The 57684-nt window shown below is 46.5% G+C and overlaps 1 protein-coding gene across 3 annotated transcripts; it reads left to right on the forward strand.

Annotated features, from left to right (window-relative positions):
* The first annotated feature begins 1885 nt into the window (after positions 1–1885).
* On the forward strand, positions 1886–55127 carry LOC114592225 (adhesion G-protein coupled receptor G4-like). Of its 3 annotated transcripts, XM_077920961.1 has the most exons (25): positions 1888–2053; positions 2973–3114; positions 5398–6021; positions 8185–8256; positions 11579–12031; positions 16471–16565; positions 17582–17646; positions 18854–18893; positions 21566–21591; positions 22701–22843; positions 25220–25352; positions 27747–27865; positions 31574–31784; positions 34891–35056; positions 35300–35449; positions 38225–38338; positions 40835–40880; positions 43537–43640; positions 45056–45168; positions 46687–46955; positions 48652–48748; positions 49499–49788; positions 51279–51377; positions 52983–53126; positions 54043–55127. In XM_077920961.1, the coding sequence occupies exons 2-25, from the start codon at positions 3018–3020 to the stop codon at positions 54168–54170; spliced, it is 3798 nt and encodes a 1265-aa protein (XP_077777087.1). In that variant the 5' UTR covers positions 1888–2053; positions 2973–3017; the 3' UTR covers positions 54171–55127. The 3 variants fall into 3 exon arrangements, with proteins under 3 accessions (XP_077777092.1, XP_077777100.1, XP_077777087.1); XM_077920966.1 differs by lacking the exon at positions 51279–51377 and having other exon boundaries at positions 1886–2053; XM_077920974.1 differs by lacking the exons at positions 46687–46955; positions 48652–48748 and having other exon boundaries at positions 1886–2053.
* Positions 55128–57684: the final 2557 nt, after the last annotated feature.

The raw sequence follows: 57684 nt of genomic DNA on the forward strand, positions 1-57684 counted from the left end.
AATTTAGAGTACAGCGAGTACATGGGGATCTGGAAGCTTTTCTGAGAATCAGCCTAAGAAATCCAAGCTTCTAGCCCTCATAATTGCAGAAAGACCTTGAAAACGTAATATGATCTTACTATATCATAAAGTTGTAATGCTGTCATCATGCTGCCATTTGCAGTGCCCCCAACAGGTGGCCATGATAACTCCTGTGTGGTGACAAAACAGCAGGTAGGCAAGTAAGAGCAGGTGGCCCAGGTGAGCCTTTTAAAGGAGGGAGGGAGGTGCTTCAGAGCGTGGTATATGGCAAACTGAAGTGCCTTCCTCTCTCCATTAAAAACACCCATGGATCAATGTTTAAAGCTAAGGGGGGCTTTAAAAGGGGTTAAAGGCAGGGTAGATTTGATTTAAATCAAATTGATTTAAATCACAATTTAAATCACTAGTCAGTAAGACTTGATTTAAATCATTATTTTTTTACAGAAAGATTCATTCTTGCTGGTATAATCTTAATATTTACAACCAGCTGAAGGTTTCGTTTTTGGAAAAATAAATTTTCAGGGTAGTTTTTACAGTTATATCAAAAATTACTGATTTGTTTATACTGTTAGAAATACATAGACAGATATTTATGAAATTATTGTGAGGTTTAATAAGTTAGCTGTTTATGTTTGGACAACTTTTCTGTTGCACTTTATTGGAAGGAGAAAAACAATCATTTCCTTAATAACAATTTAAACCATTTATTTAACTAAAACAACAACATGATAACATATGTATCCATGTTTCTTAACTGATGTGGTTTAACAATTAAAAAAACCCAAAAAAATTAGACTGAACTTTAGCACACATGAAAAACGTAAAACAAATCCTTATTTCCTGTTGAATAGCCTTTGGACTATAATGTAACTTAAATAGAAAACTATCTTTAGAAAGATTTTTCCTCCAAAAGCATTTTATATTAAAAATCCAATTAAAACAAAAATCATTGATTTTTATCCACCCTGGTTGAGGGGGAGGTGTGGTGGGAGGGGAAGAAGAGGCCAGCATGACTAAGCCGCTTCTGGCGAACCAGAGCAGCTCACGGAAACGCCATTTACCTTCCCGCCGGAGCGGTACCTATTTATCTACTTGCACTTTAACGTGCTTTCGAACTGCTAGGTTGTCAGGAGCAGGGACCGAGCAACGAGAGCTCATCCCGTTGCGGGGATTCGAACCGCCGACCTTCTGATCGGCAAGTCCTAGGCTCTGTGGTTTAACCCACAGCGCGTATACATTTGCCTAATAGATGCTTTTTGTAAACTTTGGCTTGCTGGTGAACAGCACTGCAAAATTCAGAGAAGTGCAAATATGAGAAGAATGGGTGTGTTTTGCTTATCACATTGTTTCAGAAAGTGTGAATTTGGCAACTTTGGTTCCAAACATGAGCTGAATTTTCCCCCCCTCCCCTCATCCCTTGGAGAACTTCTGACTTGGGGCTCTTTAGTTTCCCAGTATCTGTGATCCATGGAGTTGATTGCAGGTCAGCTTCACACAGAATCACCACATTTTCCCGTGTATAAGACGCCCCCATGTATAAGACGACCCCTATTTTTGGGAACTCCAAATTAAGAACCCCTCAGCACTACCCGTGTATAAGACCAGCCCCAATTTTAAACCTAACTTTTTGGTAAAAAAAACACCTATGTCTTAGACATGGAAAAATATGGTAATTCTTATCTTTAAAATCTCGGTAGATAACAGATAACTGCTACCCATAAAAAGGGGGGAAGGAAATGAGCCCATAGTTAAAAAGCAGAGTGAGAGGGAGGACAGGGAATGGCAGCAAGTGTTGTAAAATATAAAGTGGGCAGGACTCTTGGCCTTTACATCCCCTGCCAGCCTATAAGGGGAAGTCCTTCTTCACACTGGCAGGGAGGGTCACATTTGCAACACTCAAGCGGCATTGAAATTGTCCTTCTGCAAAAAAGGGGAAAACACAAATTGGCAAGTAGCTCATTTGTATGGCCTGCAGAAGGGACTAGAGCTGGCAAAACATCACAGCAGATCTTATTAGCGGCTTCCTTGTTAGGTAAGTGGTCTTATTTTTGAATCTTTGCAAAGTGTCTTGTAATGAATTCATTTAGACACGAATGAATGAATGAATAAGCGAATCAAAAATGTGCACAAGAACTTGGTTAAGGAGGATATTAAAATGCAAGGCTGCCGTTGACCTTATGTTCTAACCCTAATAGCCTTAGACCATTTAGCTCAGGGGTCAGCAAACTTTTTCAGCAGGGGGCCGGTCCATTGTCCCTCAGACCTTGTGGGGGGCTGGACTATATTTTAGGGGGGAAATGAATGAATTCCTATGCCCCGCAAATAAACCAGAGATGCGTTTTAAATAAAAGGACACATTCTACTCAGGTAAAAACACACTGATTCCCGAACCGTCCGTGGGCTGGATTTCGAAGGCGATTGGGCCGGATCTGGACCCTGGGCCTTAGTTTGCCTACCCATGATTTAGCTGGTGGTCTACACAGACTATGATTTAGGTGGTCTACACAGACTATGCATTTCTTTCTTTTTTATAATAATATTTATTGTTTGCCATTTTAACAATCCAATAAAAACCACATTAAAAACATTCCAAATTATAGTACAATCGAACAGTCCAGATTTTATGCCAAATTATAATCTTTGGGTGACTTCCCATGCTCTGGAGGTCGAGGAGCGATGACCTCACATAGTACTGCATTCCTTAATTAGTCCGCATTTCTAATCCACATTTCCCCCAAATATACGCATTTCTGTACATACAGTATGGCTGAAGACGTGCATTGCAAAAATTGAGTTTTGAAGGTTAGCTGTGTTTTGGTTTTAGAAGTGTGAAATAGGTGTATCCCCCTTAACATGCACAAGTAATCCACTTTCGCCAAGGGAGCTTTGGTTTAATCCAGAATCGAGCAAGCCTCACCTCTTCTTCTTGTGTGTGTCCCTCGCTACTCCAGAAAGTGCCTCCCGGAATTCCCTTCTGCCTTTCAAAGTGTGTCTAGATGATGAGAGGGCGAATGGGGAATTTAGATGGAAGTTCTTCAGACAGGATCCTCTGCAGCCTGGTCGTCATTCTTGTGGGCTTGTTCCTTCTGTCAGGTAAAGGCTTTCCCAGTGCTTCTGTTCATTTGCCTACAAATTCAGGAGTACAAGGGCCCGTTCACTATTAATATACTTCTTCTTAATTGTATTTCAGTTCAACAATTACTTTGATAAAATGCATCTTTTGTGATGTGCGAATGGCTTTAGATACCTATTAGGTCCATAAATTACCATATAACATATAAAGTGGCACCTGGGTTACATATGCTTCAGGTTACATACGCTTCAGGTTACAGACTCCGCTAACCCAGAAATAGTGCTTCAGGTTAAGAACTTTGCTTCAGGATGAGAACAGAAATCGTGCTCCGGCGGCGCAGTGGCAGCGGGAGGCCCCATTAGCTAAAGTGGTGCTTCAGGTTAAGTACAGTTTCAGGTTAAGAATGGACCTCCGGAACGAATTAAGTACTTAACCCGAGGTACCACTGTACCTCATGTTACGTTTGCTTCAGCTTGCGCATTTTCAGGTTGCGTCCCGCGGTGACCTGGAAGTACCGGAAAGGGTTACTTCCAGGTTTCGCCACTCGCGCATGCGCAGATGCACAAAATGACGTCACGCGCATGCGCAGAAGCGGCGAATTGTGACGCGCAGACGCAGGTTGCATTCTTTTCAGGTTGCAAACGGGCCTCCGGAATGGATCCCGTTTGCAACCAGAGGTACCACTGTATTCAACACAAAAAACAGCAACAATTTGTTGTTGACAAAGGACAGCTGGACATATAAAGGGCCCCATTACCTTCAGTAGCTTAGGGCCGCATCAAACCTAAATCCGGCCCTGCCTTGCAGTGTTGTAACCTGCCCTGTGACCTTAGGGTATCGGGTGGGAAATGAACAAATGAATAGTAGTAGTGATTAATAATAACGAAAAAGGGATCCTGGACTAGATGGGCCACAGCGCCAGTGTGGTGTAGTGGTTAAGAGCGGTAGTCTCGTAATCTGGGGAACCGGGTTCGCATCTCCGCTCCTCCACATGCAGCTGCTGGGTGACCTTGGGCCAGTCACACTTCTCTGAAGTCTCTCAGCCCCACTCGCCTCACAGAGTGTTTGTTGTGGGGGAGGAAGGGAAAGGAGAATGTTAGCCGCTTTGAGACTCCTTTGGGTAATGATAAAGTGGGATATCAAATCCAAACTCTTCTTCTTAAGCAACTCCAAGCTTTCTCCCTCCGGTGGCTGCCAGCTGCCCCCGAGTGCAGAGGCAGACCAGAGCCATCCTGGGAAGAAAGCATGAAGGGGCTGAATCTCCTCTGTGAATTTGTCCAACCCCCTTTTGAAGCCATCCAAGTTGTTGACCATCACTACCTCCTGGGGGAGGGAATTCCATAATTTAACTCTGTACTGCATGAAGAAGGACTTTGTGGAGGAATGATTATTTTTATGTTTTATTTATTGGATTTATATACCTATACCCTCAGGGCAGTTCCCACAAAAGGATCACAGTATCCCCTTGATCATTTTGGGGGGTGCCCTTTACTGGACCTTTTCCAAGTCCACAAGACCCTTTTTGAGACGAGGCAAACGGAACACAGTACAGTGGTACCTCGGGTTAAGAACTTAATTAATTCTGGAGGTCCGTTCTTAACCTGAAACTGTTCTTAACCTGAGGTACCACTTTAGCTAATGGGGCCTCCTGCCGCCGCCACGCGATTTCTGTTCTCATCCTGAAGCAAAGTTCTTAACCCGATGTACTGTTTCTGGGTTAGCAGAGTCTGTAACCTGAAGCGTCTGTAACCCAAGGTACCACTGTACACAGTATATTCCAAAAGGGGTCACATCATAGATTTGTAAAATAGCATTATGAAAGTGGCAGTCAACATTAAGCCACCTGCTATAACCCCAGAGTCTCTTTCCTGGTCCATTACCTCCAGTTCAGAGTTTATGTGAAAGCACTTTTTTTTTTTGCACTTCAGTCACTACGTTTGTATTATGCAACATTTTAATTTTTTTATTTTGTTATGCTTTATATTTCAACAGTTGCAGATCTCTGTAAAAAATCACTGGCTGCCCCAGAACACACACACACACACACACACACACACACACACACACACCAGCCAGGTGTGCTCCAGATAGTCTACATATTTTATTTAAAAGGATTTATATAGTGCTTAATCTTAAAAACATCTGAACGGATTGGGGCTGTACTGACTGGGGCTGGTGCAGGTTGCTGGTCGATACATTCAGGGCACCGGCTTAGGGAAGGCTAGGCTATGCAGCTGATGGATTGATTGAAAAATGTCCTCATTCTCTTCTCTTATTTCTCTTGCTACCCATGTCATGAACAGAAGCTGCTTCGCTGAAAGGGAAGCAACTGGTCCTGTCTGGGCAGACACAGAAATACCCTTCCTTGGCCGACCGCGTTTCCCAAGACTTGCACATATTTACCGTGTGCATCTATCTCAGCAAGACTAATAAAAGTGTGGGCACTTGGGCGGCCTTTTCTTATGACACCAGCAGTTCCTCCAGGGACCCCAAAGATGTGGAGCTGGCTTTGTTTGCCAGTAACTATACCCTGCAAATGTCCCTTTTCGGCACCCTGGTTGATTTGGGGAAAGATAGCATGGTCCCCAAGATGCACCAGATGTGCTGTGTGTGGGACGGGAACAAGAGCTTGCTCGAGGTCTTCCATGATGGGGGCAGGATGATGAGCAAAGAGCTCCCTGAGCTCCAGCGCAAGCACCTGAAGCCTCATGGGACTTTTTTGATTGGCTGCCTCCACAAGAAGCAGGCTGAAGACATGGTTTCGCCCTTCCACTTCGTGGGCACCCTGCATTATTTCCAAATGTGGAGTTTCGTGCTGGAGCAGCAGCAGATGAAGAAGTGTTCCTCTGGAGATGTCGTTAGCTGGGAAGGCGATTACTGGTCCTTGAATGGCGCAACACTTGAGTCCGACCATCGCCAAGACTGCGGTGAGTATCATGCCAACAGAGCCTGCGCAGGAGCCTCCTCCATCTTGTTTGCGCCCATCATTTTGAACAATACGTTTTCACGCGCACACCCCAATCTCTGAGCGTCAGGAGACCCCAGGGCTGCCTGCGCTCACCCAGGTTTCCGTTTCCTCGGAATGAAGGCTGGCGGAGACTATGGTGTCTTTAGGATATATGGTGTTATTTGCCCATATGTACGGGGTGAGCTCCCGTTGCTCTGTCCCTGCTCCTGCCAACCTAGCAGTTCGAAAGCATGTCAAAGTGCAAGTAGATAAATAGGTACCGCTCCAGCGGGAAGGTAAACGGCGTTTCCGTGCGCTGCTCTGGTTCGCCAGAAGCGGCTTAGTCATGCTAGTCACATGACCCAGAAGCTGTACACCGGCTCCCTCAGCCAATAAAGCAAAATGAGCGCCGCAACCTCAGAGTCGTCCGCGACTGGACTTAACGGTCAGGGGTCCTTTACCTTTTCAACCTGAACATGGGATGGAATGGCTCACAGCATTAATCTTTGTTTCCCATGAGATTCCCAGGGAGATCCTCAAGCCCCAGCTTTGGCTCCAGCACACAGAGCAAGACAAGGCTTTGTCTCTCCAGCTTCCAACATCAGCCAAAACTCTCAAGCACAGACAGCTTTGGCCTCTTCTTCCCCATCCTTTGATGGCTGGTAGCATCAACCAAATGCTTTGTTATCTAGGGGTTTGTCTGCACTGGAGCAGAAGGTGGATTCACACCAGCCTGCCTCCCCATCAGCATAGAGGAATCCACATGATGCCCTTCCCATCTCAGCACTGTCCCAGAACTTCCACCCTTTAGAATCATATCACAGAACCATAGAATTGTATGGGATTCCAAACACACTCTAGTCCAACTTGCTGCAATGCAGGAATCACAACTTTATGGGACGGGTGTGTATGTGTGTGTTAATCCTTGGGAAGTCCAAAATGGCCAGGATTTTTTCAAAACCCTAATTGAAGCAGGGTGGGGGGATGAGCCTTGGGATGACACTAGGGTGGGGTGTACGTCACTATGTCAATGGGGAGACAGGCCAGTGCAAACCCACCTAACTCCAGAGTGGACAAGTTCTCTGACCAAGCTTTTGAGATCCTGGTTGGAGACAGAGCAGTAAAGCTTTATTCATTAATCTGCCGTGCGAAATCTCTGCTGTGGCTTGTGGGAACTTCTGCACAAGCTATAAATTTCCTCCTTTGCCTTTTATGGCTGTTTTTGACAACCTGAAATTTATGAAAAGCTGATAGTACCTGGAACAGATAATGGGGAATAAGGAGAAAGCAGGAGAACAACAAGCAGGTGGTTGAGTTTATTGGAGCGCATGACTGGCCAGCAGATAAGAGCCCCTCCGAGGTCCTGTTGCTGTTCACCGAAACGCAGCACTGCCCTTTCATGAGCATCACAGGAAATAGCCCTCAGGGGACTTGTAGGGGGTTCAAGCTGTGGGATTTTATTCCATCTCAACAACTCCCTGCCATAGAAAGCCCCACACCTATTTAATCTATTTTTGAATGACATGAAACATCTAGGTAAAGGTAAAGGGACCCCTGACCATTAGGTCCAGTCCTGGTCGACTCTGGGGTTGTGGCGCTCATCTCGGTTTACTGGCCGAGGGAGCTGGCGTACAGCTTCCGGGTCGTGTGGCCAGCATGACTGAGCCGCTTCTGGCGAACCAGAGCAGCGCACGGAAACGCCGTTTACCTTCCCGCTGGAGCAGTATCTATTTATCTACTTGCACTTTGGCGTGCTTTCGAACTGCTAGGTTGGCAGGAGCAGGGACCGAGCAACGGGAGCTCACCCGTCGCGAGGATTCGAACCGCCGACCTTCTGATCAGCAAGTCCTAGGCCACCCGCGAAACATCTACCTGTTGTGAATGGCCGCCCTCCTAGGTTAGGACCTAAGGCAGTTCCCATATTTTTATATGTAGATGACACTGAACTCCTCTCCTGCACCAGAGTTGGGCTCCAGAGATATCTAAAAGCATTCTTTCATTAACCTATTACTCAAACTCCAAGATCTTGGTATTTTCAAAGAGTTGGATCCATGTGAATGGTGAACCCTGTCTTTATTCGTATTTATGCATTTCTCAATCTTGTCTTTATTCATCTCTGTGCTTTTCTCCCTCTTTTCAACAGGGTCACGTGACTTTAACTATACATCTTTAGCTCCACCACTGACAAGCAAAGCCCCTGACCCCTCAGTCACAGGTACGTAGCGAATAGAATGGGGTGATCCGGGTTAAAACCTTGCCTCATGGGCAGCTGGCCCTGGACAGGGAACCTGTGGCCCTGCAGGTGTTGGGCTCCAACTCCCATCAGCCCCTGCACCCAGCATGGCCAATGGTCAGGGCTGATGGGAGTTGGAGTCCGGCAGCATCTGGAGGACGGTGGGCCCAGTCCCGAGTCCTGCTTTACAGGGAGATAGCAGGACCCTGGCTGCGTCTTCTTACGATTATTTATTTGCTAAATTTATATCCACTTTTTATTTATATCACAAAATACGTTATATACCAATTGATTGTAGTAAAAGCATCATCATCATCACTGTCTCAAAGCTGTTGAATCATCCAAGGTATCTAACAAAAATGTATATAATAAATAATAAAATTCTCTTGATAATATTCTCCTCTCATCAGTTATCACAAATTTAAAAATGCCCAGTTTTCTAAGTTGCGTATTTCTCTTGCCTGGCATAGATAAAAAAATTGTCCCAAGTATCGCTCTCTCAATGCATTATGTAAATATTATATATATATATATATATATATATATATATATATATATATATGCAGGTTTTGGTGTCCTCGGGTGTCTTCCCGTGTAAAAGTTGGGGTGTCTAGGCGACGTTTCGACGAGGTCTCACTCGTCATCTTCAGGCTGGTGCTTTCGGCTTCTTGTTACTGGAACAGAGCAGGATCTCAGTGTTTGAGTTCCTATAAATACTGTTGAGGGGTGTGGTGTATAGCCTCCAATGTTCTGGGCCGAGAGGAAGTTCCCAGGCTAGTGTGCCTTTTCTTCTTTTGTTCCTTAGTTGCTTGAGGGATATCTTGAGTGATTTCTTGAGTGATATCACTCAAGAAATCACTCAAGATATCCCTCAAGCAACTAAGGAACAAAAGAAGAAAAGGCACACTAGCCTGGGAACTTCCTCTCGGCCCAGAACATTGGAGGCTATACACCACACCCCTCAACAGTATTTATAGGAACTCAAACACTGAGATCCTGCTCTGTTCCAGTAACAAGAAGCCGAAAGCACCAGCCTGAAGATGACGAGTGAGACCTCGTCGAAACGTCGCCTAGACACCCCAACTTTTACACGGGAAGACACCCGAGGACACCAAAACCTGCATACCTATACCCGTGAAAATCTACGAAAGCATATATATATATATATATATATATATATATATATATTATGTACAAGATTTTCACCCTGTTTTAGACCACAAGGACAGGTAGATTCAATTCAGAATATGGCGTGTTTCTGAACCTTCCTTCCGAAACAGTTGAAGCCATCAGATTTGAGTGGGTTTTGTAGAGTGACAGAGATGACATGTATCTCAAGATGTTCATTCCCACTGGAAATGCTACCCTGGAAACCACAGTTGTAGTTATCAAGGACCCCAGTACAGCTTCTACCACATTTCCTATTGGGCCTCCTGAGACTCACTGAAATCCTGAGCCAACTCTAATGTGGTTGTAACTGTGCCTCTGTCTTCTTTAGCAACAACCTCTAAGTCTGCAGCCACACTTCTGGACGATGGTCTTCCATGGATCTCTTCTGGGACTGTTCCTTCACGGGCTGGTGTGGAGGACTCCCTGGTCCTGAATGGTGTAACTGTGCCCCTGAAGTAACAGGTGCGCAGCCTGGGAGTCATTTTGGACTCCCAGCTGTCCATGAAGGCACAGATCAATTCTGTGTCCAGGGCAGCTGTCTACCAGCTCCATCGGTACGCAGGCTGAGACCCTACCTGCCCACAGTCTGTCTCACCAGAGTGGTGCCTGCTCTGGTTATCTCCTGCTTAGACTACTGCAACACACTCAGGGACGCGGACTTATAAAAAATATTGGGGGGGCCCGGGAAAGCTCATGAATAATAAATAAGCTCATGAATATGCAAATAAAGTGGCGCCGCCTCCTCGTGAGCGAATAGGGGAGAGCGTGCTGCGCCTAGCCCCATGGAGTCGGCGCCTATGAGAGAGCCAGAGAGAGAGAGAGAGAGAGAGAGCCCGAGAGAGAGCGAGAGAGAGAGAGAGCGCAGCCAAGCCCCCTTCACCGCCTGCCCCCCCCCGCCAGCCCCCTCTCCCCTCCTCCCTAGGCGGCAGCTCCGCCATGACCACAAACGGCGGCGGCAGCAGCAGCAGCCGCGCGCGGCCCGGGCTCCCCTCGCCGGCCGCGGGAGCCAAGGCGCGCGATAATTTGCTTAAATTATGTCAGCGGCGCCCGGCAGAGCAGCCCTCTCGGCCACGGCAGCCCGGCTCTCCCAGCCCCCGGGGGCCGCCCTCCTCCCTCGCGCAACCGCAGCGTTCCCGCCCGGGGAGGCGGCGCCCCCAGGAGAGGCGGCAGCAGCAGCCGCGCGCGGCCCGGGCTCCCCTCGCCGGCCGCGGGAGCCAAGGCGCGCGATAATTTTTTAAATTATTGGGGGGGCCGAGCCCCCCCAATAAAATTTTTGAGGGGGCTCGGGCCCCCTCAGGCCCCATGGGGTCGGCGCCTATGAACACACTCTACGTGGGGCTACCTTTGAAGGTGACTTGGAGACTACAACTAATCCAGAATGTGGCAGCTAGACTGGTGACTGGGAGTGGCCATCAAGACCACATAACACCGGTCCTCAAAGACCTACATTGGCTCCCAGTACATTTCTGAGCACTATTCAAAGTGTTGGTGTTGACCTTTAAAGCCCTAAATGGCCTCTGTCCTGGCCTCTGTCCTGTATACCTGAAGGAGCGTTTCCACCCCCATTCAGCCCAGACACTGAGGTCCAGCTCTGAGGGCCTTCTGGCGGTTCCCTCCCTGCGAGAAGTGAGGTTACAGGGAACCAGGCAGAGGGCCTTCTTGGTAGTGGCGCCTGCCCTATGGAATGCCCTCCCATCAGATGTCAAGGAAATAAGCAACTATCCTACTTTTAGAAGACATCTGAAGGCAGCCCTGTTTAGGGAAGCTTTTAATGTTTAATGCTGTATTGTGTTTTTAATACCCGATTGGGAGCCACCCAGAGTGGCTGGGAAAACCCAGCCAGATGGGTGGGGTATAAATAATAAATTCTTATTACAGTGGTACCTCTGGTTAAGTACTTAATTCGTTCCAGAGGTCTGTTCTTAACCTGAAACTGTTCTTAACCTGAAGCACCACTTTAGCTAATGGGGCCTCCCGCTGCTGCCATGCCGCCAGAGCACGATTTCTGTTCTGATCCTGAAGCAAAGTTCTTAACCCGAGGTACTATTTCTGGGTTAGCCGAGTCTGTAACCTGAAGCGTCTGTAACCTGAGGTACCACTGTATTATTATAATGTTATAAAACCAAATGGACAGTGTCTCCTTCCAGGTCTGATGAAGCCACACCCAAAGCAGAACCTACAGCATCAACAGCTGATGGTGTTCCTTCTAACTCTTACGTGAAAATACCAACCTCTGACAGAGATGGAACAACACATCAACAGGAGTTGACTGCATCCACCTCTCGACCCGATGGAGCTACCCCTCCGGGTGTCGCAACTCAACCCACCTGGTACATGCCAACTCATTATGCTGAGACAGCTCCCAAAAGCACCTGGACTGTGCCCACCTCCAAACCTACCCAGGTTTCTTCAACCTCTAGATACGATGGGACGACACATCAGGTTTCTGAAACCGTATCTGTTCCTCATCTTACCAATACAAAACTTAACACTGAATCGAAAGCATCAACCATCGATATAAATGCCAAGACCACGCTGGAGACTTTTTGGTCTACACCAGCACCCACAGGAACCATGCCAGTTTCAGGTAATAGATGGGATTTACATTAAAACTTAATGTGGCAGCAAGATATTAAGTTTACTGCCTGTTACACAATTAGAGAAAACCAGATGAAGATGATGTACAGGTGGTATATGACTCCCGCCAGACTAGCCAAAATATACAAATTAAAATCAAGTAAGTGTTGGAGATGTCATGAGGGAGAGGGAACAATGTATCGTGTGGGGGGATGAGGGAAAATTAAAAAATTCTGGAGCAATTTTCATGAAGAATTAAAAAAGATGTCTAAAACATCATTTGAGGAAAAACCAGAAGCGTTTCTATTAGGCTTAGTTTCAAAAGACATCCCTAGTCACAATAAAAAAAGTGTTTTTATATGCTACAGCTGCTGCCAGATTACTAATAGCTAAAAATTGGAAAGGGGACAAGATTCCATCAGTAGTAGAGTGGCAGTAGAAGCTTTGTGAATTCATTGAACTGGCCAAAATGACAGCAGCTATTAGATTCCAATCAAATCAGAAATTAGGAAAAGAAGGGGAATGTGTGGAAGAATACATGACAAAACATTGTTCCAAAACCAATTTATTGATATGCATTGACTGAAGTTCGTAAAGTTAAGGTTAAAAGATGAAAAGGGATTAATGGGGAATATGTAAATAACTTTTTTTAACGCAATATTAAAGGAATGAAAAACAATGGAAGCTGAGCACAGGTGGAGGGAAGTCACAACGGAAAATAGATATAGATAGATAGATGATAGATGATAGATAGATAGATAGATAGATAGATAGATAGATAGATGATAGATGATAGATAGATGATAGATAGATGATAGATAGATGATAATAGATAGATAGATGATAGATAGATAGATAGATGATAGATAGATAGATAGATGATAGATAGATAGATGATAGATAGATAGATAGATATAGATAGATAGAGATAGATGATAGATAGATAGATAGATAGATAGATAGATAGATAGATAGATAGATACATAGATAGATAGATAGATAGATAGATGATAGATAGATGATAGATAGATAGATGATAGATAGATAGATAGATAGATAGATGATAGATAGATAGATAGATGATAGATAGATATAGATAGATAGATGATGATAGATAGATAGATAGATGATAGATAGATAGATAGATAGATAGATAGATGGGGCTTCCGGGATAGCGCGAACGGGTAATGGCGGATTCCCTCCGAGCTCTGGAGGGAATCGGCTCCGCTAAGGACGGGTCTTGCCGTGCCGGCGACACGGGGACCCTTAGAAACCGCAGGCGCGGAGGCCTGCGGACATGGTGACTCGGTGGGCACCTTAATCGCCCTCCCTGACCCGCGAAGAGCCTTTTTAAAGGCTACGGAGTGGACCGGAGAGTGGCGTGGTGCTGAGAGTCGATCGCTGCCTTGGCGGAGCGAAGCCGCGAGCCATGACCGGAGAGCGCTATCTTTCTTCCTGAAATTTGGACTGAAACAAATAACCCGTGAGTAGAAGGGAATTTTGGCATTAAAAGTTTTTATACCTAAAATTGAGTACGATCGGGGGTGTGTTAAAAGGAAGTCCGCACCCCCCCCCCCCCACAGAAAGATTCAAAGCAAAGAGAGGAGTACTAAGGCGGAAAGACTTTGGCTTTAAAAAGATAACTCTCACGAATTGGATGACAAAGTTATTGTGCTGGAGTGGAAAAGAGAGAATTTTGAAAGTTTCCTTTTCTCCTGGTAATCCCCCCCCTTGGACCCGGGAGCGCCCTGCGTGAGAGCCCGAGGAAAAAGAATAAAGAGTTTGACAGCTGTCAAAAGAGCTGTCAAACGGGAGGCAAAGACTTGGGACTGTGTTATTGGTACTTTTTCGGACTAAAAAAGCTACATTAAAATTGACCTTTTTGAAACAAAGTGACTGGGAATATTAAAGTGGCTGGGAGCTACAAAGAAACGGATTGTTGGAATAGAATCATGATGGAAATCCCCCTGGAGGGAACTAAAGACATTGCAATGGCTGCAGAAGGGAAACTATGGGCAGAGATTGAAAGGATGTTTTTTCTCGTGGGAACTTTACAAGAGCAAAGTACCACAATAAGTAAACAACTGGAGACTTTCGGTTTGGAACTGAGCAACTCTGCCAATGATACAAAGTTGATGGAAAGAAATTCTGCAGCTGCAGAGAAGGAGATAACTTTGGAGCGGGGGGAAAAAGAAGAAGAAGAAGGAGAGGAACTTCAGGTGGAAAAAACCAACCAAAAGCCTGCAACCTCTGGGAACAAAGGAAACAAAGAAAACGACAAGTGGATTACAAATCTGCAAAAGGAGAGAAAGACAAAGGAAGAAGTCCCCAGAATAACTGGAATATTGGACTATATAAGAGTAAACAAGTATGATTGGGGCTTTTTCAACAAGCAGGAGTATGAGAGACTGAGTGGTCCTGAGCAGAAACTGAAACTTATTGAATTGGAAGGAGGAAAAAATGAGAGGCTGGTGACAGAACCTCTTCAAGAAGAGAGGGCCAACAAAATGGATTACCAACAAAATTGGTGGAGAGAGACTAACTGGGGCTTAAGAGCCTCTGATGTGAGAAACCCGGGCTAAAGCAGCCAATCTATTGGGACATTGGTTTGGGAAGGGACAGAAACCGGGGCAGGGCAGGAGGGGAGAGGAGAATAGTTATAATCTGAGATTTAGAACTGCTATATTATGATTTTTTGATGCAATATGTGAAGGAAGGAATTCATGGGAGAAGAATTTAGGCCGTCCTTAGAGAAAAGATTTATTGTGTAAAACTGGATAAGTTCAAATTGGGTCAAGCATAAGTGACAAATTTTAAGAAAGGATGAGACATTTAAGGGAGGAGAGCAAATAATTTGCTGAGATAATTAATGAAACTGGAATGTGGGAAGGAGGGTGCGGGGAAGTCAATGTTATGCAATTATGTATGTTTTTGTTTTGTCTTTATAAGTCTGTCTGCCTTTTAAAAATTTGAAAACTCAATAAAAATTTATTGAAAAAAAAAAAAAGATAGATAGATAGATGATAGATAGATATAGTATGTATTGCAAAGAATGATTAAGGATGTAATTGAATGTAAAATTGCAAAATAAAAGGAAAAAAGGAAAAATAAAATAAAACTTAATGTTTTATTCAGCTCATGCAACCAAAACCCCCTCACAGTCCAACAGAAAATTTCTCCTTATCTGCACTGAAGTGATATTTTTTTTTGCAACCTTCTCAGTGGCAAAAGGAGAAAAGATTCCTTAAGCAGAATAATACTATTAATGGCTACCCCATAATAGGAGTCTTGGCACTTAAAGGTAAAGGTAAAGGGACCAGTCGCGGATGACTCTGGGGTTGCGGCGCTCATCTCGCTTTATTGGCCGAGGGAGCCAGCGTACAGCTTCCGGGTCATGTGGACAGCCTGACTAAGCCACTTCTTACCTTCCCGCTGGAGCGGTTCCTATTTATCTACTTGCACTTTGACGTGCTTTCGAACTGCTAGGTGGGCAGGAGCTGGCGTCAAGGGGATTTGAACCGCCAACCTTCCGATCGGCAAGCCCTAGGCTCAGTGGTTTAGACCACAGTGCCACCCACATCCCATGGCACTTAACCAGCACTTAACGCTGCTATTGTCTTTTGCTAATTAACATACAGCTGGAGGAGGGACTGCCCTCCTCTTCATATCTAAAGCTGAATGTCCCACCTTTTGTCAAAGTAATGAGTCTGCCATCACCTGTGATGATGCCTCTCTAAGCCAAGCTCCTGGGAAAACAGGCTTGACATTTACCGATTTCAGAAATTATGGGGAGAACCTGGCACCCAGGAATTTTAGGGGATCCTTGCCAACTGCCAACCCCCAACACTAGAAAATATTTGGGAGACCTTTCCAGGAGAGTTCTTAGTAGCAGGAGAATTAATACGTCATTCCGCTCCGCACAATCACAATCAGCTATTAGCAATGCAGTAAGCAGCACATTAGAAGAAGCGAATATGGATGTTCTCCTATTATTTGGAGACGATTAATGTGTACAAGCGTGAAGCTGTGGTGATTCCATGATTTGAAGGGCAGTTGAATAATAGAGGACTTGACTGGTAGCTGCAGTTCTTGGATATAGATACAAGCCTACTAAACTCTGGAGAGCAAAAATATTTGAGCTTTCTGTAGCCCATAATTGCCCAAGACTTCAGAAAATAAGCCCATCCTAAATATCACTTTCTTCGTCTTTCTCATCCATTTACTTAACAAAAAAGTTTGAGAGCAATAAGGAGAAATAAGTGACAGGAACCGCTGGGGGGACAGCATACACAAAGCCACCATCTCAGGGCATCAGCCACAGCTTTGCATTCAGCAGATTAAATGCCCATTTCCCAAAAAATAGCTGTGTTCCCCACAAAGGATGATGCGTAGGAAAAGTCGCTTGCAAAATTCAATGTGGATATAATTCTCCTTCCTCTCTTGTTTCAGTAACGTTCTATAACATCCAGATGAACTTCTCTGTGTTCTCCAATCCTCCAGAGACATTTGATTACTATGATGTTAAGAAGCTCTCAACAAAATGGGTGAGTACTAATTCCTCTCTTGCCCATCCCTGAACACCGGTTTACATGTTAGCAGATAATAATCAATTCCACTGTACAGAAAGTGGAGCACAAAGTCAACCCAAACTATGTTGTTGTTTAGTCGTTTAGTCGTGTCCGACTCTTTGTGACCCCCTGGACCAGAGCACGCCAGGCACTCCTGTCTTCCACTGCCTCCCGCAGTTTGGTCAAACTCATGCTGGTAGCTTCGAGAACACTGTCCAGCCATCTCGTCCTCTGTCGTCCCCTTCTCCTTGTGCCATCCATCTTTCCTAGCATCAGGGTCTTTTCCAGGGAGTCTTCTCTTCTCATGAGGTGGCCAAAGTCTTGGAGCCTCAGCTTCACGATCTGTCCTTCCAGTGAGCACTCAGGGCTGATCTCCTTAAAAATGGATAGGTTTGATCTTCTTGCAGTCCATGGGACCCTCAAGAGTCTCCTCCAGCACCACAATTCAAAAGCATCAATTCTTCGGCGATCAGCCTTCTTTATGGTCCAGCTCTCACTTCCATAACCCAAACTATAGGCCTCTGGTTTTCATCTAGCACTCAGCTATTGCCCTGGTGGGATGGCTTCCACTCGCCCAACAGAACTTCCTCTGCCCCTATTCCCCCTGGCGACCCTGCAGGCCTGCCCCCCATTTGGTTTAGGGGTTCCCTCAACCCACTGGAGCAGATTTGGGGCAGGCAGGGAACACACACAGGGGAAGGAGAGTGAGGGAAAACTACATTCTGCAAGTGGAAGACTTAATTACAGAACAGCATTTGCCATGTATGTGCACCACTATGTGTGAAGGCTTAGGGGTCTGTTCTGGGGTGGGTGTATTCGTTCATAGTTGTGGGGCAAGCTCAAGGGATTGGCAGCAATCAGCTCTTTTAGGCAGCTACTACCGCAATGTTAAATGGTTGGCTTTTCACAGAGGATCACCATCGTTAGACAAAATGCTGAACAATTTTTACCCAGGGAAGCAAACTGTAGTTAACTTTTTCTCTCTCCTACAGTTGATGAGTTTATTCCGTGGTCCTGAATTTGTTGTTACAAACCATAACATCAAGGCAAACGCTCGGTGAGTATTTTATTTGTCTGTTTGGTTGTTTTGCTTTCTGCCACTCTTATCAAATGTAGGAATAGGTGGTTAGCAAGAATACATTTAAAACCAGACTAAAAACTCGCATTACTAAGGAGCAGCAGTATGGGCAATACAGTACTATATTCCAGGGGGAGAGAGAGAGTTCTCCTCTAGGATCTGCTGTCTCTGATCCAGGGTGGTGTAGTGATCAGGAGACGGGGGATCAAATCCCCACTCAGCCCTGAAGCTCACTTGGTGACCTTGGGGCCCCATCACTGCCTCTCAGCAGTCTAACCTACCTCTCAGGGTTGTTGTGAGGGTAAGAATATGCCACATATATCAGCCTGGTGAGCAGGATGGGGAGGAGGGCAGTGTTTCCATGGAGCTCACTCATTTAAGATGGAACTGACGCTTTTAAGATGCAGGTGTCTGGTGCTTAGCTGAGCAGCTAAGGTCATTGCCAGGGGTCAGCAAACTTTTTCAGCAGGGGGCTGGTTCACTGTCCCTCAGACCTTGTGGGGGGGGTCAGACTATATTTTTGGGGAGAAGAATGATGCAAGAACAAAGCCCTAAAGCCCTAAATGGCCTTGGTCCAGTGTACCTGAAGGAGCGTCGGTAGTGGTACCCGCACTGTGGAACTCCCTTCCACCAGATGTCAAAGAGAACAACAACTACCAAACTTTTAGAAGACATCTGAAGGCAACCCTGCTTAAAATGGTGGTCACTGGAGGGCTGCTGCTGCTGGCACCAACAGAGGCCAGCCCCCTTCCTCCTCTAGGCAGGGCAGAAAGAAGCCAGGAGGAGGGAGGGAGGAGCCGCTGCCACCGCCGCCGAAGGAAGGATAGGGAAAGAACGAGCGCGCTGCCGATCCACGTGGCAATTCCCGGACCATCCACAGGCCGGATCCAGAAGGCAATTGGGCCTAATCCGGCCCGTGTGCCTTAGTCTGCCGACCCATGGTCATTGCCTTCACAAAGGGACTAGTTTGGCTGCTCCACCAGGTTCCCTCATACACCCTAGCCTCACAGATATAGATCACAGGTTTTGGAAGGAACCCAGAGTTTCATCTAGACTGGACACATACACCCAGCCCATAATACCATGCAGGGTTGCAGAGCATCCTCCCCTCCCATCTTGATGTTTGCCTCTTTTTTCCTGTTTTTGTCTGTTTTGTTCCCCCCACCCTCACTGCTTTTTGATCCAGAGTCCCTATTCCACAAAGGAGGGAGCGCATGAGAACTGGGGTATGTATGCATTTTATGCACCATAGTTTGCGCAAAGCCTCTTCCCCTTTCTCCTTCTTACGTAAAAGAGTCACTTGGGTGTTGTTTTCCTCTTTTCTTCAATCTCTTCCTTGCATCTCATGCTTTTAGGAAATTAGTTCTCACGGAGTTCTGGCGCCTGAAGGGGGGATTGCCATGGCAGCAGCAAAGGATGCGCCATGGCAACTGGTTTGAGGAGGTTTAATGGTAAACATGTCTTGCTTTTGTACATTATGCAAAGATAAACAACGGTGGCATATAATCTTTTACGCAACTGGTCCAGAACAATTCAGCCTGTCTTTAATTCCCTGCCACTTCCATTGCCATCAACTATGGGCCATCAGTAGCCAGAACGGATACATGATGCTTCCTCATACTGCTGCTTTCCAGGTGTTTGGAACTATATCTCCCATCAGCCCCAGCCAGAGTGGACAATGGCAAGGCATCATGGGAGTTGCAAAGGCCATCTTAAACCTACTCGGACTTGTAACTACCGTATTTTTCACTCTATAAGATGCACTTTCCCCCTCCTAAAAAGTAAGGGGAAATGTGTGTGCGTCTTACGGAGCGAATGCAGGCTGTGCAGCTATCCCTGAAGCCAGGAGAGCGAGAGGGATCAGTGCGCACTGATCCCTCTTGCTGTTCTGGCTTCAGGGATAGCCACGTGAAGCCTCTTCAGGGCAACGGGACGAACGCTCCCCCTGCCCTGAAGAGGCTTGGCATGGCTATTCCAGAAGCCAGAACAGCAAGAGGGTTTGCTGCTTTTGCTGCACAGCGATCCCTCTTGCTGTTCTGACTTCGCTTTGCTGGAGAGGCGCTGCACAGCTTTCCCTCTCTGCACAGCGCCCCTTCAGCAAAGCAGGAGGAGAAACGGAGCCCCTTCCATTTCTCTTCCCGCTTTGCTGGAGAGGTGCTGGACAGAGAGGGAGAGAATATTTTTTTTTCTTGTTCTCCTCCTCTAAAACTAGGTGCGTCTTATGGTCTGGTGCGTCTTATAGAGCGAAAAATATGGTGATTTTGCAAGTCATGTGGTTACTACCAAGAGTAGCAGCGCTGCCTTTCTTTTCAGTAACATCTGCCTACCTAGAGAAGTTGGGTGGTGTGATGTCATCATGCTCAGAATTCCCTTGCCTACCAATGATGAGGAAGGTGTGTGTGTGTGCGTGTCAAGGCAAGGCACCTCTGAGCACGATGATGTCGTGCCAGGTATTTTTGGAGATACAAGATGGACCATTTTTCTCTCCTCCCGCAGTCAAGCAGCAGACCATGCTCTCTGAATAATGCTTGGTTCCCACTGGGTTGTTATGGAATATTGCCTCCTCCCTTTTAGGGTTCCCCCCACAAATACCTTTTGTGCTTCTGCAGACTTTGAAGTTCTCCCAAGCCTGCTGATAGCTCAACTTTTGTGTGTGAGTGATGCCTTTCCGTCAGAAATCCATACGCTGAGAAGGAGTTGAGTGGTTAAGACCGTTCTTGCATCCATTGTAATGTCTGCTTTGGAGCTTACTGGAAACTGTCTTCTTGGTTTCCAGTGGAATTTAAGCATGCTTAATATTCTCTGGCCTACATCTCAAATACTGGAAATATTATTGTGCTCACTCCAGTCTCTTGAATGGTGAGAGACTTCGGGGATGCCTGCGCCTTTTCAGAATTTGTTTACTTACAATGAAGGGCATTGGAGATTGTGGTGTCTTTAAGATATATGGTTTAATCTCCACCTATATACAAACTGACTGTAGAATGGAGGGGCTCACAGCATTAACACCCCAACAGATCTTGGTTCTGCATTAGGTTTCCAGGGAAGCCCCGAGTCCAGCTTTGGGTCTAGCACAGAGCAATACAAGCCCCTGTATACCCTGCTTCCAGCATCAGCCAAAACTCACTAACACACAGGTCCCCTTGGTCTATTCTCCATCCTAGGATAATGTGGCATCCTGCCTGTTGTCTCTATGCCTGCCTCCATTTGTCTCTATGGCAACAGAGCAGCCTCTTTGGACATGTCAATGGTGGTACTTAACTAGACAACTAAAGTCATTATCTTACAAAGAAATTGGTCTGACCAGTTCAGCAGCCTTTTCTGCTAGATTCTAAACTAGAGTAGCAGGCTCAGAAGGAATGCACAGATATAATCCAGACTGACCCCTGGCCCCAATCGTGTAACAATATAAATGGTTTTGGTTTTTGTTTGCTTCGTAGAATCTCCCTTTCCCATCCTCAGGTGCATCCATTTTTCAGAACTGTTCCTCCCCCCCAACCCCCAAAGTCACCCTTTTGAGATTTCCTGTATCCAAGGAACCTGAAATTGCTTTAAATTGCTCCAAATGTTCCAGGAGAGCTGAGTGACTTTCAGTTTTTCCTCATCACAGAGTGAAAAACTGCTGAAGGCAATTATCAGAGCATTTAATAGACAAACTAAGGGACTACTCAAAATGCCATGTGATGTCAGAGAAACATGGTGTCGTGCCAAAGGCATTCATGGCACATGGAGGGCAATTGACGTTAGAATATTTCATTGCAACAAGTATGAGCTAATCAGCTGCCTTTCTTCTGCCAAATCATCTTGATTGAGCTCTTGCACTTAAGATATCATTCCTTAGTAATCGCCTCTTTTTGATTTTTTTTTTTACCGGTACTTTGCATATTGTGAACTGAAGAGAGATGAGAAGCAGGCTCCTGAAAGGTAGGCTGTTCATTTTCCTCAAGTAGTTGTTTCTATACTTTCTGCCTCCGGAAAGTGATTTGCACATTCACTGCACTCATGCTGCAGAATCTACATGCACATTGCTGAGGATTCTGGGATATGTTGCCATAGGCCTCACCATTAGCCCATGTAATGTCAAGCGCTTAGAACGTGCCACAAATGCTTCCAGGAAGTGGCATGTTGATGAAGAGGGGGTGGTTTAATAATAATAATAATAATAATAATAATAATAATAATAATAATAATATTTCTACCCCGCCCATCTGGCTGGGTTTCCCTAGCCACTCTGGGCAGCTTCCAACAAAAGATTAAAAATACATTAAAACATCAGTCAGTAAAAACTTCCCTAAACAGGGCTGCTTTCAGGTGTCTTCTAAATGTCATATAGTTGTTTACTTCTTTGGCATCTGATGGGAGGGTGTTCTACAGGGCAGGCGCCACTACCAAGAACGCCCTCTGCCTGGTTCCCTGTAATCTCACTTCTTGCAATGAGGGAACCGCCACAAGGCCCGCAGAGCTAGATCTCAGTGTCTGGGCTGAACGATGGGGGTGGAGACGCTCCTTCAGGTATACTGGGCCGAGGCCGTTTAAGGCTTTAAAGGTGAGCACCAACACTTTGAATTGTGCTCAGATACATACTGGAACCAACCTTCAGAAAGGACTTAATGTGAAAACCCTGTTAAAGCCCCTTGGAAGTTATGAGAGACGCTCCTCCTCCTTTCCCAAACCAGCTCCATCATTAGTGTGTTAGTGCTGGTGGAAGGCTGCCCCAGCTTTGGTTGCAGTTTCACCATTTCTAGACAAAGACGTTGACGGGATGTTCATTGGCAACAACACCCTTTGAGCTTAATGCCCTTGTGACTGTATAATAAATGATTGATCGACTGGGCATCCTCTGAGCAAGAAGAACCTCCCCTGATCCCTGATCTGTGAGGGTTCCCTTTATGTCTTCAGAAATGAGAGAAATGCTCTCTGCACTGGCTTAGGGGCAAAGGTAGAAGTCTGTATTGGAAAGAGATGCCAAGGTTGAGCCCCAATACAAAGTGCAAGTGTCTGTCTGTCTGTCTGTCTGTCTGTTGTGCTTTCAGCTTTTCCTCAAAGTCTGTCATCAAGGCCACATCTGACCAACCCAGAGAAATCATCAGGAAAATGTTACAGACTGCCTTGAATGGCAGTCATACTGAGAAGCCTTTTTCAATGGAATCTAAAGATGTCGCCGTTGTTTGCTTAGGTAATGTATCCATCAGATTTAAGCTGTTAAATCGAGGTTGGCTTATTTGTGCTGTGTCATACAGTGTTGCATGGATTGATTGATTGATTGATTGATTGTGTGTGTGTGTGTGTGTGTGTGTGTGTGTGTGTACAGTGGTACGTCGGGTTACAAGCACTTTGGGTTGCAGACTCTGCTAACTCGGAAGTAGTACCTCGGGTTAAGAACTTTACCTCAGGATGAGAACAGAAATCGCGTGGTGGCAGCGGGAGGCCCCATTAGCTAAAGTGGTACCCCAGGTTTCAGGTTAAGAATGGTCCTCCGGAACGAATTAAGTTCGTAACCAGAGGTACCACTGTATTCACTTACTGTTGTAGCGGTTACTTCTAGTACATTTTTCAGTTTAGCAATTTTATCTACTGCTCAACCCCTCAGCTTCCAAGCACTTTACAGCAGAAATGCAGGAGAGGTTATAATACAGGAATACACAGCAGAAATCAGTTAAAAGTTAAGCACAAAACGAGGGGGCAAAAACCTTCTTTGAAATGCCTGCTGAGAACATAGTTGTTAGAATGAAGGCTTGTTTGGTTTGTTGCTGTCAGCCATTTTGGGCACAATTCTGTGGGAAAGTGGCACACTACTAAAACAGAAAATGGTGGTTTCTTAATCCTGACCTTCCCCCAAGCATAGCTGTCAATGTTTCCCTTTTTGAAAGGGAAATTCCCTTACTCCGAATAGGATTCCTCGCAAGAAAAGGGAAAAGTTGACAGCTATGCCCCCAAGGAGCGCAAAACAGCACACCCAGTTTCCCGTTTTCTGTTCTTAAAATGACCCTGCGCGGTAGGCTAGGCTGAAAGATGGTGAACAGCGCAAGATGACGCAGTGAGCTTTGTGGCTGGGAGGGGATTTGAACCCGGCTGTCTGTGGCCTCAAGGCTCAGTTGAACAACATCTGTTGCTGTGAGCATGCCAGTTTCTGCACCCCGTTGGCTCTCTCTCCAATAAAGGAATTGCTGGGTTGCAATTTTGCACTTTGTGCCCTCAAAGGAAAAGGGAAACGCAATTTTCATTGTGGTGGGTGTGAACGGAGCCCCGGCCAATATAAATCTCTGTGTGTGAAGAGATCACTTTACCATCTCCTGGTAAATTAACTGTTGTATATATACAGTGGTACCTTGGTTCTCAAATGCCTTGGTACTCAAACGCCTCAGTTCTCAAACACTGAAAACCTGGAAGTAAGTGTTCCGTTTCTCGAAGGTTTTTGGGAAGCCGAATGTCCGATGCAGCTATCAGCTATTGTTTCTGGGGCGCCTGCACCAATCAGAAGCCACACCTAGGTTTTCGAACATTTCGGAAGTCAAACGGACTTCCGGAGCGGTTTAAGTTTGGCGCTTTTGTTTTTGCTATTTATTTTGCGTTTTTGTTTTTGAGGCTTTTTTGGTTAATTTGTGGAACCCTGTTCAGCTACTGATTACTTGATTGTGTGACTGTGGAAATGGATAAAAGCCCCCCATCCAAAGAATGGCTATCGTCAGTGCAATTAAGAAAAAAATTTAATTTTAATTTTTATCATCTACAATGCTGTCTTATTTATTTTATAGTACAGTACATTGATGATTGCTTTCATTTTGTGGAACAATGGTCTTGTTAGATAGTAAAATTAATGCTAAATTGCTGTTTTAGGGGTTGTTTTAAAAAGTCTGGAACGGATTAATCCATTTTGCATTACTTTCTATGGGAAAGTGCACCTTGGTTTTGGAAAGCTTTGGTTTTGGAATGGACTTCCGGAACAGATTAAGTTTGAGAACCAAGGTACTACTGTATATGAAGAGATCTCTTTACCATCGCCTGGTAAATTCACTGTTGTATATACAGTGCTACCTCAGGTTACATACGCTTCAGGTTACATACGCTTTAAGTTACATATGCTTCAGGTTACAGACTCCGCTAACCGAGAAATAGTACCTTGGGTTAAGAACTTTGCTTCAGGATAAGAACAGAAATTGGGTGGCGGCGGCACGGCGGTAGTGGGAGGCCCCATTAACTAAGTGGTGCTTCAGGTTAAGAACAGTTTCAGGTTAAGAACGGACCTCCAGAACAAACTAAGTACATAACCAGAGGTACCACTGTATACAATTCAATAGCAGTATACTGTGGATGCAATGGCAGTTTTAGAAGGGAGTTAAGGCAAATGCATGCAGGGCTGGACTAACTGCTATCAGCCATGACAGCTAGAATCTCCACTTTTAGAAGCTGGCTCCCACTGATTATTCGTTTGCTGGGCAGCAAAACAGGGGGAAGGGCTCTTGCCTTCATGCTCTGGAGGTTGTTGGGCGAAAGGATGCTGGATTGGCTGGGTCCAGTGGAATTGGCTCTCATTGTCTGCTCTTGCTCCAAGACCCAAAGATGTGCTCTCAGCACACACCGCCATCCAAATACAAGGGGACCTACGAGTGGCAGGATACAGCTCCTGCCACTGTGGCATCTCAGCCCTGCAAGATGAACGGAGACCAATTTGCTACCAGAGCGTGGTGAGTTGTGGGTCCTTCTCTCTTCTTCCTCAACCTCAACACATTTCACCTGTATGAATGCATTTATACCCCACCTTTCTGTGAAGGTTCATAAGGCAGTTTACATGAAAGCAACAGCGCTTTCAAGGCCTTTTACAAGACAAGATTAAAAAAAATAATATTAAGTTTTCCATTTTAACAATCCAATAAAAGCCACATTAAAAAATTCCAAATTATAAAATAATTGAACGATCCAAATTTTATACCAAATTATAAGTCTTTGGTTGACTTCCCATGCTCTGAGGTTCGGGGAGCAATGATCTCACTCACAATTTTGCTGCTTCTCTTAATTAGTCCAGGTAGTTCCAATAAGACATTCCGATATTGATCCTTCCTTTGTTTTTAACAGCTGCTGAGTGCGTTTAGCAGGCAGATTAGACCAATATAGTATGATTCTGTGTGGAAAAAATTCCTTCATGTTTATTTTCTTTGTTTTCCTCTTTCTACTCCAACAATCTGTCCGTGGCAATGAACTTTCACTTCTCACGCCTGTAAACTCCACTGTAACACATCCCAAGCTGGAGGAAATCTGGCTTTCCGCCATTTGTACCAGGCATATACCGTATTTTCCCGCATATAAGACTAGGTTTTCCCCCTAAAAAATAATGTCAAAAATTAGTGGGCGTCTTATACACGGATACATCTTCCCCCCATTTTCTTAAATCTGAGTCCCCCAAAATAGAGGGCGTCTTATACATGGGGGACGTCTTATAGATGGAAAAATACGGTATCCAAACTTCTTTGTTTTATCTCCTTCCAAGACAAGTAAGCCTGTACTTTAGCTAGAACCCAAAATTTCCATCGTCTATTCTTTTATTGATCCGTTAAAAGTGATTGCAAAATTCATAAACCAATTCCACCCAGTTAATTCTGTAGTTAAACCTTAATCATAACAATAATGAAGTAATCTTTCTTTCAGGCAGGCAGTCCTTCCAGGGAGATTTGCCCAGTAAGATAGCAAATAGAAAATATATCAAAAGGAAATAATGGAGGCTCACCCCCCCCCTCCGTTCCGACATACCAGTCCCATGATGATGATAATCCTTCTTCCACTCGAATCCTTTGGTACCCCAGTGGCTGAATCAGTTAGCAGAATACTTTATCTCCCCTCCCTCAGAGCATGCCCGTTAATTAAGTGCAAATCTCATCTTAAAAAGCAAGTGTTCGTTGCTCATGGTGACAGCTTTGGAGAGTTGCCAAAGAAATCCACAGTGCTTTACACCCACCCACCCCCATTCCTTCCGGACTGGGAGCAAGTGTTCGGCAATCTGTGGGTGAAACTGCCCCCCCGACCCTGGGGGGTTTGGGAGGGTGATTATTCCCATCTCATCCTCAAAATATTCCGTGCAAGACGGCTCTGATGCAATAGGCAGCCGTTCGCCATGGCAGCCAAACAGGAAGACAAGATTAAATGCATAGACTCACTGGAGTTGGAGTTATTCAGTCCAACCCTCTGCAATGCAGGAACCACAGCTAAACAATGCCTGACAGGTGGCCATCCAATCTCGGCTTGGTAACCTCCAATGAAGGATGGTCTACCATGTTCTGAGGTTCTCCCTTCTACTATTGAACGGCTCTTAACTGTCAGAAAGGTCTTCCTGATGTCGAGTTGGAATCTCCTTTCTTGTAACTCAAGGCCATTGGTTTGTGCCCTACTTTCCAGAACAGAAGAAAAGCTTGCTCCCTCTTCCATGGGTAGGTCCCTGAGATATTTTAAGATGGCTTTCATCATGCTTCTATGCAGCGCACCTCTGTGTTCTCTGAAGCCTAAGCCTGCTGTCCTTGTTCCCCAGGCCTAGAATGATACAGCACAGTTCCTGACAGTCCTGCTTAATTAAACAAACAAACAACAACAACAACAACAACAATTTATTATTTATACCCCGCCCATCTGGCTGGGTCTCCCCAGCCACCCTGGGCAGCTTCCAACAAAGTAATAAAACACAACACCCTATTAAACATTAAAAGCTTCCCTAAACAGGGCTGCCTTCAGATGTCTTCTAAAAGTCTGATAGTTGTTCTTCTCTTTGACATCTGATGGGAGGGTGTTCCACAGGGCGGGTGCCACTACCGAGAAGGCCCTCTGCCTGGTTCCCTGTAACTTGGCTTCTCGCAATGAGGGAACCACCAGGAGGCCCTCGGCGCTGGACCTCAGTGTCTGGGGGTAGAGACGCTCCTTCAGGTGTACTGGACTGAGGCTGTTTAGGGCTTTAAAGGTCAGCACCAACACTTTGAATTGTGCTTGGAAACGTACTGGGAGCCAATGTAGGTCTTGCAAGACCGGTGTTATGTGGTCTTGGTAATGCATGCTCTTAATTTCTCTTGGTTTCTCTTTCTCTCCTTTACATTTTGAAGTGTGATTAATATCAACACGGGAAATACTTATTGGAGGAGACAAAACCTGACTGTGTGCCAACTGGTGCAAACGCTACCTAATACTATCATGGAACTGAAAAACATGACCATCACAGTGGGTAAGTGGGTTTTCTTTGCTTGACATACAATCATAGAATTGTAGAGTTGGAAGGGACCCCCGAGAGTAATCCAGTCCAACCTGCTGCAATGCAGGAACCTCAACTAGATTAAATATGGCAGATGACCATCTAACCACTGCTTAAAAACCTCCAAGGAAGGAATGTCCACCACCACCTGGGAGAGACCATTCCGCTGTTGAACACCTCTTACTGTCAGAAAGTTCTTCCTGATGTTTAGTTGGAATTTCCTCCTTTTTTTGTAACTGGAAAAATTGGGATACGGGTCCTACTCTGCGGAGCAGGATAAAACAAGCTTGCTCCATCTTCCATGCGACAGCCCTTTAGATATTTGAAGATGGCTATCATCAGGCTTTTGTTGGGAAATCTGAATACGTGCAGCTACTCACACAGAGTCAATTAAGGTTTGGCAGACAGCCAGAAGGCAATCTGAAGGAGTCAGTCTGCCTGGTGATAACAGAGGCATGGAGACAGTTCCCTGATTGGTCAAGCTCTCTCTGAGGAGTGATAATTAATGGCCTACTAACTGGAATGTGTTAGTTCAGTGTTCAGAGGTTCAGAGTTCTGTGTGTCAGTGTAGGAGTTGTGAGTTGTGTATGAGAGAGCTAGCAAAAGATCCGTGTTCTGTTCCTGTAAATAGTCCACTGTATATAATAAACACCTAACTACAAGTTCCTGGTTCCTGCTTCGTCTATCCTGTCTGCAGCCAAGTCGCCAATTGCTTCCGTGGATTCTGCGTTTACTCTGCTAGGTCTGGCTAAGGTCCTGCAACTAGTCAGAAAGGTGCGAAACACCAATAGGTTTTGCCAATAGCTTTTGTTCTGGGGGTACTCAAAGGTACACAGTGCCAACACCTTTTTGTCTTTAGAAGAAAAGCACTGGTTAAATGTGTGGCACTTACTGTAGCAGCTTCATGGTGAGTACTGACTTTTTTTCCCCCTAGGAGAAAAGCACTGGCTATCATATGTCCTCTCTGTATCCTCTTATCCATGATGTCATGAGGTTATTGTTTGCCCGTTCCTTCAAACACCAGGGACAGGGGACCTGTAGACCTCCAAGTGTTGCTCGGCTGCAGTTCTAGCAGCCCACATAACCAATGGGCAGGGGTTCTCAGGACATATAAGAGAAAGTCCTCTTTCATGCAGCACATGGAGTTTGTTGACGCAAGAGGCAGCGATAGCCACCAACGTGGGTGGCTTTAAAAGAGGATTGAAGGAATTCATGGAGGAGGAGAGAGCTATCGATGGCCACTAGCCATGACAGCTCTGTCCTGCTTTCGCAGTCAGAGGCAGCAGTGCTTCTGAATATCAGTTTCTGGAAAACTCAAGGGAGGAGATTGGTCTTGTGCTCAGAGCCAGCAGGCTCCTCTTATGCTGGTTCTCCCGGGCGGCTTTTGTTGTGTTCCAAAAGCAAGGAAGGGTTGGACTCTGGTTAATAGAATACACACGAGGCTCGGCCAGCAAGACTCTGGGAGGAAGTGCGAATAATAATCTGTCACACCCTGGCCCAGGTCCCTTTAATTAACAAAAGAACTTTTAACACAGCACTCGTAAGAACCAATCAGGTGTCCTCTGAGCATTTCAAAAACATCCCCACGTGGGACAAAGTCAGATCAGAAAAACCCTTGTAACTACAAAGAAACTATTTCCTACTTGAGCATGCATAAAGGTAAAAGGACCCCTGACCATTAGGTCCAGTCATGACCAACTCTGGGGTTGTGGCGCTCATCTTGCTTTATAAGGGAGCCGGCGTAGAGCTTCCGGGTCATGTGGCCAGCATGACAAAGCAGCTTCTGGCGAACCAGAGCAGCTCACGGAAACGCCATTTACCTTCCTGCCAGAGCGGTACCTATTTATCTACTTGCACTTTGACATGCTTTTGAACTGCTAGGTTGGCAGGAGAAGGGACTGAGCAACGGGAGCTCACCCCGTTGCGGGGATTCAAACCGCCGACCTTCTGATCGGTAAGCCCTAGACTCTCTGGTTTAACCCACAGCGCCACCCGCGTCCCTGAGCATGCATACATAGGAGTAAATAAAAGAGGAATCAGGGAGGAATGCTTTTAGCAAACCCCGGAGGTCATAAACAGCAGTAAACAGGAGAGGGAGGATGGCAAGGAAAGATAGGCATCTTTATCATCGCCTTGTGAACTCTCTTCCTGGCCCTAAGATTAACAAAACCAAGAAAAGCTAAATCAAAGCTACGTACTATCTTTATGCCTGGTCAAGCAACCGGCAACTGGTCTGTGTACGTGACTTGTCAAGCAAGAGAAATAGGACAGAGATGCAGAGGTGTGGATTGATCAGAAATCATATCAAATGGCTCAAGCCATAGGAGTATAGCATCTAGGTCAAGGGAAGTAATAGTGCCACTGTATTCTGCTCTGGTCAGACCTCACCTGGAGTACTGTGTCCAGTTCTGGGCACCACAGTTCAAGAAGGACACTGACAAACTGGAACGTGTCCAGAGGAGGGCAACCAAAATGGTCAAAGGCCTGGAAACGATGCCTTATGAGGAATGGCTAAGGGAGCTGGGCATGTTTAGCCTGGAGAAGAGGAGGTTAAGGGGTGATATGATAGCCATGTTCAAATATATAAAAGGATGTCACATAGAGGAGGGAGAAAGGTTGTTTTCTGCTGCTCCAGAGAAGCGGACACGGAGCAATGGATCCAAACTACAAGAAAGAAGATTCCACCTAAACATTAGGAAGAACTTCCTGACAGTAAGAGCTGTTTGACAGTGGAATTTGCTGCCAAGGAGTGTGGTGGAGTCTCCTTCTTTGGAGGTCTTTAAGCAGAGGCTTGACAACCATATGTCAGGAGTGCTCTGATGGTGTTTCCTGCTTGGCAGGGGGTTGGACTCGATGGCCCTTGTGGTCACTTCCAACTCTATGATTCTATGATTCTAAGCCCAGTCAACGCAATGCTTTCATTGCTGACGCAAATGGCTTGCTCCATATTTTTATAATTCCTCATAGCAATCCCACCTGATCACTGCAGCTTTCAACTTTGCTAGGAATCTGAACTTGTGCTCACTTCATGAGCGTGGCTCTCTGGGGGTGGGGTGAACAACGGATCCACGTTCTTGGGTGCCCTGCTTGTGGCCAAGCTCACACAAGATTTCGGGGATGGAAATCCAGCAAGGAGCCTTGGGATAATGGTGAGAGCCTTAAAAATGTGGCCAGGGGTTGCCTCACCCGTTCACGGTCAGGAGCCACAGACCAGAGAACAAGGTCTTTCAGGTCCCTGGCCAAGGCAACTTGTTCAGACAGGTTTCTAGATCCTTATAAGCCTATATCCTTCCTTGACTACCATTCCCAGGTCTGCCTCCTTCGAGAGAAAGAAAGGCATGTTCGTCCCCATACCAATACAGTAGTACCTCGGGTTACGTACACTTCAGGTTACATACGCTTCAGGTTACAGACTCCGCTAACCCAGGAATAGTACCTTGTGTTAAGAACTTTGCTTCAGGATGAGAACAGAAATTGTGCAGTGGCGGCGCGGCGGCAGCAGGAGGCCCCATTAGCTAAAGTGGTGCTTCAGGTTAAGAACAGTTTCAGGTTAAGAACGAACCTCCAGAACGGATTAAGTACTTAACCCGAGGTACCACTGTACCAATACCAAGTAGCCTCCTGGCGATGCCTTCATTCGTGAGGAAGAAAAACCTACTTGCATTTTTTTTTCTGTTGCAGAAAACGCCGAGGAAGTGGCAGATCTCATTTTGATTCTGCTGAATTCTTCTCAGCTGAGTAAGGAAAAAATCGAGGTCCTTGTGAGCAAGCTCACTGAAATTGCCAACTGTGAGGAGATCAGCGAGGCGCTGGCGAGGAAAGCATTACAAATAATAGATATCATTCTGACACAGGCTACCAATGCTCAGGGCTTGCAAGGACAGATCAACAGGTAAGGGGTCTTGCCAGAGAATCCGTTGCTAGCCACACAGGAAAGAAGGATCCTTGTGTGACTTTAAAGTGTGACTAGGACAGCCTAGGAGAGCCAGTGTGGTGTAGTGGTTAAGAGCGGTAGTCTTGTAATCTGGGGAACCAGGTTCGCGTCTCCGCTCCTCCACATGCAGCTGCTGGGTGACCTTGGGCCAGTCACACTTCTTTGAAGTCTCTCAGCCCCACTCACCTCACAGAGTGTTTGTTGTGGGGGAGGAAGGGAAAGGAGAATGTTAGCCGCTTTGAGATTCCTGAAGGGGAGTGAAAGGCGGGATATCAAATCCAAACTTTGTCCAGCTGCTTATTCTCCAGGGTTTTTTGTGCTCCCGTTCCCATTTGCCTCTGACGCCTATCGGCCCCCACATTATACAGCCATGCTGGCTGATGGGAGTTGTAGTTCACAAACATTTAGAGGGGACAAGCTTTGCAAAGCCTGGCTAGGGGATTTAGTATTCCCTTGTATTAACCCCTTCCCCCCAAACCCAACATTCATAAAGGAAACTTTGTCAGGGAAGGGCTAGTGTAGGAGGGCCCTCCTTCATGGCATGCAGCCTACATGGAGGGAGTCAGTCTGGATCTCACAGCATGGTCCTTTCAAGAGGAACTTGTTCCCCACAGCAGTCAGAAGCATCTCTCCCAGCCAGCCTTCAGCCAGCCTGCCCAAGATGGATCTCTCTCTTGGTTCTCTCCTTCTTCTTCCCAGCACACCTAGCTAAAGACACTCTTTTCCTGTCACTTCACACCCAGTTACCCTGGCAACCTTCTTTCTCCCAGGCCCAAGATCCTCTTAGAAGGGCCATCAGCACTTTTTGTCACGTTAATGTCTCTAATTCCAGGTGAGGCCCTGGCTTTGAAAGGAAGCTTAGCCTGTACTTTTCCACTGGCCTCCAATCTTCCCTTCACTACTCAAAAATAATCAAAATCCATTTGTTGTTGTTTAGTTGTTTAGTCGTGTCCGACTCTTCGTGACCCCATGGACCAGAGCACGCCAGGCACTCCTGTCTTCCACTGCCTCCCGCAGTTTGGTCAAACTCATGCTGGTAGCTTCGAGAACACTGTCCAACCATCTCGTCCTCTGTCGTCCCCTTCTCCTTGTGCCCTCCATCTTTCCCAACATCAGGGTCTTTTCCAGGGAGTCTTCTCTTCTCATGAGGTGGCCAAAGTATTGGAGTCTCAGCTTCACGATCTGTCCTTCCAGTGACCACTCAGGGCTGATTTCCTTCAGAATGGATAAGTTTAATCTTCTTGCACTCCATGGGACTCTCAAGGGTCTCCTCCAGCACCATAATTCAAAAGCATCAATTCTTCGGCGACCAGCCTTCTTTATGGTCCAGCTCTCACTTCCATAGATCACTACTGGGAAAACCATAGCTTTAACATCAAAATCTATACGATTTATTAATTTTTAGGGTTAGGGGGTCCCCACCCCCCAGATCTATAACACTATAGTGGGCACAACAGAAACCTGTTGGAATGGAGAGAACCAGTTATCTCTGGATGCAAACTTTTTAAGAAGAGCAGAGAAGGATGTACCGGAAGTGGTCTCACCCTGTATGTTAAAGACAGATTGAATCCTGCAAGTTAGGAATCCCCAACGGGGCGAAATCCTCCACAGAATCATGGCGGGTGGTGAGACTAGGCCCCAAGAGCAGTGGAAGCGCTATCATCCCCCCTGGTGAAAATGCTCAGAATGGGGGAGGCAATTGAATCAAAATGCTGCAATTTAAACCTTGCTGACTATGGACCAAATCCATTTTGGCAGCCAGATTCACTCCAAGGGCTGCTGGTTCAACCCTGGACCTAAACCAATCTCATGGTAGGGGGGGTGAATTTGGGATATGGAGGCGGTGCCTAAAATTGTCAGGGTCTTTGAAATGCAATGTGGGATCCTCAGCCTCTCATTTTTTAACACGTGGGAATCAAACGTTATGTTGGGGGGCTGAAAATAGACTATAGACTTGCCGAATAAAAAGCGCTGGGTTGTGTCGTGATTCTCCCCACAGTGTTCCCCCTCCTACTGTAGCCTCCCAAGCTGTAGTGATCTGAGTAGCAGCTTTCACACAGCACCTTTTCTCCAGTTAAATTAGGCTGTTTTTTCACATAAGGGTCATAGGCAGGACAGGCAGATTCCTAGGGCAGCGGAATCCAGACAAGGGGTGTGTGGGCTGCTCTATCCCCTCCCCTTCACCCTTAGGACAACTAGATCCAAGATGCATGCAAGAGCATGCAAGCGCTTATTAGGAAAAGTAGTTTGCAATTGCTACAAGCCGAACTGAAAAATCTGAAGGCTGCTTCCAAACCTGGACCAAACAAGTGTCTTTTTTTTGTTTGTTTTTGTTTCTCACTTCAGCACCTTTTTGGGTAGCAGATGGTGTGAAAAACTGTGAAACTGGAGGCAGGCTTCCTAATGCTATGTGGAGACATGATTTGCTTCTGTCCTCCATTTGCCCACTTAATTCAGTGAGAGTATCAGAAGAGACTGGCTGCTGGAACAGGCAATGGCCCATCGAGTCCAGCAGCCTATTCTCACAGTGGTAGTAGTAATAATAATAAATAATAAATTTATACATACATACATACATACATACATACATACATACAGGTAAATGGTGAAGGGACCCCTGACCATTAGGTCCAGTCATGGCCAACTCTGGGGTAGCGGTGCTCATCTCGCTTTATTGGCCAAGGGAGCCGCGTACAGCTTCCGGGTCATGTGGCCAGCATGACTCGCTTCTGGCAAACCAGAGCAGCTCACGGAAACGCCGTTTACCTTCCCTCCAGAGTGGTACCTATTTATCTACTTGCACTTTGACATGCTTTCGAACTGCTAGGTTGGCAGGAGCAGGGACCGAGCAACGGGAGCTCACCCAGTCGCGGGGATTCAAACCGCTGACCTTCTGATCGGCAAGTCCTAGGCTCTGTGGTTTAACCCACAGCGCCACCCGCGTCCCACGTATGTTGGTGTAGTAAGGACCAAATAGAATAATACATGGGTCGATAATGAGAGAGAAGGGGATCCCACGGTCTAGTTGTGAGAGCTCACTTGTTTTGTTCCTTTTGTTGTTTAGCATTTTAAAGGTACTGGAACAAATAGGTTTCAAGCTGAACTTCAGTGGGAAAAGTGAGTCCATCGTTCTCCCAAGGCTGGCTTTGGCTCTCATGCGCCCAGATCCCGTGAATTTCAAGGGAGTTGCTTTTGGGGTCATATCCTATGACTCTGCAATGGATCCACAGGTAAGAGGCCCTTCTTTTGACTCTGTCCTTCTGCCCCACGACCAGTTCCTGCCAGATCCAGAGAGCTGCTAAGTCAAAGTCTCCCACTCTTCCAGTGAAAAATGGGGTGAAAATGGGCTTTGCTCTCTGGACTGTGGCTTAGATGTACATAGGGAACTTGGAAAGGAGGGTGACAATATGTGACCATCTGTAGTTTTATCTGGAGGTGACTCTAGCCCCCCAAACATTTTCTCTTCCACGCAGATTGATATCCGCCAGGCACCCTTTGAAACGGCCCTGGCATCCATATTTTTGCCAGAACTGCTGAAGGGTTACTTGGAGGCCCAGTCCTTTGAGCCAGAAGACCACACAAAGATCCAGTTTTCTTTCTTCGGAACAACTTCGCCGTTTCAGGTAAAAATGGCCACCGCCGAATGGCACAGGCAGATCAGGAAGCAAATGGCAAGAGGAAGCTCCAGAATCTCTCTCACACACATTTCTTTCTTTCTTTCTTTTTTTAAAGTAAATTTTATTAGTATTTTCCACACAACAACAACAACACGAAAAATATCAGAAAATAACAATATACAAAACACAAAAACCAGCATACAAAAAAACCCAAATCCATATCTTACAAGTTAATAATATAAACACTAAAAAGAAAAACAAACATTGACTTCTACCAATCCCACAGCACCTCCTTCACCTCTCATTGTATCTTCCTGTTGTCTTGTTTTCCTTATCATCTCTATCTTAACCAGTGGCGTAGCGTGTGGGGTGCAGGGGGGGCCGGCCGCACCGGGCGCAACATCTGGGGTTAGGGCAAATCCACGGGTTAGGGGGCGCAAATCCACAGGTTAGGGGGCGCAAATCCACGGGTTAGGGGGCGCAAATTACTTGCCTTGCCCCGGGTGCTGACAACCCACGCTACGCCGCTGATCTTAACATCTAGATATAAATCCCTCTTTCTTATCCTTTCACTTCACAAGGTTATTCCAGACCCAGCCAGATTTCTGTCCTCGAATCTTGGTTTTTAAGGTATTCATTTAGGCACTCCCATTCCTTTTTCACTTCACTTTTTGGTTTTTGTCTTATTATATCTGTCAATTTGGCTAATTCTAAATATTCTCACACATTTCAATTGGCCTTCAGCATAGTCCTTTGACTGCCTGCTCTTTCTTTCTTTCTTTCTTTCTTTCTTTCTTTCTTTCTTTCTTTCTTTCTTTCTTTTTTCCTTCCTTCCTTCCTTCCTTCCTTCCTTCCTTCCTTCCTTCCTTCTGATTTTCCACATAGGTTCACAAGGCGGTATACACAGTTTTTTAAATTTCTAAACAGATCCAAATCAGGCATACCAACAACCAGACAATGTCAGTTTCCACATGCCTTATTTCTGTCAAAGAGGCTGGGGAGGAAGACAGAGCACGTCTCTCAAGGTTGCCCCAGAGACCACCACAGAGAAGGCTCTGCTCCTGACAGGTAGCTTTCTCACTTCATGAGAGGAAGGTGCCTGGAAAAAGGCTTTGCTAGCAGATTTTAACAGCAGGTGCTGCTGGGGTACATGCAGAAGATATTTGGGAGTCCAGACCATGAACATCCTTGAAGACAGCTTGAATTGGGCCGAGGGACCATCTGCTAACAGTTGCACTTTAACAGCACTCCTTATAATGGCTAATTTGGGTGGCGAGGCCCACCAGAATTGTAGCCCAAGTGAGAACGAGAAGCAAGTAGCACCAAAAATCTTAAAAGGGGGTGAAAAATTCTTCCAAATCAGTCCAGCAAAGAGTAAGCATGCTCAGTAACTGCAGAATGTAGAGTGATAGTTGGGGGGAGGGGCAGACAAAAAACTTTGCTTTCTATATTTAAAAATAATAAGAGTTTAAGAAAGAATTGATCACCTTTTTTTAAATGGCAGTGGTTGTTTAATTACAGTGGTGCCCCGCAAGACGAACGCCTCGCAAGACGGAAAACCCGCTAGACGAAAGGGTTTTCTGTTTTGGAGGCGCTTCGCAAAACGAATTTCCCTATGGGCTTCCTTCGCAAGACGAAAGCCCATAAGGAAGGAAATCTCCGGGACAGCGGGGAAGCGCAGCGCGTCTTCCCCACTGTCCTCGGACCTCCTCCGAAGGCTGGTGGTGGGGCGGAGAGACCTCCTCCCGCCGCAAGCCTTCGGAAGGCTGCTCCAAAGGCTGGCGGCGGGGCGGAGAGCCTCCCGGGCAGCGACGGTCGCGTCGGGGAGGGCCCTCCGCGGGCCGGCCGGAGACTGGCGTTCAGGCGGAGCGGCAGCCTCCCCTTCCCCGCGTCCGTCCGGCGTTGCGTCGCCCTCGCTTAGCGACCCGATCCGTTCGTGGTGCCCGCTCCCAGGCGGCGCCACCTCCGGCGCCTCCCTCCCCCGTCTATCCGCGGCCCTGCCGCGCCGACAGCTTCCCCTCGCCCCCCGCCGCCCGGCGTCGGGGTGGGGTCCAGGGGCCCTCCGAGCCGGAGACGATGGCGCGGCTGCCGTGCGCCCGCTGTCCCCTCAGCGTCCGTGTCCTCCCGGCGCCCGCTCGTCTCCGAGAGTGCATCCTTCTCTCGCTGTTCTGAACGTTGGCGGTGGGGAGGAAAAACCCTCCTCCCACCGCAAGCCCTGGGAACAGAGGACAAGCGCTGCACGCCTTCCCCTCTGTTCCCGTACCTGTCCTGAAGGCTTGCGGTGGGGAGAAAAGCCCTTCTCCGCACCGCCAGCCTGGCAAGCGGTCTCCATAGGAACGCATTGATTGATTTTCAATGCATTCCTATGGGAAACCGTGCTTCGCAAGACGGAAAACTCGCAAGAAGAAAAAACTTGCGGAACGAATTAATTTCGTCTTGCGAGGCACCACTGTATAGCCAAATATTGGAAGATGTTTGGATGTGGACTTATTAGAAATTTGGTGGGTACTGTTTCTTGTTTTTCATTCCCAAAACAATTTAATAAACAATTTAAAAGAAAAAGAGGAGGTGGGTGGGAGAGGAAGAGCTGGTAGGGTTGACAGTTAATTCAGATCTTGCAAATCGCTCATTCAACCGAAAATGTATAAGAGAAAAAGAGGGTTGTTGTGGTGTTGTGTTGTGTTGTGTTGTGTTGTTGTGTTGTGTTGTATTGTGTTGAGTTAAGTTGTGTTGTGTTTACCAATGGTTGGCTCCCAAGCTATGAAACTTTGTCTGTTACAGGAAAAGAATAAAAAACTGATCACCTATGTTGTGGGCGCCAGTGTTGAAAATGTGGTTGTTCAGAACCTCTCGGAGCCGGTGAATATAATTCTGCAACATATAAACTCAACAACGGTATGGTATTCTGTTGTCTCCAGTTGCATAAGTGTTGGTTCTGCAGCATTAGAGCGCATTGATTGCTGGCAGATAGAGATGCTTTTGCTTTGACTTGGGGATGATGCTAAAGGGCAGCTGTTGGAATTCAAGAACGCAGGAAGCTGCCTGAACACGGAGCCAGACCAGTGGTGCATCTAATTCCATCTTGTTTACACTGACTGGCAGCAGCAGCTCTCCAGGGTTTCAAGCAGGGGAAATTCCCCGGCCTACTTGGAGATGCCATCAGGAATTGAACTTGGGAACTTCTGCATGCGAAGCAGACGCTCTGCCACTGGCAGACGAAGGTGGGGGCAGGGGAGCGGTCTGCCACGGGTGCCATCTGGGCGGGTGACATCACAGCTGCCCCCTCCCCCTGGGACCCTTGCCCTTTTGTCGCAAAGTGCCAACGCGGCCATTTAATATGGGATAATAACGATTGTCTGCATTCGCACATACAAACAAATAAATAAACCCAGCCAGATAGGCGGGGTATAAATCTATTATTAGAGAGAGAGTGTGAGAGCCAGTGTGGTGCAGTGGTTAAGAGCAGTGGACTCGTAATCTGGTGAACCAGGTTCGCTTCCCCGCTCCTCCACATGCAGCTGCTGGGTGACCTTGGGCTAGTCACACTTCTCTGAAGTCTCTCAGCCCCACTCACCTCACAGAGTGTTTGTTGTGGGGGAGGAAGGGAAAGGAGAGTGTGAGCCGCTTTGAGACTCCTTAAAAAGGTAAAGGTACCCCTGCCCGTACGGGCCAGTCTTGACAGACTCTGGGGTTGTGCGCCCATCTCACTCTATAGGCCAGGGGCCAGCGCTGTCCGGAGACACTTCCGGGTCACGTGGCCAGCGTGACAAAGCTGCATCTGGCGAGCCAGCGCAGCACACGGAAACGCCGTTTACCTTCCCGCCAGTAAGCGGTCCCTATTTATCTACTTGCACCCAGGGGTGCTTTCGAACTGCTAGGTTGGCAGGCGCTGGGACCGAGCAACGGGAGCGCACCCCGCCGCGGGGATTCGAACCGCCAACCTCAGCAAGCCCTAGGCGCTGAGGCTTTTACCCACAGCGCCACCCGCATCCCTTTTTTGAGACTCCTTAGGGTAGTGATAAAGCAGGATATCAAATCCAAACTCTTCTTCTTCTTCTTCTATTATGTTTTGCTGTTTGATGAGAGTTTGCCTAAGAACCCCATGAATGCTAACCTCCAGTTCCATGATGAAGGGAAGGCAGGCTATTGGTGTACGCAGGGGCAGCCATTATGGTGCCCTTCAGATGTTGCTGGACTCCCAACCCCACCAGCATGGCCAATAGGCAGAGATTAGAAGTATAATTCAGTAGCATCTGCAGAGTACGATGTTGGCTACCCCTATATGCAAGAATAATATCAGCTGAAAGAAGGTACATGTCAGACCACACAGGTCAGCTACCACAGGTCCAGGTGGTTTTGCCTTTCGAACCTGTTAAAGGTAAAGGGAGTCAGCCACGACTGGACCTGACCATTAGATCCAGTCGTGGCTGACTCTGGGGTTGCGGCGCACATATCACTTTACTGGCCGATGGAGCCGGTGTACAGCTTCCAGGTCATGTGGCCAGCATGACTAAGCCACTTCTGGCAAACCAGAGCAGCGCACGGAAATGCCGTTTACCTTCCCTGCCGGAGCAGTACCTATTTATCTACTTGCACTTTGACATGCTTTCGAACTGCTAGGTTGGCAGGAGCAGGGACCGAGCAACGGGAGCTCACCCATCGCGGGGATTCGAACCTCCAACCTTCTGATCTAAATCAGGATAAACATCACAGAAAACCCACTTGACTTTACTCTGATCCAGAGGGAAACAGTAGGTTACCCCCTGGGGAAAGTGATGGGTCAAGCGGATGAGCCCTAAGTCAACCCTAAGTCATAAAGAGATGGAATCATTGCTCGCTCAACCATTTTAGCCAAAACTGTTGGATTTCAAGCTGGTCTGAAATTTCCAAAATCACCAAGCTGAGAGGAAGCTTCTTCAGTAAAGGTGTAACTGCTGCCCCTCTCAGAACAGATTTCTTGCAATGTCCTTCTTGCAGAGAAGCACTGACCACAACCAAGATAAAATCTGAATAATTTGTCCTGCAAGAGAATGCTATCATTCTAAATTTTTTGGAGCTGGTTGGCTAGAGGTACCGATACTGATTTTGGAGGCTGAACTTGCTTGGGGACTGGTAGTACCTGGCTGGCTTTATTTCGTGTGTGCCGTCCACCTTCGGCTTATTGTCTTCATAACAGCTAACAACATAAATAGCTATCTGCCTCTTAACCGATTGGTCTGTCTGTTTTCAATTGCAGTGGGGGGGGAGTGGCTGCCCATTTTGCCAACCCCCAGCAACAGCCCTGCTGGGGCGATGGTGCGTGTGCCCACAGAGAGGTCTCAGAATGCCCACTCTGCCACATGTGCCATAAGTTCGCCACCACTGTCCTAAGCCATTTCTTTTGCTTTTCAGGGCAATGAGTCTGTGCACTGTGTATTTTGGAACTTTAAGAAGAACAGTGAGTATGAAGGATATAACTAGCTCTGCTCTGGGCCAGAACAAAGGTCCATCTAGTCTGGTGTACTGATTTCCGTGGCGTCCCTGGGAAGCCCACAGAGAGCGCTTGAGGGCAAACAGGCCTTCCCTTCTGTTGCTTCCCAGTACTATGCAAACAGGGCATCATTGCCTTGGTATCTTCTCCTCCAGAGGGTCTCATTTTAATCCAGAGTCTGCCCGTCTTGTCCTCTCCAGCAGAAGTCAGCTGTGTCAAATGCAGCTGCCTTAACTTTATCTGCTACTGCAATGCACTCTACGTGGGGCTACCTTTGAAGGTGACCCGGAAACTGCAACTAATCCAGAATGTGGCAGCTAGACTGGTGACTGGGAGCAGCCGCCAAGACCATATAACACCGGTCTTGAAAGACCTACATTGGCTCCCAGTATGTTTCCAAGCACAATTCAAAGTGTTGGTGCTGACCTTTAAAGCCCTAAACGGCCTCGGCCCGGGTATACCTGAAGGAGCGTCTCCACCCCCATCGTTCAGCCTGGACACTGAGGTCCAGCGCCGAGGGCCTTCTGGCAGTTCCCTCACTGCGAGAAGCCAAGTTACAGGGAACCAGGCAGAGGGCCTTCTCGGTAGTAGCGCCCGCCCTGTGGAACGCCCTCCCATCAGATGTCAAAGAGATAAACAACTACCTGACATTTAGAAGACATCTGAAGGGATGTCTGTTCAGGAAAGTTTTTAATGTGTGACATTTTAATGTATTTTTAATCTTTGTTGGAAGCCGCCCAGAGTGACTGGGGAGACCCATCCAGATGGGCGGGGTAGAAATAAATTATTATTATTATTATTATTATTATTATTATTATTATTATTATTATTATTTGAACTGGACCATCTCTCCATCTTGTTCAGCTTCGATTCAAAACTCCTCCATGGTAACTTGCTTCTGCTCCCAGAGAGAATTTGGTGATTTGACCCAAGACTTGAACGGCTTTAAAAAAGGATGGGTCAAATTCATGGAGGAGCACAATGCTCTCCATGTCTGTTGCCCACAAGGACTGTACTCTGCCTCAGAGGCAGCAGTGGTTCTGAATACCAGCAACTGGAGGGGAGAGTGCTCTCATGTTCAAATCTGCCATCAGATCTGGGAGAAGAGGAGGCTGGATGAGATGGGACACTGGCCTGATCCAGCAGGGCTGCTCTTATGTTCTCAAGAAGAACATGAGCCAAAATGGATCCCCACCACAATTCTACTAAGGGGAATTCTTCAGTGCAGGGATGGGTGGCCTGTGACCCTCCAGATGTGGTTGAACCCCAACCCCCTTCAGGCCAAGCGGCCAGCATGACCACTGGTCAGGGAGGATGGGAGCTGTCGCCCTGCTGGAAGGCCACAGCCTCCCCTTTCCTGCGTTGACAAGTCTTGCTGCTCCACTCAGATGCCAAATCATGCCTGAAGCAAGTCACTTTACCAAGCCATGTGGCAGGGCCAGACCCAGATTAGGCCATAGCAAAGCAGGCCATGAAAATAGTACAGTAGTACCTTGGTTCTCAGACTTAATCCGTTCCGGAAGTCCATTCCAAAATCAAAGCATTCCAAAACTAAGGCGTGCTTTCCCATAGAAAGTAATGCAAAATGGATTAATCCGATCCAGACTTTTAAAAACAACCCCTTTTAAAAACAGCAATATAACATAAATTTTACTATCTAACGAGACCATTGATCCATAAAATGAAAGCAATAAACAATGTACTACAGTCACACAATCAATTAATCAGTAGCTGAACTGGGTTGCACACAGTCACAGAAACGAAACAAAAAAACCACAAAAACAAAAATGCAAAATAAATAGCAAAAACAGACACACCTCAGCGTAACACTCAAAATGGAAGTGTGGCACTCAAATTGGAAGCATAACACTCAAAATGGAAGCACATTCAGCTTCAGAAAAAAAGTTTGCAAACCGGAGCACTTACTTCTGGGTTTGCAGTGTTTGGGTTCCAAGTTGTTTGAGAACCAAGGCGTTTGAGAACCAAGGTACCACTGTAATAATAAGCGGTTAAGTTCTGATTTATGGTTTTAGCTGTTGCCCATGAGAGCATTTAACACTTCACCAGCTGGACACAGACAGCAAATCATCACTTATTTAAAACCGGGATGGAGGGCGAAATGTTAGGTTTGCTCCAAAGCGAGTCACTTCAGTATGACCCAGAACAAATGTAGTATTTAGGTCAAGACTTCTAGGCAAAAATGCAGCAAATTCAAAGTTAGTTGAGAATTGAATGATTTGAAGGAGTAGCTTGAGGGGAGCTGTAACTGAAATAATATTTTGATGCATTCAAATGTGTGTCAAAGTTCCAGTGCAACAGCTCTAGGGAGAATTATGCCTCTTTTTAAATGGGATGCAGCCAAGTAAAGCACAACGTTCAAGGTTTCTTTCTCCCACGAGTTTACCAACAGCAATCTTAAGTGGGCGATCTGAGAAGTGCATGGTGGGAGCATGAGAAGCTTAGCGCCTCTCCGCCCCTCCCTGTGATGGTTGCAGCTAAGCCCAAAGTCAGCAGGAGCCTCTGCAGAAAGTCACACATCCCCCGTGTTCTGTTGGGAGAAGATCTATAAATGGTGAGGGACGAGTAACTGCGGATGAAATCTCTTCTCTTCCCTGCTGCGCAGATAACCAAGGAGGCTGGGATACATCAGGGTGTGAGGTGCAGCGCACAAACGCAAATTACACAATCTGCAACTGCAGCCACCTGACCCATTTTGGAGTTTTGCTGGTAAGCTTTTGTCACTGTTTTGTCAGAACCAATTGCTCCATGTGGTTCCTGCAAAGGACACGGCGGAATGTCTCTTTTCGTTCAGTTCTATAGTTGTTATTCAGTGCTTTCCCCCCCCTAAAGAAATGTTTAGGGGTACTCTCATTTTGACTCAAGAAAATCACCATTTTATAGTTCCAATCAGGGAAAATAAATACAGCAAATGGACAAAAGTACAAAGATTCGCCAAATGTTTAGGGGCATGTGTACCCCTGCGTCCCCCCAGAAAAAAGCACCGGTTGTATTTATTTTAAAATCCTATCTTCAACATCAGAAAAGAAGGCTGGGGTTCAGTTGCGGATTCAATACCTTTGGCCTGGTAGAGTTGGTATAGTGGCTAAAAAATGTGCCCCCCTGCCCACGCCCCTCAAGTGAAATCCCATCCCACAGCCATGATGTCATTGTATCATTTTGAAGCAACAAACTAGTATTAGTGTAATAGTTTGAGATCTTTATGTTTATACAGTGGTGCCTCGCAAGACGAAAATAATCCGTTCCGCGAGTCTCTTCGTCTAGCGGTTTTTTCGTCTTGCGAAGCAACCCTATTAGTGGCTTAGCGGCTTAGCGCTATTAGCGGCTTAGCGGCTATTAAAGGCTTAGCGGCTAAAAGGCTATTAGCAGCTTAGCGGCTTAGAAAAAGGGGGGGAGCGAAAAAAATCGCAAGACTCGCAAAACGTTTTCGTCTTGCGAAGCAAGCCCATAGGGAAAATCGTCTTGCAAAGCAACTCAAAAACGGAAAACCCTTTCGTCTAGCGGGTTTTTCGTCTTGCGAGGCATTCGTCTTGCGGGGCACCACTGTATCTGCTGGTGCAAACAGCAGATTTTGGGAAACAATTTCAACCAGGAAAATGGCACAGGGCGAAAGGATTAAACCTTCTCCCATAGTGCCTTGGGCCTGATCCAAATCACTCACTTGTGTACACACACACACACACACATACACACACACACACTGGTGAAATGCCAGAACTTGTGATGCTACTTCTGGAGGTTACATTTCTGGAATTTGCAAAATTGCGTGGAAAATTTGCTCCAGAGGGTTTTGCAAACTGTTTTCGCACACATACAATCTATCACTTACAGGCATTCCAAAATTTGCAGTAAAGAAGCATGAGTTGCGAGGTTTCAGAATGCAGGAACAAGGATGAGCTGAAGAAAGAATTGGTTCACCCTGAGCCTTAAGGTCCCATGTGAATCTTTCCTTTCACTCCAAATTTCACAGAATACTTTTTTTTGGGGGGGGCAGGGGAATCATGATCTAAAGAAGCCAAAAAATTCACACCTCAGTCAGCAATGCCCAAACAGATATCATTTTGGGTCTGTTTCCTCACCAACTCTTCCAATGAGAGGCTATTGACTTCCACTCTGGTTTCTAGGACGTATACCGGACGGGATGTGAGGATAAGATTTTAACATTGGTCTCCCACGTGGGATGTGGCTTTTCCTCCATCTTCCTCGGCTTGGCTCTAGTGGTGTACCTTTCCATCGAGTAAGTAGGACCCATCTGCCATTTTCTATCCGACAGCAACGTTTATTTACTTAGATTTTATACAGCTACATAAGCCTGTTTCGAGGGCCAAATCTGGTTTGTCGTTCGCCATCCTTGCAGCAAGCGGCGTGGGGTTCTTGCCACGCAGGAGGGGCAATACGGTGCCCTGAGCAAGGACAAAATTTGCCACCTCCCTCCCCAAATTTCTTATTTTCACAATAATTCATTTTGGTAAAGGTAAAGGGACCCCTGACCATTAGGTCCAGTCATGGCCAACTCTGGGGTTACGGCGCTCATCTCGCTTTACTGGCCGAGGGAGCCGGCATACAGCTTCCGGGTCATGTGGCCAGCATGACTAAGCCACTTCTGGTGAACCAGAGCAGCGCACGGAAATGCCGTTTACCTTCCCGCCTGAGCGGTACCTATTTATCTACTTGCACTTAGACGTGCTTTCGAACTGCTAGGTGGGCAGGAGCAGGGACCAAGCAACGGGAGCTCGAATCGTGGGGATTCGAACCGCCGACCTTCTGTTGTTGTTTTTTAGGATAATATTTTATTAGGGTTTTCCAAAAAGTTAACAACCAACAAAAATCAACAAAAATCACAAAAACAGACAACAAACATCGAAAATCCAAACAAAAAAGCAGAAAAATACAAAAGAAGAAATTTAACATAAAAAGAACACTCTTTCATATTGATAACTTTCAAAACCTTATTCTCTTTACTTCCACCCGCCTTCCCTTCTTGTATTCTATTTTAAAAATTAGTTCAGCAAGATCATTGATTATTCATTTTAAACCTTTATCCCTCCCTTTATAGTCTATTTATCTTAATCGCTAGAAACCCCTTCATTTCATTTTCAGAGCCCTCAGCATTCATAAATTTTGCAGTATTTTTGTAGATAGGCTTTAAACTTCTTCCAGTCCTCTTCCACCTGCTCCTCTCCTTGATCTCGGATTCTGCCAGTCATTTCTGCCAGTTCCATATAGTCTATTACTTGCATCTGCCATTCTTCCAAGGTGGGTAGATCTTGCGTCTTCCAATGCTTTGCATTAAGTATTCTTGCTGCTGCTGTAGCATACATGAAAAAGGTTCTGTCCTTCTTTGACACCAATTGGCCGACTATGCCCAGGAGAAAGGCCTCTGGTTTCTTCAGAAAAGTATACTTAAATACTTTTTTCAGTTCATTATAGATCATTTCCCAGAACGCCTTAATCCTTGGGCACGTCCACCAAAGGTGACGAACCGCCGACCTTCTGATTGGCAAGTCCTAGGCTCTGTGGTTTAACCCACAGCACCACCCACGTCCATTCATTTTGGTACCGTTGCTTTTTTATGGAGCTTCTCTCAGCAGGTATAAATATCGGTCTGTTGTTGTTGTTTGGCTCCACTCCCCTGGTGCCTGCGATGCCCTAACTCCGGGGCTGCATCCTGCTCTAGACCCTTCACACGGGGGACTTAAAGGGGCTGCGTCTTGGGCACAGGGGGCGAACGAGCCCTTCACCTCTTTCGTTCCAGCAAGCTCCGTGGGGACGACCCGTCCAGAATCCTTGTCCACCTCTGCTCTGCGCTGCTGATGCTCAACCTCACCTTCCTGCTGGACTCCTGGCTGGCCTCTTTCCAGGTGCGCGGCCTCTGCATCGCCGTGTCCGTGGCTCTCCACTACTTCCTGCTGGCTGCCTTCACCTGGATGGGCTTGGAAGCCGTCCACATGTACTATGCGCTGGTCAGGGTCTTCAACACTTACGTCCCGCATTACATGCTCAAGGTTTCCCTGGCTGGCTGGGGTAAGTGCAGGGCAGGGGGGGCACTTCCCATCTTAGGGCCATATTACTTCACAGGGAATCTTCTGGGGGCCATATACCAGCAGTGGGCGGAGGGGGGATATGTGATTTCCCTCTTGGTTCGGGAGATGGCATTAAGACCCCGCAGAAGGCAGAGGGGCGTCCCATCTGTCTCTCCGCCTCTCTGCCCGATTTTCACTCTCTCTTTCTCTCTCTCTCTGTGTTTCTCTCTCTGTCTCTCTGTCTGTCCTTCTATCTGTTTTGTCTCTCTTTGTCTCCATCAATACAGTGGTACCTTTGTTATCAAACTTAATCCGTTCCGGAAGTCCGTTCCAAAACCAAAGCGTTCCGAAACCAAGGCGTGCTTTCCCATAGAAAGTATTGCAAAATGGATTAATCCGTTTTTAAAATAACCCCTTTTTAAAACAGCAATTGAACATGAATTTTACTATCTAACGAGACCATTGATCCATAAAATAAAAGCGATAAACAATGTACTACCACCACACAATCAATCAATCAATCAATCAATCAATCAGTAGCTGGACTGGGTTCCACACAGTCACAAAAACAAAACAAAAAAGAGCGGAGGTTCAGAAGAAGTGTGACTGAAAGTCAGGAGCAGCAGATAAATATCTCTGAAAGGCCAGTTAGAATCATAGAGTTGCAGTGCAGCAATCGCGGCTGAATCACTTGCCTCCTGATCTTCCCAAAAGGGACTGGGCATATTTGTGGGAGAAATGTCTGTCCGTGTCTCTTGGTCGCGATGGCACACTAGTTCCTAGGGAGTGGCTGTGGCGGGGGCCGCTGCTTTCTGCAAGTCCTGCTTGGGGTGGGATTTCCATTGGGACGTTTAGCCGGCCTGGGGGTGGGGAGACAGCTCTTGATCCAGAGACTCTAAATGGCAAGGACAGGGAAAGGGAGCTCACTCCCTAGCAAAATCCCTCATTGCCTCTTCTGTTTCAAGGCATGTTCAATCACGGCCTAAACTGAGGTCCAGCTCTGAAGGCCTTCTGGCGGTTCCCTCATTGTGAGAAGTGAGTTTACAGGGAACCAGGCAGAGGGCCTTCTCGGTAGTGGCACCCACCCTGTGGAACACCCTCCCTTCAGATGTCAAAGAGAACAACAACTACCAGACTTTTAGAAGACGTCTGAAGGCAGCCCTGTTTAGGGAAGCTTTTAATGTTTGATGCATTACTGTATTTTAATATTTTGTTGGAAGCCGCCCAGAGTGGCTGGGGAAGCCCAGCCAGATGGGCGGGGTATAAATAATAAATTATTATTGTTATTCAACGTATTCTCAGAGCCAACAGCATTGTGTTTATTTCAGTGGACTCTCCCAAGTGAAATGTCATAAGCTGAATTACCGTATTTTTCACTCTATAACACGCACCCGACCATAACACGCACATAGTTTTTAGGGGAGGAAAATCCGTAGGTATGCCACCCATAGGCATTCCCTCCATAACACGCACAGACATTTCCCCTTACTTTTTAGGAGGAAAAAAGTGAGTGTTATGGTGCAAAAAATACGGTAAATTCTTGCCATGTGCCTTTGCTGTCGCCCATCCCCGCACTCCCCTGGAGATACAGGTCTTCCTGAGGACTCTCGTCTTCCTCAGACGGGTCACAATTGCATCCATGCTGGTCTTTTTCCTTTCCGGCTAACCCATTCTTCTTTCTCCCCCTTTGCCATTAGGAATTCCTGCGGTCGTCGTTTCCACGGTTCTCATTATAAGCAGAGACTTCTATGGGGTTTTAAGCGACCCCCTAAGCAGCAGTCCAGTCACACCTTTGTAAGTCTCTATGCTTTGATTCTCCTCAGATCAGCAGGAAGGAGGTCATACCTATATCCCCTTCCTCCCCCCCTTTTTGGATTTTTTTTGGGGGGGAGGAGAATTCAACCTTCCTTGCTTTTCGGTACACCAAGCTGTTCACTCCCTTCCATCTGATGGGTCAATTGATGGCCCTGGCCTTTCTCAAGGAGATTCCTCTGTCTGTTTAGCTGCGTGCATACAATGCCCAAACATTCCTTTAGTGCTTTGCAAATCATATATATTAAGATCATGTAGGATTTGTAACCAGGAAGCCTGGCCTACTGCATAACCCACTCTAGAACTTATTCTGCAATTTCCAACATAAAATTCAAGTTTGTTTATTGAGGATTGTATCCTCAATGGCTGGGGAGGCCCAGCCAGATGGGCGGGGTATAAATAATATTATATTATTATTATTATTATTATTATTATTATTATTATTATTATCCAGCCTTAGTCAGTTTTTGTTGTCTTAAGCGCCTTCCTTTTCAACAAGGCTTTTAAGTTGAGTCTTCGCTTCTGCACTGGGATTGGTTTTAAGATGTGTTTATTGTCTTATCATTTGTTTGGGGGAAAGGACAGGATATGAATTTAACTAACCACCACTGATGGGTGTCTCATTGAAAAGCCTCAAGAGAGACTTCCAGCTATCATGAGCCCATCTGAAAGAAATGGCCCTGCCGGCAGCCTTAACAGCGTCTCTCTCCCTCCTCGCCTTGTCTGCTACAGTTGCTGGATCCGCGATGACCTTGTGTTTTACATCTCTGTGCTGGCCTATTTCTGCTTGGTGTTCCTGATGAACACCATCATGTTCATCGCGGTCCTTCTGCAGATTCACACCATGAAAACGAAGAGTCCTGGCCGAGTCAGCAGCTGGAACCACAGCTTCCTCCACAGCGTGAAGCGGGTGGCCAGCTTAATGGTCCTGCTCAGCTTAACGTGGGGTTTTGCCTTTTTCTCGCTGGGGTCCATGCAGACATTGTTCTCCTACCTCTTTGCCATTTGCAACACCTTCCAAGGTAAGCGTTTGCACACAGGTGGGTGGGCTTCAGAAGAGGCCCATCTAGTCCATCCTCTTGTTCTCACAGTGGCCGTTTATGGGATGTCCATTATGGGAAACCTGCAAGCCAGACATGAGTCCAAGAGGAGCTCTATTTCCCCTCCTGCGGTTCTACCTCTACCTCTCTTTTAAATCAGAACCAGTGAGGGCAGTGAAGGTCCTGTGTGAGTGCCTGGAGGCGGCTGGAGGATGCAAAACTCACTTGGGACCTCATTGCTCAGTCCAGCTAGCGCAGCACTGTCCACACCAGCAGTTCTCAAGCCTTTGTGGGCCACTGACCCTTGGTTCCACAAACTCATCCCAGTGGCCTCTGTGCAACCCTATAAAAAGCAGTATCCTCTCCCCCATGCTTTTTAGCATCTACATGAAGCCGCTGGGAGAGATCATCAGGGGGTTTGGGCTGGGTGTTCATCAGTATGCGGATGATACCCAGCTCTACCTCTCTTTCAAATCAGAACCAGTGAAGGTGCTGAAAGTCCTGTGTGAGTGTCTGGAGGCAGTTGGAGGATGGATGGTGGCTAACGGATTGAGGTTGAATCCTGACAAGACAGAAGTACTGTTTTTGGGGGACAGGGGGCGGGCAGGTGTGGAGGACTCCCTGGTCCTGAATGGGGTAACTGTGTCCCTGAAGGACCAGGTGCGCAGCCTGGGAGTCATTTTGGACTCACAGCTGTCCATGGAGGTGCAGGTCAATTCTGTGTCCAGGGCAGCTGTCTACCAGGTCCATCTGGTACGCAGGCTGAGACCCTAACTGCAACTAATCCAGAATGCGGCAGCTAGACTGGTGACTGGGAGCGGCCGCCGATACCATATAACACTGGTCCTGAAAAAGGCCTACATTGGCTCCCAGTACGTTTCCAAGCACAATTCAAAATGTTGGTGCTGACATTTAAAGCCCCAAAAGGCTTCTGTCCAGTAGACCTGAAGGAGCATCTCCACCCTCATTGTTCAGGCCTTCTGGCAGTTCCCTCCCTACAAGAAGTCAAGTTACAGGGAACCAGGCAGAGGGCCTTCTCAGTAGTGGCACCCGCCCTGTGGAACACCCTCCCATCACATGTCAAAGAAATAAACAACTATCTTACTTTTAAAAGACAGCTGAAGGCAGCCCTGTTTAGGGAAGTTTTGAATGTTTAATGCTGTATTGTGTTTTTAATATTCCGTTGGAAGCCTCCCAGAGTGGCTGGGGAAACCCAGCCAGATGGGTGAAGTATAAATAAATTAGTAGTAGTAGTAGTAGTAGTAGTAGTAGTAGTAGTAGTAATTCAGCAACTAAAACTCAGAAGCATTACGGCCACCTTGCTCTCTGCTGGCAGCAAAATCTCTTGGTCTGACTCTGACCCGTTCTGTAGTTGAAGAGATGATGGCAAAATTGTGGCCAGAGGAGTGGGGAGGGGGGCAGAATCTAATGAATGTTTTTCCTGCTCCCCGCCCCCTGACTCCTTCCTCTAGGATTCTTCATTTTCGTGTTCCACTGTCTCATGAAGGAGAACGTGAGGAAACAATGCCGAGTGCATTTCTGCTTGGGAAAGTTTCGGCTCAGCTGTTCTGGTATGACATTCTCATATATATAAAACCAACCCTTGGGTATGGAATCATAGAATCATAGAGTTGGAATAGACCACAAGGGCCATCGAGTCCAACCCCCTGCCAAGCAGGAAACACCATCAGAGCACTCCTGACATATGGTTGTCAAGCCTCTGCTTAAAGACCTCCAAGGACGGAGACTCCACCACACTCCTTGGCAGCAAATTCCACTGTCGAACAGCTCTTACTGTCAGGAAGTTCTTCCTAATGTTTAGGTGGAATCTTCTTTCTTGTAGTTTGGATCCATTGCTCCGTGTCCGCTTCCCTGAAGCAGCAGAAAACAACCTTTCTCCCTCCTCTATATGACGGCTGACATTGTTCTCTGTGGCTGCTTTTGCACTTGTTGTCATCTGAGCTGCCCCCTGCCTGTGCTGGAGGGACTGTGATGGAGCAGCCCAGCCATTGCCTTGCCCAGTAAGAGGCCATCATAGCACAGGGAGTGATGGAACTGGACCCCCTACGAAAGTCCTCAGATACAATCCACCAATCCCATAGGCTATGATATGTGTTAACGGTAAAGGTACCCCTGACCGTTAGGTCCAGTCGTGGTCAACTCTGGGGTTGTGCGCTCACCTCACTATAGGCCGAGGAAGCCAGTGTTTGTCCGCAGACAGCTTGCAGGTCATGTGGCCAGCATGACTAAGCCGCTTCTGGCGAACCAGAGCAGCGCACGGAAACGCCGTTTACCTTCCCGCCGGAGCGGTACCTATTTATCTACTTGCACTTTGACGTGCTTTCAAACTGCTAGGTTGGCAGGAGCAGGGACAGAGCAACGGGAGCTCACCCCATCATCGCGGGGATTCAAACCGCCAACCTTCTGATCGGCAAGCCCTAGGCTCAGTGGTTTAGACCACAGCGCCACACACATCCCTTATGATATGTGTTAGGATTATTATTTATTATATTTTAAAATGAACGTCGCATTTTTAAATCTTTTTTAAAAAATAGATTTAAGTGTGGCCAACAACAAAGGCTCAAAATACCAAATGATTTAAAACAATGCAACAAAAATTAAAATGAGTTATTTAAAAAGCTCAAGAACCTCATATACAGGGCTTTAAATAGAGTGAAACAGCAGTTAAAGGGAAAACAAAGCAACAGCAAGCCTTTAAAAAAATCTATTTCAGTTAAGCGGAGGCACAGGGTCTGTGTCTCTGTGTGATGGTTCTGTTTTTTTAGGGCTTTATAAATTCCAAGTATGACCAGTCCTTGTCCCAGGGGGATTCCATTCTCATACAGACACAGCTGAACAACAGAGGAGGCAGCGGCAGCTGAGAAGGAGGTGAAGGAAGCTATGGAAAGAATATCTGACGGCTTTGATTCCACGTTCTTTGGCTTAGTTTACAATAAGGCATGGGGAACTAGTGGGATGACCCCAAAGGCTTCTGGGAAAAGCCGAGTTTTGAAGAAAGACCTAAAGTAATCTAGACTAGAGAAGAGGTCGTGCGGAGGCATTCTGGGAGGCAGTTCTAGGCATAAATGGCAGCAAATAAAAAATGGATTTCAGGGGGGCAGGAGACCGTTTATGCTTTCATACCCTCCAAAACCTGCCCTCCTATGCTGTTTCAGATTGTAGCAGCTCTGCCGCAACTCTGGGGTATCACCATCACTCGCAGAGGACGTCACCCCATTCTCTGAAGTCGCAGAGCTCTTGTACCACCAGCTCCACATCGAATGGTTCAGGAAGCTTACCAGGGGCTGCTCCTGAGACTGGTGAGTAGGAACTATATATATCCAGATAGCTGGATAGATAGATAGTGCTATGTACTGAAGTTCTCACACTGGGCCAGCAGGGGGATACTGCAGATAGTTTTCCCTCAGGTCCACATATGCAAATAAGGGATTGAAAGTGACGTTCAGTGATTGGATAGTTACAGAAAATGGTTACTGTTGCGTTCTAGTAGAGCTCTATATAAGCAGGCTGGCTGAACCCTTCAATTCAGTTCTGTTCAGTTCAGTTCTATTCTGGCCTGTGAATAAACAAGAGCTGTTTGAAGAATCGCTGTGTCATCTGATATGTTCACCCACAACTTAACAGACAGATAGATAGATAGATAGATAGATAGATAGATAGATAGATAGATAGGATCGTAGGCCACAGGCTACCAGTACTGCAGGACGAGATGGGAAGTGGGCGGTAGCATCTGGAACTGGCACTATGGAGGATGACATTTCAAAGTGAGGGGTTTGGTGCACCCTGTTTTCGAGTGCTTTTTCTGAGAAGACTCCCCCAAAGTAGAAAGCTAGCACAAAAGGTAATAAAGTTCTCATTCCCCCACCTGCCACGATGGCTGCTTTGATACTTTTTTTGAAATATCAGATTCTTTCAGAAATTTATCTCCCTCTTATTTTATTTTTTTATGCGTTTGCTTGTCTGGTGCCGGAAGCAGCCCCTCCTTAGCCTGTCTCTTGAGCAAATCTGGCACTGGCTTGCGAGGTGGGTGGGTTTGTGGGTGAAGCATCTTCCATTCTTAAAAAAAAAATGTTCCTAATAGTTTCCTAGGTTTTGCAGAACATCTTGAAAACGCAGAAAGAAAAATCGCATTTCCAGCTTCAGCTTTCCTGGATTATTTTCAAATGGCGTGAATCATTGGAGGGGTGGTTGACTCCCTCTGTATTTATTTCCTAGACGAAGTTTTGCACAGCACCCGCCACGCATCCTTTACTCACCAGAAGGTCAAGCTTCCTCGCGTGAGGAGAATGTCACCAATGGATGGAGAGCTTCACTGCACTCAGAAAACGAGTTTTTTGCCTTGAGGGCCTGTCTGGTTCTTCCTGGGTTTCTGGCTGCCCAGTCTGCTCTTTACGGTCATGACAAATCAACGGTCGGCTGAAGATCTTCTTTCAGCCGCTCCTTCCACCCTTCTCAAAGTATTCTGAGCCAATTCAATAAGTTAGTTTCAGTTAAGGATTTAGAAAAGCCTGCCAGTTGAGCAGGCAAGCTCTCAACCTATGCCCCATGAAGATGAAAGCTTGGACAGACCAGTGGTTGCAAACCTAAATGGAAATTAAGTGAAGGATTAACATCGGAATCGTTTATTGACCAATTAAGAAGTGCAATGTGATATTAGATGATTAGCCCTCCGCAAAATTCAGAGCATGGGAAGTCACCCAGAGATATATAATTTGGCAATATATTCGGCTTTTTTATTGTATTGTAATTTGGAATGTTATAATGTGTTTCTTATTGGATTATTAAATTGGAAAACTCAATAAAATATAATATATAAGCAAGTAAAGAAGAAGGCAGTCTGACCTCTAATCCCGACCCTAACCCTAAGTTCTCCTCTGAGGAGGTGGAGCTTGAGACAGCCACCTATTTAAGTTTGCAGCAGGTGGTGGACTCTGTTGGTGGAGCAACACTCAAATATCTCTGCTTTTGAGGTTGCCTTGCATCTGGTAAGCAGCTGCCTGGGGTCCTGATAACCTAAAGCCTCACCTGGGCTCTTGTTGTGCTTTGCCAAAATGGATCAGGGCTCACCTGAACAACGGGAACTCAGGACTCAGAGAAAGAAAGGGAACCACACAGGTCTTGGCAGGCCCAGACCGGGGGGGGGGGGGGGGAGCCATATGGGCCACTTGGCCTGGGCCTCCGATTCCAAAGGGGGCCTCCGTCAGCATATTCACAATCGCAGGGGACTATTGTATATCTATATTTTCCATTTTATATGCAGATACGGTTCTAGCCTTGAAATAAAATTATTTGTCAGCATAGCTTTTGTGAAAATTATTTATATACAGTGGTACCTCGGGTTAAGTACTTAATTCGTTCCGGAGGTCCGTTCTTAACCTGAAACTGTTCTTAACCTGAAGCACCACTTTAGCTAATGGGGCCTCCTGCTGCCGCCGTGCCGCCGGACCCAATTTCTGTTCTTATCCTGAAGCAAATTTTTTAACCTGAAGCACTATTTCTGGGTTAGCGGAGTGTGTAACTTGAAGCGTATGTAACCTGAAGTGTATGTAACCCAAGGTACCACTGTACTTATTTATAAGACTTCAGTTATCCCCAGGGTTAAAAAAAGGGGGGGGCACATTATCCACCTGGCCTGGGCCTCTGCCTGGCTCTGCAAGGCCCTGGGTCTTGGATTCAATAGTGAGAGAGTAGAAGCAAAAAACACACAGACCGGTGCAATATAAAATCCTAAGTGAAGAACCAGGTTGGCTGATTGGTCGGTGTCAAAGTCAGTTGTCTCCAAAACCTCCAGTTCTTGCTTAGAAGGCCCATTGCAAGAGAACAATAAACACACCTTCCTTTTGATTGCACCCTCGTCCACCACTGATTCATTAGTGTTTTTTAAATCCCAACTTTCTTCCCAAGAACTTAGGGCAGTTTACGTGGTTCTTCCTCCCCCTTGCCTTCGACTTTCAAGAAGGACACTGACAAACTGGAACGTGTCCAGAGGAGGGCAACCAAAATGGTCAAAGGCCTGGAAACGATGCCTTATGAGGAACGGCTAAGGGAGCTGGGCATGTTTAGCCTGGAGAAGAGGAGGTTAAGGGGTGATATGATAGCCATGTTCAAATATATAAAAGGATGTCACATAGAGGAGGGAGAAAGGCTGTTTTCTGCTGCTCCAGAGAAGCGGACACGGAGCAATGGATCCAAACTACAAGAAAGAAGATTCCACCTAAACATTAGGAAGAACTTCCTGACAGTAAGAGCTGTTCGACAGTGGAATTTGCTGCCAAGGAGTGTGGTGGAGTCTCCTTCTTTGGAGGTCTTTAAGCAGAGGCTTGACAACCATATGTCAGGAGTGCTCTGATGGTGTTTCCTGCTTGGCAGGGGGTTGGACTCGATGGCCCTTGTGGTCTCTTCCAACTCTATGATCCTATGATTCTATTCTATGATTCTATGACTTCATGCTTCAGAAGAACTAGGCTGAAAGGTGGTGGCTGGCTCAAGGTTCCACTGAGCCTGGCATTTTATTTAAAGACGTTGCAAGACCTCGCTGGCTCATGGACTGCCCCCGGGGTTCGTGTGTGCGCACATGCCTGTGTTTGACTGGCTGCTGCCCCTGAAGGCAGGGTGCTTGGTAAAGGGGCCTCTGGCCTGATCCTGCTGCGCCCAAGCACTGCTGAGGGGTGCATGTGTGTGGAGTCTGTCTGCATTACTCCTTCCTTGCAAGGGGTTGGACTAGATGACCCTCAGGTCCCTTCCAACTCTACAGTTCTATGACTCTCTCTTTCTGCATGTGTGTCTCCTGCTAAAGCAGCAGTCTAAAAGAACATCACAAGCTGAATTTTATACGTTTTCCTTGGACTTCTCTGCATGTTCTAGTGATCTCACAGTTTCCCAAATTGGCAGGAGAGGGAAGGGATATCTCAGAACGTGGAAGAGCACATCTGGCTTCCTACAATGGCCAACCAGGTGCCCCCAGGAAGCCCCAAGCAGGGCTAGGGGGCATCTGCTCTTTCTTGTCATTTCCCTCCCCCTGACACACACATCACCTGCTAGTATTCAGAGATAATAATAATAATAATAATAATAATAATAATAATAATAATAATAATAATTTATTATTTGTACCCCGCCCATCTGGCTGGGTTTCCCCAGCCACTCCAACAAAGATGAAAAATACACTAAAATGTCACATATTAAAAACTTCCCTGAACAGGGCTGCCTTCAGATGTCTTCTGAATGTCAGGTAGTTGTTTATCGCTTTGACATCTGATGGGAGGGCGTTCCACAGAGCGGGCACCACTACCGAGAAGGCCCTCTGCCTGGTTCCCTGTAACTTGGCCTCTCACAGTGAGGGAACCGCCAGAAGGCCCTCGGTGCTGGACCTCAGTGTCCGGGCAGAACGATGGGGGAGGAGACGCTCCTTCAGATACACTGGACCGAGGCCGTTTAGGGCTTTATTTTTTTTTTTTTTATAAAATTTTTATTAGATTTTCTTATACATAGTCAGAAATGTAACACAGAAAAGAAGAAAAATAACAAAAAAGAAAAAAGAAATATAAAATAACCAACTTTCCAAGCCATTTTTATCAATCCAACTGGACTTCCCCACATCTTCCGAACCCTGCGTTCTTTGCAATAAAAACATCAGCAATTTGTTACCTTGTTTCATATCTTACTGTATCTTTCAAATATTATGTTTCTAAATTCAAAATACTATTTCTCAGTTACTTATACCTTAAAATAGACATAATAAAATTACTTCAAATTTCCACCTCGTCTTTCTTATAGCTTAATTTCAGTTCACCAAATCTAGTTGCTGAAGCTAAAGTTTCCAAATCATGCACATTCTTAACATTCATACAACTTATA

Source organism: Podarcis muralis, chromosome 2 (assembly GCF_964188315.1).
Source record: "Podarcis muralis chromosome 2, rPodMur119.hap1.1, whole genome shotgun sequence".
Classification (NCBI taxonomy): Eukaryota; Metazoa; Chordata; class Lepidosauria; order Squamata; family Lacertidae; genus Podarcis; species Podarcis muralis.

Bases quoted from the DNA above. Each gene is read 5' to 3' on its own strand.
- LOC114592225 (XM_077920961.1), top strand. From the start codon at position 3,018: ATGATGAGAGGGCGAATGGGGAATTTAGATGGAAGTTCTTCAGACAGG. The intron at 38,339-40,834 runs GTATGGTATTCT...TTTGCTTTTCAG, and splicing joins AACATATAAACTCAACAACG to GGCAATGAGTCTGTGCACTG. The intron at 49,789-51,278 runs GTAAGCGTTTGC...TCCTTCCTCTAG, and splicing joins CATTTGCAACACCTTCCAAG to GATTCTTCATTTTCGTGTTC.